This window comes from Amia ocellicauda, chromosome 16 (assembly GCF_036373705.1).
Source record: "Amia ocellicauda isolate fAmiCal2 chromosome 16, fAmiCal2.hap1, whole genome shotgun sequence".
In the NCBI taxonomy this organism is placed as follows: domain Eukaryota; kingdom Metazoa; phylum Chordata; class Actinopteri; order Amiiformes; family Amiidae; genus Amia; species Amia ocellicauda.
In genome coordinates, this window is record NC_089865.1 from 17,899,188 (window position 1) to 17,960,135 (window position 60,948).

A 60,948-nucleotide genomic window follows, 5' to 3' on the forward strand; every position below is an offset into this window, starting at 1 on the left:
TCGAAGTATCTCATATCATATGCTTTCACGTGATCTATATTTGCAGTTGCATGTTCAAAAAACACTAAAATATTAGTGAGACATGATCTGCATCGTCTAAACCCAATGTTGACTGTCTCAAGAATATGGTTTTCATTTAGATGCTCCTCTATTTTCTGTCTAATCATTTTTTCAAACATTTTACAGGTGATGCAGGTGAGACTGATTGGTCTGTAATTTTCTGGCTCAGTTTTGTCCCCTTTCTTGTGGATTGGTTTGACATTAGCAGTTTTCCAATCATTTGGCACATCCCCTGTTCTAAGTGTCATTTGGAATAGTTGTATTAGTGGCCTATAAATTAATTCCCCAATTTATTTAAGTACTGTTGGAAATATATCATCTGGCCCAGGTGATTTGTTTGTTTTTCATTCTGCTAGTCCCTTTAGTACCTCCTCCTCATTATTCCTGATCTCTCTTAGGGTTTGACTGGACTGATTTGACTGGGTAGTGTAAGTAGATGGAATATGAACTGGTTGATGTATAGGGAGCAGAGGATTTTGAGTTTAGAGTTTGACTGGTTGTTAACCTGTGGCATGTTATCTGTTTTTCTTGTGTAAAAACCTCTGTGAAATACTCATTTAGAACATTTGCCACATCTTGTTAGTTTTCCAAGATACTTCAATTTTTGCCTTTTATCTATTTCACTTCCTCCTTTATTGACCTCTTGCTGTTGTAGTATTGAAGAAAGCTCTTTGCATTAGTTTTAGCTCCAATAGCTGTTTCTTTCTATTTCCCTCTTTGCTTTCCTGATCTCTTTCTTAAGATCTCTTTGCAGCTCAATATTCTTTGTATTTTGTTTCGTCCCTATCCCTTTTGTACACACATTACAACATTTTCTATCTATTTGTTTTGCATACTTCATTTAAACCATTTTGGCCATTGTTTTTTGGTCCAAATTTCTCCTGGCCCTCAAGTTGTATATTCTTAAAATATAACCATCACTTTCAACTGAATCTGTATTTATTGTGCCCCAGTCTAAATCTTCTAAGTGTCACCTCATACCATCAAGGTTTGCTTTTCTAAAATTATAAACCATTGTTTTTGATTTGGTCCTTGTTTTTTGATAGTATTCCTCAAAGCTAACCATATTGTGATCACAGTTTGCCATTGGTTCTCTAACTAAATCTGACTCGATTGTGGTCATTTGAAAAAATCAAATCAATGCATGCTCTCTTTCTGGTTGGTTCCCTGACAAATTGAATTTGGAAACCTACTGTTTTCTATGTCAACCATTTCTTTTTCCATTTCTGTAGTCCCAACTGGGATCAGTCTATGTTTGGGAAATTGAAATCCCTTATTATAACATTGTACAATGTAACATATTTCTGAATATCTGAATTGGGTGGTCTGTAACACACTCCTACCACAAATCCTGTAGATCTTTTATTCAAAATCTTAACACACAAAAATTCAGTTTCTTCCTATTTGAGTTCTTCTGCCTCAATGTCATTTCTGACATGAAATGCTACCCCACCACCTCTTCGATTATTCCTGTCTCTCCTAAACTGTGTGTATCCTTTCAATTTGTATTCATCTCCATAATTTTCTGTAAGCCATGTTTCTGTCACTCCAACTCCTGGCATTGAGGCACAAACATTTCAGGACAGTCACCTGTCTGCTCCCCACACTCCCACCTGTGCCAAAAACAACACTTTCAACACTTCTCAACACTTGGCCTTCTTTTTGTTGTTGGCCTCAAAGTGGCAACCCTCACCAGTTTCCTCCTCAGTTTGGAGGGATGGCCTGACCTAGGCAGTGTCTGGATGGTGCAATGCACCTTCCATTTCTTGATTATTGAGTAGATGTCAGAGACTGACATTTCTTTTCCCATTCTTCTGACCTGTGTTTTTCAATGATTTTACCCTGGACTTGCTTTGAAAGCTTCTTGGTCTTCATGGTTGAGCCTTTGATTCACTACCTGACTAAGGAACCTCATGAGATAGGCATTACTCTTGAAGAGCCACAGGTTTTTATTACAAGCAGCTGCAAGGAAGAGGTTCAAAAGGCAATCTCAAGAAAAGTCGTAGAGAAGTTACAATCTACAGGCACTTTTATGCAGACCAGACAGGAGAGTCAAACCGGGGAGTATTAAGGCATACGTAAAGGTTTAATAGAAGGGGGGTTTGTACAATGTATCAAGCTCAAATTGCTGGGGAAAACTGGTTCTTATCAGACCCTGTTCTTCTAGGTATCAGGGTTGAACTATAGCACAGTACTGAAGCAGAGTGAGACAGTGACCTTGTTCACACAGGGAAAGAAATGCAATCTTCACTCTGAAATCACAAGAACCACTTTTACTGCACAGAAGCCATTCAACTCATTGTGTGCAGCTGTGTACAGCACAGAACACACTCACAATCATATTTAAATTTAATAATTCCTTCTACAACCTGCCATGTACTGACTAGGTTTGGGTATATTGGCCTTAGAATTTGCGAAACAGGAAGCTCGGAACAGCTGTGAGGCATGGTGCGGCCATCATGCACCACAGTGCCTTTCTGCTTCTCATTGCAGCTGACCCTCCGATTATTTAATTGAGCCATTAGGTGAATTAGCCAGGTGCTCTATGCTGGGCTGACGGGCTGCTGTGGAAGTGCCAGAGCTGGGCAGTGAGACAGGTCCTACCCTGGCCTGGCTGCTCTCAGCCCTAGGAAATTCCCAGCATGCTCCCTGCCAGTGTGTCTCTAGGACGCAGACAGAGAAAGACATTAAGAGCAGAGAGCAGGCCATCTGCAAATTCCCCCTAAGAGAGTCCCATCCCCGTGTGTCAGTGAGGATGTGTCTCAGCCTTCAAGCAGTAACAGAGTGTGGGACTGCTCAGGGAACTTTTCCTTTAGGGTGTGGATTATGTATTTATCTTTTGAAAACTCTGGCCCGATAGGGGCTCTATATGGAGAGCTTGACAACGAACAGTGCCCTCTGGACTCTCACGTGGCATTCGACACCCACAGTAAAGAGAGGGTGCGGTCCTTCACCCCGACACATCTATGTTTTCTCCTTTCAACCTTAGAGTCGGTCAACAACAGTTTGCTGTCTATTGTGTCGTGCTTCAGGGTCTGGAAAGTGCCACACCCCCTTCTCCCCATGCCACAAGGCTAGAATTGTCCAATATTGGTTCCACGAACATAACAGTGAATGGCCTGTCCAGTCACCAGATCTCAGTCCAATTGAGCATCTGTGGGATGAGATAGGAAGAGCTATTCGGAGCACAGATCCTGAAGAGTCCAAATAGTCAAGAGAGAGATGCATGGTCAATCAAAAGGAATTTAATACGAGCACACACTCACAGAATCAGTGTTCCAAGAGGCAATCTCAAGAATGGTCTGAGAGAAGTTGCAAAGTACATTAACTTTAATGCACACCAGACAGGAGAGAAAGACAACAGGGCCCACATGTCATGTGATGCTGGTGAAAACTGTCTCTTATCAGACCCTGTTCTTCTAGGTAGCAGGTATGAACTGTAGGGACAGAGAGACAGGGGGACACTGTCAGTCAGAGGGACAAATGGACAGAGGGGCAGATGGACAGAGACAGATGGACACTGCCACCTCAAGAGTCAAACACCCTGACACAGCACAGTTTTGATCTCTTTAATTTGTCATAAAAATACATGTTCTAGTTAAAATACAATATTAAAGATCAAGTTAAATATTAAGATATATTATGTCATTATAGTTAATATTGTACAGCAGAAGAACAAATATAATAGAATACATACGGTGATTCACTATAATATATATGTATATCTGTATGCCTCTATATAAACAATCTTACAGCACTTCAATAGAAAGTACAGAGCAGGAATAATATTGTAATTTCCATTAAATAAGGACAGGTAGTGTTGTGAGAGCAGTACCAGTGAGCCTGAAACATGTCCCCTGAGTCACTGGGTGAGAGTGAAGGTTTCTGTGGCAGGCTCAATGCAAGCAAGAGAGCAGAGAGGTGCAGTTCTCCAGCTGCTCCAGCCCCTCCACTGCCTGCAGCAGCTCCTCCACCTGCTCCTCCGGCAGCACAGCACCCGCGTTGGCACGGAACTTCCTGCGCAGGGCGTCGGCACTCAGCGGGTGGCGCCAGTGCCCATAGAAAGTGTCGCACCGCCCCTGCAGCACGGTGCCGTCCACCAAAGTGACATGGACCTCTGCATACATGCGGTCGAAGTTGGCAGGATTGTCGGGAGCGTGCTCCACTCGCACCAGGGACAGCAGGGTGTGCAGCTCGGGTCGCCGCCGGGCGGCGGGGGAGAAGGAGCTCGACGTGACCTCCCCGTCCAGCAGGGCGGAGCAGGCGCTGAACTGGAAGGAGTGGCGTGCCTGGTGCTCGGACGTGGGGAAGGGCCGGTTGATGTACTTGGAAGGTGGCACACTGAGCAGGATTTCCTTCACGACACGGGGCGAGAGACTGCCACCCTGGGGGCCGACCAGCAGCTCACGCACTGAGCCAGCCGCCTCCGCCACCCAGTGCATGCCCAGGTGTGCAGGGAAGCTTTTGAAGGCCACGTCTTGATTTTCCAGGAGGAAGCACAGGTCCCTGTCCTCAGGAGGGTGCATTGGCTGTGGGACATAGTCCTCATAAAAGGCGCTGAAGCCGGCGACCCCAGGCAGAGCGTCCAGCACTAGGGCGTTGGCCTCCAGCCCACGAGACGCCAGCAACGCCGCCTCCAGACCCAGCCTGGCTGCATTGCCCAGATGCAGCGGCTTGGTCTGCGTGGCTGCGTTGGCCATGGGGGCACCTGCCAAGGAGGCTGCGATCGCCAGGGCGTGGCAGCACTGTGTGCGTTCCAGAGACAGTAGCCGCGCACAGGCTGCCGCACTGCCCAGGGTGCCCACCACGCTGGGGGGGTGGAACCTGCAGGGGAAGCAGAAGCAGAGAAGAGTCAGAGAGAGGGACACTCTGCTCAAAGAACAACCAGTTTTACAAACTGTTTACACGGTCAAACAGAGCCTGGCTCACTGCGCACTGCTTTGCACACCATCTCCACCATCTCCAGCTCATTCTACACTTCCAGTCCCTGCCTCCTTCTCTCCTCTCTCCTCTCTCTCTCTCTCTCTCTCCGGGGGTCTCACCTCTTGGGAATGTTCTGTGCCTCATTGGAGAACCTCATCAGCCGGCCCTGGACCTCAATGCCCACATTGAAAGCCAACAGGAAGTCCAGTCCACTGGGTTTGCTGTAGCTGGGCAACATGTCACTGACAGCCAACAGGGCAGGAAGTACCGCCCCCGAGGGGTGAGTAGCTGGGTGCCAGGTGTCATCAAAGTCCATAGAGTGGGCCTGGGTGGGGAGAGAGATGGGAGAGAGAATGTTATAAGGGCATAAGAGACTGGCTTCACAAACAACACAAGGAAACTGCATGCTTCTCTCCCAGTGCCTTCATGCATTAAGTGTGATAGGGTGAGTGTAGTGGGGTGTGAGTGAGTGTGGTGGGGTGAGGGTGAGTGTATTAGAGTGTGGGGTGTGTGGAGTGTGCTGTGTCCAAGCGGCATCTCCTTACCGCCACGCCATTCACGAAGGCTGCCAGTGTCGGGGAGAGCCGGGTCTGACTGCGGCCGTATACAGCGCTGATGTCATCAAGGGCATACATGTGCTGCAAAGACAGTGGTGGTTAGTGTCCAGGCTGGGCACTCTAACCACACCCAGCTTAACCATCGCCAGCCTCCACAGTCTGGACACAGATTGACGGGACTGTTAGTACGGGTCTGACTGAGGGACAGGTGGAAGTGCAGTGCAGTACAGTAAGGTACAGTGTGGCTCACCTGGCAGTGCTGCAGGGCCAGTTGGAACACCTGTGTGGTGCTGCCCAGGAGTCCCACCCCCAGGCTGTCGAGCACCATCCTCTTACTGCGCTGCAGCAGGATGGGGGACAGCTGCTGGGGCACCACGCCCTGGATAAAGCTCCCGAAACTGCCCGTCACTGTGTCCTCTGACACTGACTTCTCCACCACTTCAGGACACACGCACACACACACACAGAAAAAGGGGATGCTGATCAATTTACAAAATTGGTAAAAAAACAAAAACAGCTGAATGTATTAAGAACTGATGCAGTGGAGAGACAGAGAGCTGAGCGTTTTCTTTACCTTCCAGTGCAGATCTGTGCAGTCTGCGCACGGTGAAGACCTTCTTGGCCGATCTCTGAAAACAGGAGGAGACGCTCAGATGCTTAGAACAACTCACCTTTGGCATTCAACAGACACATGATCTTATCTGCTGCACATACAAGTGTACACCGCACAATTAGAACAGGTCAAACGTCTCAGAAGATCTTTTGGAGATGAAACTTTAACTAGCTCTTTATCTTCTTTTGCTTATCCTGTGCTGCCTTTATTTCATATTCTGTCCCTAACAAAGCATTCTGGAACTCATTCAGTCTCTCTTTGTCAGTTAAGTCAGACAACCACATCTGTAACACAGGGGATGTACAGCATGAAAGAAATGTAAATAAATATGTATCATTCTCATTATAACAAAGGAAACAGTCAGTTTCGTCTAATACAGCTTGTGTTAAGCTTGTGATCAAGAACAAATAATGCTAAAACAACAACAAAACTTAAACAAACTTCACTGTTGTAGTATATTTATACATATATTGTTAATATTATTATTATTATTTATTTCTTAGCAGAGGCCCTTGTCTTCTGATGTTTCCAAATAGTTAAATCTGTAGTATGTATACTCGTAATTGACATCACATTTGTTTTATATGAAATATCCCTCAGTTCTCAGACAGTTCTAACCAAGCTCTTGAACTATTGCAGTCAAGGCATGTGTCTGTCTGTGCTTACCTGCAGTGTGGAGAGCATGCTGTGAGTGAGCAGTGTCTCTATGATCGTCTCTCTCAGGTGAGATCCTGAACTCCTAATACTCTCCCCAGACCTCCTGCAGGTCTTATACACCTCACTTGCAGATGAGCTGGGCAGGAACTTCACCAAAACACCCCTTTTCCCTCGAGGTCATATGCAAATCAATGTATTTTTCTAGTGGGAATTTCTCAAAATCTCAGAAATGAGTTTCGTAATCGAGTGGAGGATGATGTCATTCCATTGTCAGGTGGATTGGGAACTCATTGCATGGGACGATGGTCAGGGAAGTTTTCAGACTCCTCCTGCCACCCCACCCCCTGCTGTCCCAAGGACACACATGCTATAAAAAATACACTGCCAATACACTCACAGTGCAGTACATCAGGACTTCTGCCAGGTAAATACCACACTTGCTTCAATATCTTAACATGTTTTTCATGAAGCATGCATGATAATATTATAATAATAATATATTGATTTGTGAACTATTTTTGTATGTATTATATTGCATTTTGTGAAGTGACATTTGATTTTCTTTCGATATTGTCTTATTATGGTATTTAATAATTCATTTTCTGCTGTACAGTGTGCTAACTGAGGAGGTTGTGCAATGGTGAAGCCAATAAAGCCAACTAGAGTTAAAAATATGAATGAAACCAATACAAATAGACAGTATGTATATAATAAATAGTATGCTTAAGTTATTAAGTCTGTACCATTGCCCAAGGCAACACACATTTGATCAAACTATAATGCAAGACACTATATTTATATAACATAGCAAGGTGTGACATCACTACAGAAAATACTTACATAGCCTATAACTAAAGTAATATTCTTAAAAAAATAGAAAATTGTATAACGAAATGTATGAGTTACCAATTGGGACTTGTTGTAGCAACATTTTTAAAACAATAATTCAGTTTCTTATTCCCCATTTCTGTGGACACGCAGGTTGTTTATTAACTTTAAAGGGAAACTTACCATGCTCTAGGTCCAAGTGACAACTGTGCTGTGGAGTTTGTATTCAGATACTCAGTGTCTGTGCCTCTGTTGTACCACTCTGTCCTGTATCTCTCCATGCTGTTGCTCTCACCTGTATCCCTCACTCTGTACTTCATTCTCCACTAAACATACAGTGTGATGAGTGGGGAGTAGAAAATTAGGAGACAGTACAGACATTTGAAATATATATTCAAGGTTTCTTGTATGTCCACAGGTCTGGAAACGTCTTGAACCAAAAAGCAGGGAAACCAAGTGCAATACCTGCAATGTAATGCAATATAATTGAGACATGGTTGTTCATGAGGTTTAATTTAATCTGTTAGTTAAGGTTGGGACTCTGGCTACTCCTCCAGCCCTGAAAATAGCCAGAATCCAAATGCCAGAAAACTTTGCCCAATCATTTCAGTTTAGCCAGTAGAAACTCCCCCACCATTCCCCATTCCCCATCCCAATGCTATTTAAAGTGTTTTCTCACCTGTCTGTATTTCCACTGTTTAGGATGGTAGACTAAGAGCCCTGTTACAGCAGAGGGATAGGGTTCACCTGCTGTGAGTTCAGTGCTCTGTTTTCTCTCTCAGCAGATACACACAGACAGACAGACAGACAAACAGACCACATGGGGCATTCAGACGGTTTCCCTGCCAGTTTCTATGGAGAGCCAGGCGTCCTGGGGCTACTGGCCAATGGGATCAGTGCTTTCCTCGTCCTCCTGCAGAACTTCAACAGTGCACGGACTGGAGTGGCACCGCTTGGCGTGGAGAACATCCTGGCTGGTATGCCCCCCCCATCCGCACTGCCACACTGCAGCAACACTTTAGTCTATCAAGTTCTCCTAGAAAGACTCAGGCTTTGATATTCATCTACAGATCTCTGATAAAGCTGAAGTAGGAGTAGATTCAGGTTCAGCCAGTATTGTAACAATGCAATTCAACATTTCTCAGGTAATGTCCCTAGAAAGCAAAAACAATTCAGGCTTATCTTTTCCCTTGAAGAGCCAGTGCAGCTCTTACTGCTAGAGAGGCCTGTTTGGTTCCTTTTTGACCTTCAACATTCCTACACAGAATATCAACAGTTATCAGCCTCTAAAGATGAGAGATTTATTGAGAGAACTTTCTACCTCTTAAGATGAACCCCTGACTATTCTCTGACCCCTGACCTGCCTCCTGCCCACAGGTGTGCACATCATCCTGATTGGTGGCGTGTCTCAGCTGGTGGCCGGCCTGCTCTCCTTCCGCAAGTACGACCACCTGAGCGGGACATCTTTCATCGCCTATGCAGCGCTCTGGGGCAGCTATGGAGCCACCCGCATCGTCCTGGGCGCCAACCCACCACTGAGCAACTTCACAGTTAGCACCCCAGGGCTGGGCATCGGCTCGGGCTCCGAGAGCAATCTGTCTCTGGGGAGCCCTATCTTCACACCCTTCCCTATCAGCCAGTCTGCCATCGCGGGTCTGGTCCCCTACATCTGCATCTCCTTCATCCTGGCCTTCTGCTCAGCCACGGTCAACTACATCATGCCCTTTGTTTTCAGCGCCATCACACTCACGCTGGTGTTCGAGGCAGTGGGGCTGGTGGGGGGCTGGGCACTGGTGGTGTCGGGTGTCATGGAGCTGGTGATCCTGGCATGCAGTTTGTATGGGGCGGCCGCTCTGCTGCTGAAGGGTGTCACCCAGAGGTACGTGCTCAGTGGTTTCGGGAGCCCTCTGTTCAATGTTCTGCTGCTGGGCACGGCCAATGGCAGTAGCTCTCAGAGCCTAGGTGACGAGAAGAAGAAGAACACCAAGTATGCTGAACCCATGGCTCTGGGTTTCCTCTGTGACACTGTGTCACCCTTCGTCTTTGCCTTCTACTGCTTTGGCTATGTGCCCTCCTTCTCTGTGGGTGTCATCTGGGTCTCCATCGTCTCCCTGGCGCAGCTTCTCTCCAGCTTCTACGCCTACCTCCGCCAGGACTGCTACCACGCCACCAAGTTCATGTTGCACTGCACCTACTGGCTGGTGAAGGCATGGGAGGAGTTTGTGCTGTCGGTGCTGATTGGCCGCCAGCATGAGACAGCTGTTGCCAGCGCCCGGGAGGGGATGGTCGGAGACTGGTTCTTCCTGGCGTCTGCCATCGTGCTCTGCCTGATGTCTCTGAACAGAGACATCCTTGAGCTGGCCCACAATGCTCTCTTCCTGCTGCTGACCATCGCCACTGTCCCCCAGATCCCTCTCCGGGCTTACTATATCTTCTTCGGGGTGGCCTGCTGCCTGTTTCTTGCCCTGTCCCTCTACGGCACCTTCGCCCGGCTCATTAACACCATAGCGGAGAAAGCTCTGATCCCCGTCGGGCCCCAGCTTCTCTCCACCGACAGGCTGAAGAGCGCTCTGGGCTTCCTCAAGCGTTGCTGGGTGAAACCCCAAGACCTGCCACCTAGCACAGTCTCACAACTGCCCGATGTCCTCTTCTACCTCACCAATGGGGTTGCAGCCCTCTCTGCTGTCCACAACAGCCACTCCTCCTCCACATTCCTACATCTCTCCCTGCCCTGGGTGTTGGTCTCTGGGGCCATCATGCAGGCTTATGTAAGCAGGCTGCAGGCCCAGGGAGGGCGAAGGTTCGGGCCCGTCATCGCCTTCTCTTACGCTGCCATCTGGGCTACCTGGACCTGGTACCGGTTTGCAGGTAAGTAGCAAATTGAGCTTGTGGGTATCAGTAAAATATCGTTAATTAATTGTTCATTGTCATTCACAGACAGGCCTGTCTTGGGTAATGAGATGCATGTTGTTCTCAGGTTTTTTGCTTGATGTGACTCCGGCTTCAGCACAGGGCTTCACAGCTGGTGCCATTGCCTTCCTGATTGTGAACGGCTTCCTCATGCTCACTGGTGAGTCAACCCAACCTAGCAATTGTTTATTTTGGGCTTCATTGCACTTGACAAAGCTTTGTCTCAGTTTCGATTTGCTATTCTGTCCCTGGCTCAGATTATGACATGGAGTGCTACTTCAAATTGGCATTTGAAGCCTGGGTGTTCTTGGCTGTAGAAGCATGTATGTAATTTACCATCATAAATTAATACATTGTCAAATAAATCCTTCAATCTTTACTGCACATTCACATCGCTTAATGCCTTCCTGTTCTGTCTGAATGAAAACAGTGAACTGGTTCCACAAGCCAGAGAATCAATGAATTGAACCTCTTGCCAGGGCTGTAGTGTAGTGTCTGTTCCGGTCTCTGACGGGCTCCTCTATTTCCCGTCACTCCCCGTGTGTAGCTGCCTATGGGAACCTGGTGCTGCTTGCCCTGACTGCTCTGATGGAGGTCCTCTTGGTGTGTTTCCTCCTCTCCACTCTGGACAAGCTGCCCTACAAGCTGGAGAGTAAGATATTCCCCACCTGCAATACAATAAAAAATAAATGATGTATATAGTGTCTTTCTTGTGTCACAACAGTGGTTTAATGTAGAGTGATGCTGCTGTTGTGTGCGACAGTCTGGGGAATATCTGTGTTTGATGCCAGTGTAGACCTTGCCCAGCTGAGAGTTTGAACACAACACAAAAGGATGGGCTTGGCAAGACCAGGCCTGACTATCTGTACTGTCCTCAAACCGCTGGGTTTCTTATTGCAGTTGCCATGCTGGCGATATTCTCCTTCGTGTGTCTCTACGGCATGCTGGCCTCTCTGGCCAACGCCATCTTCTCAAAGGACCTGCTGCCCCTGGGGCCCCCAGTGCTGAAGGTGAGAATTGTTTTTCATTATTACTAAATAGCAGCTCTCATGTGTGAGTGAGAGTGCATCCTTGGTCAAAAACACAGATGAACACTGCTTAGGGAAGTGCAGACTTAACCATGAAAAGGATAGGCCCCTCTCCTGGGTCTGCCAGGATATTGCATCAATTCATTCAATCATTTCTCATATCTCCCAGGTTCTGCAGAAGAGGACAGAGGAGATGCCCCCTGCGCCCTGCCCCCTGGCCAATTCCCGGCTGACCAGCGGGCTGCTGACCATTGCCAAGCTGCTGGACACCGGCCGGGTCTGTGGTATTCCCACTGACACGGTGTACGCCCTGGCTGCCTCCTGCCGCCACCCCGAGGCCATAGAGAGGATCTACAACATCAAGGTAAGGCCCAGCAAGCTGCCATGGGTGATAAAAACACAGGCACTACATTCTACTCGGACAGACAGCAATATAATTTCAAAGGCGACTACCTATACAAATATGTATTTAAATGCATACCTTATACCTGTGTGCTTCTGAAGATAGTGCAGATGCTATATTGCTACAATCTTTAATACAGAGCCCGGATTTTTACAACTTTCAGAAAGTTTTTCTCAAATGTGTCGGGATGGAAATAATTTGTCCATACTTGGCGGCTGTCACTGACAAGTCACCCACCCTGCCTCTGGGATTCTGCTCCTTAGGACCGCCCAGCGGAGAAGCCCATCTGCATCTGCATCTCAAACCTGCAGCAGCTGGTCACTGCCCAGCCCCCTTTCAGCCCCCTGCTGTGGGAGTTCATGAGGAACGTTTACCCCGGGGGCATCAGCTGTATCGTGCAGAAGGGACAGTGGCTCGTCCAGCTGGGTGAGTGGGGGGGCCCTGAGACATGAAAACGGGGCTGCGCAACGGCTGGTGTGTCATAGGAGATGATGTCTTATAAAATAATAACAATTATTTTATTTACCACATGCCTTTATACAAGATTAGTTAACAAGAGGACTTTGTAGATGTTAAGATTAATAGATAAACAGAAGCCAGGGCTGTGAGGAGTCACCTGCCCTCCAGTACTGACAGTCCGCTTTCTGTGGATGCAGGTGTGGGTCCCGCCTATGACCGCGTGGGTACCGAGGAGAGCATCATGATCCGCGTGCCCGACCACACGGTGACCGCACACTTGTGTGACATGACTGGCCCGCTGGCCATCACGTCCGCCAACCCCAGCGGCGAGCCAGACAGCACACACCATGATATGGTCATCACGTGAGTGTCACTGTGGAACGCCCATGTGTCTCTACTCACCATGATATTGTGGTACTGGGAAACTTAGATGGCCTGAAATGTATGTTTTATAATTCAGTATGATGTTGATTTCAGCTTTGTCGGGATATTACTGAAAATCTGTAACTGTGGCTGTTTCTCACGCACAATTGGAGGCAGAATCCTGATTTGCCTAATCCTGATCTTGTTGTCCAGGCGTCTGGGACACAAATTAAATGGAGTTCTGTGTGACGGAGAGTCCAGCGAGGTCGTGGCATCAACAGTCGTCAACTGCCTGAAAATTGATGAAGGTAAAGTATAGTCAGCTATTCACGCCGAAAAACACCATCACAGAGGAACACTGCCTTCATTTTATACGTCCTTGTCATTATAAGCCTGGAGAAATACATTTATATTACTTTTAAAAATATAGTTTATTATGTCACAAGAAAAGTAAATTTCTTTACTTGTGCCTGTAATATATTTTCACTCTACTTTAAAAGTGTATCTCCTAACCATTTTAATACATTTTTAATATACTTACTTTTACTTTACTTCATGTTGTAAATATTAGTTTTTCATATTGACACTGAATCAGACTCTCTGAGATACTGTCTCACAACACTTTTCACACATCACCAACAACAGCTGACAGACTGTGCTGACGCACTGAGCAGGATGTCATTGCCGCTTTCCGTTCCCAGGCACCATCACCATTGTGAGAGAAGGCTGTGTCCCAGCCATCAGAGTCAGGCAGATTTTTGAGAGGGTGAAGAGCAGCATGGCATGAGCACATGATCCCACCTCAGTGAGTGTCTGAAACCCACAGGTCTACTGGCAGGTCTGGGATGAACCGGACTGAGCAGCGTCATAGCTCTGCAATGAAGATTCCACTCAAACAATGAAGAAACACATACAAATGTTAACACTTTACAATAGTGAAGTGATGAGTGAGTGCACATGAACACATGGACATCATAAAATGAATGCAAAGCTATGAAATAAAGCAATTCACTTTGTTGATATTAAGTTTTTTGCAAGAAAATTCCGTTCCACTTAAAACAATGCGTATTTTACTAGTGTCTTCATGTGCCCATTGTGTGACTGTTTCTTAGCATATTCACTGTATATTTGGGTACAATATTCATTATTATTTATTTTACACCAGGTGTCTAAGATCTGAAATAAATGTATTAGATATTGTGTTAGCTATTTATTTAAATTTAATGTGCAGTATAGGAAATTGTCAGGTTTTATTATTGTGTATCTGAACTTCAGTTTTCAAGATTTTTAACATGACAAATAAAACATTACACTGAATTTGATGTTTTAATCCAACATTTTATTTAAACAATCAAGGTATTATTACTTTTCCTTCGACTTCATTTTGATGAAAACCACACCCAACAAAAAAAAATTGATTGAATCACAGATCTGGAAATGTCTTTTATTTGTGCTCAGTATCAACAAAGGGTAAGATTAGGCCATAAACACAGTGGTCTTGAAAGATCAAATTATAGACTGAGGTAATTGAATTAAATGAGTGATGTATATAATATTGCAACAGTTTGTATCTTAAACTGTCTTGGGTTCAAGACAAATTAACATGTGGACGGTGACACTTGAATTAGAACAGCTCTTTTATTACCAACCACTACTCCCACTGCTCTACATGAGCTGCAGGCTGTGATTGAGAAGAGAAAGGGAGGAGGGGTGTGACAGCCACTATCCTGCACAGCCAGGGTGCACAGGCAAGGTACACACAGAGGGATGAGAGCGATGCTTAAAAGTCCCGTGTAGGGCTGTCCTCTTCACAGGATGCTCCGCTTTGGCATAATGAGGTTGCAGCTCTGGAGTATATTCACTGGATGTATTTGAAACCACATACTACCATACTAGATGTAATACATACCAACATTTCAGTAGTATACTCATATTCATATTGGACATAGTATATGAAATTGCAGTATGGTAAAAGTACCTGGATGGCTTGCTACATTCGTCAAAATATGCGGTACACAACCAGAGTTCAATACAATGAATACTGCATCCCATCATGCTTCGTGTCTGTCACGTGAGATCACATGACATATATAGTACACTGAATCATCTTCATACTGCGTACTGCATTACTTACTAGCCAGAAAATCAGTATGTATCATGCAGTATGCACTTATGGAGTATGTAGTATGTAGTATGTAGTAAGATAGTTTTACGAATACAGCCAGTGAAATGGCTCCAGCCTCCACGGTAAACAGCCGACTTTGAGCTTCCAAGGTATGGGAGGGCAGTTGAGCACCAGAGAATCACGGTGCCCACTCCCCCTCCAGAACAGGGAGGTCCTTATAGTAGGAGATTCTTAGAGGTGTAGATCACACAGTGTGTTCTAGTGATAAGGAGACCCGCATGGTATCTCGCCAGCCTGCTGCTCTAGTATGCACCTGAGAAGACAAATACTGTTAAATCTTGCTAATTATAAATCAATGAAATCTTTGCAGGAGTGGCAGCACTACCCATCGCCACCAGAAGGGGAGGAGAAGTAGCGACTCTACTCCGAGGCTCTCCCAGATTACTGAGCTCCTCACCCTATCCCAAAGGGTGAGTCCAGCAAGTATTTAAAGTACTTAAACTCCTCCACTAAAGGCAGCTGCTCCCCCTAACCTGGAGGGGGCAATCCACTCTTTTCTGAGAGAGAACCATAGCCACAGACTTGGAGGTGCTGATTCTCATCCCAACTGCTTCACACTCGGCAGCGAAACGCTCAAGTGCGTGTCGGAGATCACAGTCGGATGGGGCAAGATGCACATCATCATCTGCAAACAGCAGAGATGCCACCTCCAAGCCCCCAAACTGGATACTCTCTCTACCTCGGCTGCGCCTTGATATCCTGTCCATGTAAAGACATGTAGACTGGATTAGCTCAGGTTCAGATCGGGGAGGCTGTTCCTCCCAATCACACCCCTCCAAGTATCTCCATCGTTCCCTACGTGAGCGTTGAAGTCCCCTAATAAGACTACAGAGTCGGTAGGCTGCACCCTATCGAGCACCATGCCCACCTTCTCCAAGAAGGCTGAATACTCAGAACTGCTGTTCGGCGCATATGCGCAGACAACAGTCAAAGTTTTCCTCTCTGAGACACGAAGCCTCATCGAAGCGACCCTCTTGTCTACAAGGACAAACTCCAACTGTGCGGCATCCTTCCATCCGGCAGTGTTCACGTATTCCATGCAATTCTACAGTGTATACAAAAGGCTTGAATCCCAGTACTTTTCCTTGAGCCTACGCCATCTGCTTCTTCTGTGCTGGATCCACCGCTTCCGTCCGGTGGTCTTTTAGCAATTTGTAAATCACAATGTCAGGAAATCTTTCAATGCTGGTTCGCTGCATGGAATGGAGCAATACAGCCTTACTCGCCTTGCCAATCTTGCAGCGAACAAGTGACATAAAACGAATTAATAATAAGTGGATGGTTCGTGCAGCACACAGAAAAGGTGTATTTCTCAAAATTATGTTATAGGTAATGGAGGTTGATGAAAGAGTTCAATAGCTGATCGTTCAAAAGGTGTGATCGTTGTGGGGCTTCGGTAAGAATGCACAATTCTCATTCATTCCAAACAGTGTCCCTTTATTGCATCACTAGCACTGTATCCAAAACGGTGTCTTCAGTAATTGTAATATTAAGTTTGATGAATATGTATGTGTGGTTCTACAAAGAAATAACTTATTTCCCTCATTAACATGCAAATCAATTTATAACTTTTTTGAAATGCGTTTTTCTGGATTTTTTTGTTGTTATTCTGTCTCTCACTGTTAAAATACACCTACAATTAAAATTATAGACTGATCATTTCTTTGTCAGTGGGCAAATGTACAAAATCAGCATGGGATCAAATACTTTTTTCCCTCACTGTATATAAGGGCATGGTGATGGGTTAGAGTTCGAGTAGAGTGGGAGTTTAATGGAGAGAAATGTCTGTGTTCAGAGAGAATCTGAGGGAAAATGGGGAAAGAGAAGTACCTCTGTGCCAGATTAATAAATCACAGTTTTTGTTTTGGAAAAACTCCATCTTGAGCGCTTTATTTCATTAGCAATCTTTAAAAAGGCGAGGTCGCTACAGTATTTTGCCTGCTGGGAACTTTCATTACACAATGAAGCTGGTTTCAGTTATTGTCAAAACCATAGATATAGAATTCTAGATCGACACTGTAGCATTGTCAGTGCTTTATTAAATAATTACATCCATTATTTTTTAAAATATAATATAAATCTATGATGCACAATTATTACCTCCCCTAGCAGCCCAGCAGCCCCCCTATAAGGACTGGTGTTCAGTCAAAACATCCTACCCGTCAAATTGTCCTACTTAATGCTAATGCGCATGCGTACATGGTCTTTGCGTCATTTTTGTTAGGATTTTGCGTGAGGTATTACATGCATTTTTTTTGTTAAATGGTTACTATATTTAAACTTAATTTTTAAAGCATATATTCATAATTGCAAAACCATGATATTTAACTTATGTCATTGTTATTTAGTTGTTTTGGTTCGGGTTGTCCAAGTAGCCAAACTTTGGTCATACCATTACACGTTTATGTCTTAGTTATACCGTTATTGCTAGGTGCTGGCAATATGTCTATATAAACACTGATAACTTGCTGCAGTAATGTCTATAATTGCATTGATTCGTCCTCATTTTTGATAGAGAGAATTGTCGATTTACGCTACGGTAGGATAATCTGGCGAAGTCGGACAGCTCGATAGAACACCAGCGAGAACTGCAAGGGATGATTGAATAAGCTTTGCATCCCATGGCATACTTCAACTTGAACAATAAGGGACTGTTACAAATCTAAATCCTGGACTATATGTTGCACACCTGAACAATAACGGCGACTTTCAGGCATGCTTGGTTTTAAAAGGGGTTTATTTTCCTTTGCATCTGAAATCACAAACACAGGAGCACATGTAAATCAGAACTCCTGGTGTCTACTCCTGATGACGCAAACTGTGCACACCTTACCTATGACCTCTGAGCTGGATAAACAATGACAATAACCATATTTTAATCTCTGAATATATCTGCATTACAAAATACGTGAGTGTAAAGTATATTTAAAATTACATTGTGTGATCTTATTAAAGCATTAAGCAAAATAACAAAACATAATTAAGGGGGGCCATCATTTTGGGGGGGTGCTCATTCTCTTAGAATACTCTTATTCTAACGGGGTCCCACATATACATTAGAGTATGAGTACCTGCCCCTTCTTCCTTCAGGCTCTCCTTCTTTTTCTTCAGCCTCCTCTTGTGTGGGAACATCTCAGACTCCCAGAGCTCCAGTGTGCTCAGGGTCAGCTCCACAGTCTCCAGCTCCCCCACGGGACTCTCTTCCCCTGAGCTCTCCCCTTCCACTGCAGCAGCTGGGAGTGAGAGACCAGCAGCAAGATGACCATGCACAATCAATGGCTATGCAGACATCACACATCCTCGAATCCTCTGGTGGACATGAGATATATCTGAAGCTGAGGTTAAATAAGCCTGTTGAGCTGATTGTAGAGTATTAGTTGTATGCCTTTAACTAACGTGCCAGCTTTTTCCATCGGTTACACATTCTTATTTGATGCCTTTTATGCCCAACGCTCTTCTCTTGTCTCCCAGGAATACCTGCAGCACCTCTGGACCCACAGAGCTGAGCCACGCCATGGAGAATACTGTTTTATTAGGTGTAGTATTTTACATGACATAAAAAAAAACAATTCAAATTTTTAATACTTATGATTAAAAACTTTTAAAATCAATTCTTAAAGTCACTTAAAAAAAATTAAAATCTTTGTGATTTTAACAAAAAACAAAATAATTAACTTCAAATAAACATGTGCACAAAACAACAAAACAAACGTGATTAAAGCAAAACTGCTCACCAACATAAAAGTCAAATACATTGAAAATAACTGAAAATGCATTGGACAAAATAAAGAAACAATTAAAAAGGTAAAAATAAAAAACAAACAAAAAAGGTCCAATGCATTTAAAATTAAATCCAAAACGGACAATGTATTTGACAAAAGAATATAACAAAACTATACCAAAAAAACCCTAAACAATTAGTGATTTAATAACAACTAAATCTTTAAAAACAGTTAAGATTCATCCATAAAATAATTAAAAGATCTTGGACTCGGGCTCCAGCAGGGGGAACTAACCGTCCCCGGAGGTGGGTCCCATCATGGGATCCTGAGCTCCCCCAGATCTTGTATGTGCCAGTTCTTATAGGCTTCCTCCTTGCCCCTCTGATGGACCTCCAGATTGACGTAGTCCCTTACGAGCATCATGCCCCTCCGCGCGATGACAATCGGGTCCAGCTCCTGCTTATTGAATAAACAGATGTTCCGTCCCTCCCACAGGGCCTGCTTCACTGCGCAGACGACACGCCACCAGCACCTCAGGGTAGAAGATATTAGTCTCCTGGTAGGACCGTACAGGATCTGCTGGGCGGTCGCCCGCGCAGGAACGGCAAACCTGTGGAGCAACGGAGAAAACAGGAGCCAGACCCTGTAGGCGGAGGGGCACTCACTAAAGATGTGAGCCTCCGTCTCCTTCCCCAGGCAACCCTTATAGGGGCAGGTGTCATAAGGAGCTATGCCCCTTCTGTGCATGAACACTCGGGTGGGGAGACACCGACTCACAGCCATCCAGGAGACATCTTTCTGCGTATTCGTGAGGCAAACGTGCGTAGCGTTAGCCCAGATAAACCAGCAGGTTTCGGGAGGGAAATCTTCTATCCGGCTGGTCTCCTGGGTAGATCTCATCTGGCTACAGATGGTCTTATAATCCCAGGAGGCCAGCACGACTTTATGGAGGCCTACTTCGAGCGCAAAGGCTCGGAGCGCCCTGTAGAACGGCGGGGGATCCCACGAGTGCGGCCTGGTGTTATCCATGGCGCAGAGGCCGAATGGTCTCAGGCTGCTGGCAAAATAAAAGCGGTTCATGAAACTCACTTTCTTGCCAGCAGCCTGGATATTTTTGACCACATAGGCCAGCCCCTGCGCCTTTATCAGCCGCACAACGTCCGGGACCCCCCTGCCTCCATCCAGGGTACCCTTCACCATCTGCACTCTTTTCAGCCTCTCCATTTTACTGCCCCAGACAAACCGAAATATAATTCGGGTCACTAGATTTGCGATGACCTTGTCTGGGGGAAGATCATTCCTACGTAGAGGAGTATCGGGAAGAGGATGGCCTTTACGACCAGCACCTTACCAGCCATCGTCAACGTCCTTGTGCTCCAGCCGTGGATCTTCTTTTGGACCTTCGATATGGCCTCCTCCCAGCTCCGGGTGCCCGTGTTGGTCCCGTCGATCGTGATCCCCAGAACCTTGATAAACGGCTTCACAGGGAACACGGTCAGCGGGCCCCGGCCAACAGGCCATGCCCTGGAGAGGTAGACCTCGCTCTTGGCCTTGTTGACAGCGGCCCCCGTCGCCCTGCAGAAGCCGTCCAGCAGTTCCTCGACCCTGGCCACGGACAGAGCGTCCGTGCAAACCACGGCCACGTCGTCCATATAGGCCAGGGCCTTCAGTTGCTCTCCGCCGGAACCCGGGAGATGGAAACCTGTCACCCGGACGTCCCGGCGGATCGCCTGCATGAACGGCTCCAAGCAGAGGACGTACAGCAGGGCCGACAGGGGACAACCCTGCCGGACCCCCGACCTGACCGGAAATGGTTTGGTCAGGTGGCGGTTCACAAGGACCCTGCTGCTTAGACCGCTGTAGATGATCTTAACCCACTTCCTCAGGCCAAGAGCGAGACCCATCCTCTCCATGACGAGCTGCAGGTATTCGTGGCCCACTCTGTCGAAGGCTTTCTCCTGGTCCAAGCTGATTAGGACCAGGGGAAGCCCTCTCTCGTTCGAGTAGGCCACGACATCCCTGAGCAGCATGGCGTTGTCGGCCGCCGATCTCCCCCGGGCACCACAGACCTGGTCGGGACCCACGACTTGAGGGAGTGGCCGCTGCAGCCGGAGCGTCAGTGCTTTGGCCAGTATCTTGTAGTCGGTGCACAGGAGGCTGACCGGCCGCCAGTTCCTCAGATCTTTTTGGTCTCCCTTCTTGTGAAGAAGGGAGAGGATACTCTTCTTCATAGAAGGGGCCAATCTGCCCTCTCTGTACATCGACCCCAAGACCTGGGCCAGATCTTCTTTAAGCACCTCCCAAAAGATCTTATAGAACTCAGCAGGGATCCCGTCGGGACCCGGTGTCCTTCCAGAGTTAAGACTCTTTATCACCTGGGAGAGTTCAGTGGTGGTGATCTCTGGATCTTCCTCCTCCTCCTCGTCCCCCTCATTGCGGGACTCCAACAGGGACAGAAAGTGATGGATCAGATTTTGATCCACCACCTTCTGATCGTACAACTCCCTGTAGAAATCCCGCACCACTGTCTCAACAGCCTCTCTGCCCTCCACCTCTTGCCCCGAGGAGTCGATCATGGAGGACATTGCAGGCCGCCTCTCCTTCGTTTTCTTGAAGAAGAAGCGGCTGCATTTCTCATCGTCCTCCATGATGCGGACCCTGGAAAGGACCTTGATCTTCTCTTGCTCCTCCCGATAGAGGGCGGAGAGACTCAGTTTGACCCGAGCCACCTCCTCAGCTAGGTCGAAGCCTCTGAGCTGTAAAAGACTCAGGCGCTGGAGGCGGGCGTTTAGATGGGAATATCTCGCCCGCCTCTCACGAGCTTTCCGTTTCCCCAGCTGAATGAAGTAGCCCTTGGTCCTTTTCTTCACCATCTCCCACCACTCTATGGGAGAATCAAAAAGGTCCTTCAGGGTCCTCCACTCCTCGAGGCATCTGCTAAGGGTCTTAATAACACGAGGGTCATCGAGCAGAGAGGTGTTGAGCTTCCAGACCCCAGGCCCCGACTCCCGTGTGCTCGGGATGAGCACCTCTGTCGTCAGGAGCCTGTGGTCTGAAAAGAAGACCGCCTCCGAAGACATGGCGGTCCTCTCCAGTGGCTTACTGAGGAGGATGAGATCTATCCTGGAGAAGGAGGAGCCAGAAGAACTCACCCAGGTGAACAAGGGGACCAGGTCCCGACCTGCGTCGCAGAGTTCAAAGTCCTCCACGAACGCAGCGAGGTCCCTGCTGGATCTATCGTTGCGGGGCTTACTCCGGTCTACATCCCTCAGAGCACAGTTGAAATCACCTGAAATGATAACTGGTAAGGTGCCGATCAGGAGCGGGCGTAGCTGAGGGAGAAAGAGGACTCTCTCTCTCTGGCTGGTGGGGGCATAGACATTGACCAGCCTCAATACAGCCCCCTTGTATTTAAAATCGAGGCTGGCCAGTCTGCCCGCCTCTATAACCTTAAATGTTTTAACCTCTATGAAGGGGTTTTTCAGGAGTACGGCAATCCCGTCCGCTCGGGACACGTTGGACCCCGACCAGAAAGATTCTCCTAGGGTCCAAGTGTCCCGGAGATCTTTATATTCCTTTTGGAACGGGATGCCGCACTCCTGCAAACAGATGACATCCGCCTTCATTCCAGCCAGAGAGTTTAAAACATCGGTCCTCTTTTTCACCTCAGCAATGCTCCTCACATTTATTGATATAATAATTAATGCCATGATGGCTGTGAGGGCAATTACCCGCTCCGTAACAATCATGTAAAGAAACCTTTCTCTTCCCCACTCCTCTCTTCTCCCTCACCTAGCTTAGCGCTAGCACCCATCATTTCAATCATTTGCCTCACCGCTTGATCCTCTAGGAAGACTATGGGGGGGGCTCGGCTCCCGCCACCCGGTAAGGCTGGCGAAACTCCACTGGGCTCAGGGCCCGTGGTGCTGGAGGTTCTCCCAGGTTCCTTTGTGGCCGAGGCCCGACGAGCAGATGGCAGGGCAGAGGCTTTGTGTACAACTGGGGAGAAAACTGTGTAGACCCCGCTAGTTGTTCTTTTCACTAATGGTGGGGGAGGGGGTGGTCTCTCCCTTCCCGGCTGTCTGCCGCCGCAGGCCTCCTCCCCCAGCGCCAGTGACCTTGCCATTACATCCCTGAGGTCTTTAAGGGAAAGGACACTGGCGCCGACTCTCGTCTCCTGAGGACCTGCGGCTCTCCAACTACTGCCGGGAGGGCATACCTGACCCCTCCCCTGGGAGAGTCTCAGTTGTGGGGCAGGAGGAATGTTATTTCTAGGGGGCCTCTCATCCACCAGGCTGCCCACTCGGGGCAGTGGAGAAGGCCCACTGCTCTCCTCTCCGGAGTCAGAGTGGGGCGTATAGAAATTTGAGGGAGAGGTCTCTGCAGCGGGGGAGGAGCTGGCAGGGGGGGGAGAATCTGCAGAGTGGATCCTTTTATTCACCCCCCCTACCCATGCTCCTCTTCTTTACTCTCCTCCTCTTCCCCGCTACCACTGTCCACTCCCCCTCTGCCTCCACTTCTGACCCAGAGTCAGAGAGGGAGCCTATGAGGCTCCTGAGGATTGTTTCCTCTCTACCCCCATCTTGGGGTATCACCTTTGGAGGAGCCTCCACTTGATTCTCTCTCTCTCCACCACCCCCGAGGGCCCGCGCCCTATTTGCATAGGAGGAGGGGCAATTCCTGAAGAGATGCCCTCCCCCACCGCACAGGTTGCAGGCCCTCTCCTGCTTGCAGGCCCTGGTCAGATGTTCTCCGCCGCAGACCTTGCACTTAACAACAGTGCAGGCTGCGGCTAAATGACCCAGGGCCCCGCAGTTCCTGCATAATTTGGGCATGCCATGGTAGAAGACAAGCCCCCTATTTTCTCCTAATACCACGGTGCTCGGCAGATGGCGTACTCCGCCGATGGCGGCCACTTCCACCTGCAGTCGCACCTGCCACCGCCGAGCACCGGTCCAGACCCCGTCCTCATCATTAACTCTCCTGCTTTCAGACAGGATCTCGCAGTGTCTCCTCAGCCATACCTCTACATCATACTCTGCCACTGCTTCATTATAGAACTGAATAGTTACTATTTTTATCTCTCTATCTGTCAGGGCTTCGACCACAAAGTCACTCAGGGGCATACTATCTTTTTTTTCTCTATACAGATCCCAAAAACTCTCCAGCACTTGAGGGTTCTTAAAACTCACCTCAAACACGTCCCTAGGTCCAGGCAGTTTAACCACACAGTTCAGCTCAGAAGGGGCAAAGCCCAGGCCCCTCTGCAGCACGGACCTGCTGAACTCCAGCCGGGTGAGGGCCGCGGTCTCGGCTCCAGCCTCACGGCTGAAGCGCACCGCATTATGGCGCCTCACACCGGCGGTTCGCTGGGCCATGCTGCGCTTTCCTACCTGGGAGAAGGGTCCAGAGGCTCTCAATCCGGAGGTCGGGGCAAGTCCACCTGGCTGGGGAGCAGCTTCCACCTCCGGGGCTCTTGCAGGGAGCGGGCCTTGCGGGGAGAAGTCCGGGCCGTGGAGAAGCAGATGAAAAACAGACCATTCTATAAGTTGCATGCAATTGCATATTGAGTTATTTCTGTTTTCCTTATAGGAAGAGAGACGTGTCACTGAACCGGGGAGAAGGCACAGGAGACCATAGCAACAGACTTCAACTGTTCAATAGCTATTCAACAGTGTTCAGTAACTTTTCACAATAAAGACACCTGCTTGTACATTTAACTGATTGCCTCAGATTCTTATTCTTTTCAATCTGTCTTTAGCCTCAGGTGCAATTCTACTGGTATAGCTATTAATAACAGTGCAGAGCAGTATATTAAATAATGCATATTCCTCTCACATCAGTGACCTGGTTGAGGCCACAGGGCAAGCTTTTGCTTTTACTTTCTTTTCTCTAAGAAGGCTCTTCCCATTTGGTAATGGTTTTCTTTCTTTTTTAGGGAACCAGGGTTATGATAATAACTGATCGATATATGTATACGGTTGTACTTGGAAGTTTTTTCAAATGTTATTGTCATGCATAGTTTATCAAAGTACAGCTTACACTTCATACAATGGTAAATAACATTTGGCATTTTTTCTATGAATACTTGTTAAGACAACTACTGTATACTCACATACACCAGAGTTTCATAGGGGAAGAAATGTTAGTTATTCCATTTTTGTTTCTGAAATATTGCAACAATTTAACAGGAAACGGGCTGAAATAATATCTACCCAAACATAAATTAAACATTTCAACAGTCCTCAAAGACACGGATATAGTAATATAGTAAATCTGTAATATGTGTGGTTCATCGACCATCAGCATCATAATTTAACCTTGCAGATTGTTGCAAGAAATGTATGGGAATTTGTCACTGTTTCATCCCACATATCCCGCAATTCACAAGCTCACCACCCGAGGTCGTCATCGCCCGAATACTAAGCCTTCACATTCCCCAGCGATCAGCCACTTTCCTCGGCACCATGTGTGCTTGTTCTATCTTCCTCAAACACCCATTGGACCTGCACTCTCCTTCACTGCCCTCTGCTCTGTCGCTATCTGTCGCTGTTTCTAACTGCAAGTTTGATTAATTGCTCGTGATTTCGGGAAAAGGTGTTAACAAGGACTAGTTGCAAGTCTATCCTTAAACACACTGTTTAACCATAACTAAATACTACAATTGATATTAATAGTACAGAATTATAAATCCCGCATGTTTTGTTAATGTTGATGTTGATGTTGACGTTGCTTACGTCTAGGTAGTTACATTTTGGGCATTTGTAAGTTATGTAAAAATACTTTTATGATGCTAATCAATTGCTTGAATAAGGCAAATGGTGTATTCTTTGGTGTAGATTGTGGATTACAGAAGTTTGTTTGTTTGTATACACCACACCCATAAAAGTAATACAAAATTGAAATTTCTTATTTTATTTTGTATGCAAGCTATATTTTGTTGTGCGACCAATGTGCACATGCACACAGTTTAGAGTGCATATTGCATGTGAGGGCTGGGTTTTTCTACAACAACAAGCCCTATTGGCTTTCAATGGGGTGTAGCACAGCCTGACCTCGTTCTGTAATTCTGGAAATAGTTCTGGAAATTATGAGCATTCATTGGCTAAATGGTCATATGACAAAAGTCTGCGCAATCTGAACACACCCTATACCTTACGTTTACTGAGGGGGAGTTTAGGGATAGGCTTTTTAAAAAGCAAATACACAAATCATCATAAAATGTAGGGTAATAATAGTTCAAGCCCAAACAAACACATTCCAAATAAAACAAGTCCAAAAACACGCAACACGTTAAAAAAGAATCCCAAATCTGCAGGAAATTCGCAGACTTGGCAACTGTGCGGTACTTATTTTATGTAACCTAGTGGTTAAATATGGTACCACCCTGTCTATCATTCAAAAAGTGCCTTATTCTGCAGAATTCTGCACGAGGAAGAGAAATCTGCATGAGAAGGCAAGTTTCACAATTGTGAAAATGCAGATTTCTGGAGGGACTAATCAGTACCGTGCAGAGGACAGTAAAAGGACAGTGGCTAGGCTAGGGGGGTTGTCATTGAATTGCCCACTGGGGTAGTGTGAGGTGGAAGTGCTGCTGAATTTTTGACCAGGGCGGGAGCGGTGTGCATACAGCGAGCTTCTGCAGGCACTCATTGAGAGAAAGGGCACTTCTGGAAGGAGGATCGGGGGTGAATTTGGGCCAGAAAGGCAGGGATTACCTTGATGCCAGAAGCTGTAAATGGTGACAAAGTGCAGAGGATGAATATGGAGTGCTTTAGTTTTTGCATAGCCAATTATATTATAGTATTATTATTACAGAATTTCTGGCTCCCGAGGACCGTGTTATATTAGGCTATAGGTGTCATTAAAATAAAATCATACATCCTTAAAGGCTGGGCTCCTTAATACAACAACATGTGTTCCTGGTACTGCCCCCATCAGCTCAGTGTGCCTGAATTCAGTCATGCAATGGGAGGCTGCCTGGCCTCCCCACAAGCAGACCCTTCACGAGCTGCACGATAAGATCAGGAAGCAGAGCCAGATTTCAATTATCTAGTCAATATAAGAGCCCCTCAGTCACACTCAACCACTGATTGTTTCCACTACAGCCCCGAATATAAAACAAAACATAAAGTGCAATTCCATTAAAAAAGGGTGGACATCCAGCCTGCGATTTCTCAATGCCAGATCATTGTTTTATCAAGTGGGCTGTAATTCAGGGGAAAAGCAGTCAACATCAGCTCATAACGACCCAGAGGTGTCTGTGGCCGCCCCTGAAACTTGTTGTAGTACCTTTTTCTAACAACAGGTGGCAACAAGAAATCATAAAAGAGTAAAAGCAGAACGGAGCACAAGAAAGTTTACAAACGAGAGGAGGCCATTTGACCCATGGAGTGATGCTGGAAGTTTCTGAAAGGCAACTGAAGAATGGAAAAGCACAGGCAGTGATAGTGCTCTTTAGAGACCAGTGTGTGTGGGGTTAGGAAGGGCTGGGTGAGGAAAGGTTGGAATTGTTTAGTCTTGTTGGCACCCAGAGTGTGTCCATGCAACAGCAGAAGAGGAAACTGGTTCCTCAAAGCCTGGGACAATCCCTGCCCCCAGACCCCCACTTCTCACCTCCTCCAAGAGTGCTGTGTTTCAGTCCAGCTCACACCTGACCCATTTGAATTACTACGTCATTAATTTGTTATTTCATAAGGTGGTTGAACATTCCTTCTCAGTGTTCATCAGTGCGATGGCAAAGCATTAAACATGAAATTTAGATCATGAAAAAATGTATTATATCTCAATATAATGTAATATGTGTTAATAAAACAAAGGTAATGCCATGTTTTAAAATGTGAATCTGCTGTGGTTTCTGTTGTACATGAAAACCCACATGTATTGTGTGGTTTGACTGTATGCAAGAGTATGTGTAAGTGACATGTAAGATGATGCACATACCCTGCATCTAAATTAACACACACACACAGAGTGAAAATATTTATTTCGATATAGCTCCATCGTGCCGATGGTACTACCTCATCAGGCTTTTTAAATTAAGGGCATAGAGGAATGACAAATACCTGCTATTCTTGACAAGTTTCTATTTAATCTCAGCCATCATTTTGACTGGAAAGTGATCATCTGGCGCAATCTCAGCATCCCATGTGAGAAGGACTACAATAAATATACACTATTTCTAGACCCAACAGTTTATAGTTTGTTTTCTCAATGATAATGGTTTTCACATGGGTGTTAATTGAATCTCAATTTCTCTGCTGTCCAAAACACTGCCGTGGGGAAGATGGGACTCTGGATAAGGGCAGAAATGTAATAAAAAAAAGTCACTTGACCAATTGTTACTTCTGGGCACTTCCTTTGTCTTTACGTCAGAGGCCCTTTATTCTCAAAAGCAGACATTCCAGGTATTTTAGGTAATCTGTGTGTTTCCACAGGTATGTCACAAAGCGAGTGCGAAACATTCAATTATCACTCATGCATCAAGACCCCAGCCCCTTCTTGCTCTTCAAGTAGTTTCCTGAATAATACTGGCACAGTTCCTCATAGCTTGCAGAAGACTGCTTTTCCAGATTGCTAAGGATGTCAACAGATTCCACTGCACAGCAATCCTCCCCCTCCAGCCATGTCACTGTGTCATGGAAGTATGTTCTTCTGTGTCAATCGTATATTCTTCATGCATTCTCAGAAGAACAACTGGGCACTGAGTGAAAAAGTGAGGCTCATATAATAGAAGATCTCTCAAAAAATAGATTACTATAAAGTCAACATCCACCGAGATTGTACCAGATACAGTTCAGGCACAGCTGTGAATGATAGGAGTGAGACATCGCTTATATTTTATTTTGAATTCATTACTTGGTGCTAATTGGAGCCCATAGGTCATTGTCCCCCCGTTCAAAATCACGAGAAGTGTTTTTGTAATTATTATTTTATCCACATATTTTTGGGGGAAAACCTGGAAATATACATTAGTACTTATTTTTTGAGAGCTGTGAAACAATAATAATTAACCATGACTTATTTTTGGAGGACCAGGCAACAGACATAAGTAAGCCTAATGATTACTTTTTCAGAACGTCAGGAAAAAGACATAAGTAATCGTTACATTTCTTAGCAACCTTTTAATTTTTATAAATAACAGCATCAACAGAACACTAATCTTACTTAGCAGTGGATATTCTTTGAAAATACTGATCCAAACCGATGACAAATGTAATGACTGGTGGCGTGTTTTCAGTGTGAGTTGCACCAACTCTTTTTCTCCAAGTTTGCAAACCCCTCTGCAGGAAAGTAGCAATTTGAACTGTCAGACAGAGCAGCGAGATGTGACACAATGACACTTTTAATGTAACTCTCTTTTTCTTCACTGATGCTGTCCTCCTCAGTGTGTTGTAACAGTGCTGGGAACATGTAGTACTTGGCACCGTTAATTTTCAGTCATGCTTGCCACAGTTCTAATGACTTCTGGAATGCTTGTATGTGTTCCCAGTGTCCGAATAAATCACTGCCACCTCTTTGTAACTTCAAAATAAGTTGAAGACTGAAGTTGTCATATCTCACTTAGATTTTCTCATTAACCAACTGGTATTGTCACACACAGTTGCCAAATTAGACTGTTTCTCTACCAGAAAAATGTGAACCTCATTCTTGAGTTCATACACCTTTGTAAGCACTTAACAACAGCCACCGTACTTCAGTGTGAAACAGTCAATGAGTGTGCTCCACTCCTAATTCTGAGCATAACGCTTCCAAAAGCCTGCTGTTCAGCGAGCTTCCTTTAAGAACATAAGAAAGTTTACAAACGAGAGGAGGCCTTCCACCCATTGTTCTCGTTTGGTGTCCATTAGTATCTAAGTGATCAATGGATCCTATCTAGTGTATTTTTTAATGTTCAAATTTTCAGCTGGGGAGTTTGTTTCAGATTGTAACAACTCTCTGTGTGAAGAAGGGTCTCCTGTTTTCCGTCTTGAATGCCATGAAGCCCAATTTCCATTTGTGTCCCCAGGTCTATGTGTCCCTGGTGATCTAGAAAAGCTCCTATGGTTTGATGTGGTCAATGACCTTCATGATTTTGAAGATTGAATCAAGTCCCCACATAGTCTTCTCTGTTGTAGTTTGAAAAGGTTCAGTTCCCTCAGTCTCTCAGTAGGACATTCCCTTCAGACCTGGAATAAGTCTGGTTGCTTTCCTCTGAACTGCCTCTAGAGCAGCGATATCTTTCTTGAAGTGTGTTGCCCAGAACTGTACACAGTATTCTAAATTCGACAAGTTTGCTAACTATCCCAGAGTCCAGATCATTAATATAGATTAGAAAAAGCAAAGGCCCTAGTACTGATCCCTGTGGAACTCCACTAACAACCTCACTCCAGTTCAACTTCTCGTATCGACATCCTCCATTTCCTATACATCAACTATCTACTTACATTACCCTGAATGCCTACAGCTTCCAATTTGAAGATCAGTCTTTGGAACCTTATCCAAAGCTTTATGAAAATCGAAGTATCTCATATCATATGCTTTCACGTGATCTATATTTGCAGTTGCATGTTCAAAAAACACTAAAATATTAGTGAGACATGATCTGCATCGTCTAAACCCAATGTTGACTGTCTCAAGAATACGGTTTTCATTTAGATGCTCCTCTATTTTCTGTCTAATCATTTTTTCAAACATTTTACAGGTGATGCAGGTGAGACTGATTGGTCTGTAATTTTCTGGCTCAGTTTTGTCCCCTTTCTTGTGGATTGGTTTGACATTAGCAGTTTTCCAATCATTTGGCACATCCCCTGTTCTAAGTGTCATTTGGAATAGTTGTATTAGTGGCCTATAAATTAATTCCCCAATTTATTTAAGAACTGTTGGAAATATATCATCTGGCCCAGGTGATTTGTTTGTTTTTCATTCTGCTAGTCCCTTTAGTACCTCCTCCTCATTATTCCTGATCTCTCTTAGGGTTTGACTGGACTGATTTGACTGGGTAGTGTAAGTAGATGGAATATGAACTGGTTGATGTATAGGGAGCAGAGGATTTCGAGTTTAGAGTTTGACTGGTTGTTAACCTGTGGCATGTTATCTGTTTTTCTTGTGTAAAAACCTCTGTGAAATACTCATTTAGAACATTTGCCACATCTTGTTAGTTTTCCAAGATACTTCAATTTTTGCCCTTTATCTATTTCACTTCCTCCTTTATTGACCTCTTGCTGTTGTAGTATTGAAGAAAGCTCTTTGCATTAGTTTTAGCTCCAAGAGCTGTTTCTTTCTATTTCCCTCTTTGCTTTCCTGATCTCTTTCTTAAGATCTCTTTGCAGCTCAACATATTCTTTGTATTTTGTTTCGTCCCTATCCCTTTTGTACACACAATACAACATTTTCTATCTATTTGTTTTTCATACTTCATTTAAACCATTTTGGCCATTGTTTTTTGGTCCAAATTTCTCCTGGCCCTCAAGTTGTATATTCTTAAAATATAACCATCACTTTCAACTGAATCTGTATTTATTGTGCCCCAGTCTAAATCTTCTAAGTGTCACCTCATACCATCAAGGTTTGCTTTTCTAAAATTATAAACCATTGTTTTTGATTTGGTCCTTGTTTTTTGATAGTATTCCTCAAAGCTAACCATATTGTGATCACAGTTTGCCATTGGTTCTCTAACTAAATCTGACTCGATTGTGGTCATTTGAAAAAATCAAATCAATGCATGCTCTCTCTCTGGTTGGTTCCCTGACAAATTGAATTTGGAAACCTACTGTTTTCTATGTCAACCATTTCTTTTTCCATTTCTGTAGTCCCAACTGGGATCAGTCTATGTTTGGGAAATTGAAATCCCTTATTATAACATTGTACAATGTAACATATTTCTGAATATCTGAATTGGGTGGTCTGTAACACACTCCTACCACAAATCCTGCAGATCTTTTATTCAAAATCTTAACACACAAAAATTCAGTTTCTTCCTATTTGAGTTCTTCTGCCTCAATGTCATTTCTGACATGAAATGCTACCCCACCACCTCTTCGATTATTCCTGTCTCTCCTAAACTGTGTGTATCCTTTCAATTTGTATTCATCTCCATAATTTTCTGTAAGCCATGTTTCTGTCACTCCAACTCCTGGCATTGAGGCACAAACATTTCAGGACAGTCACCTGTCTGCTCCCCACACTCCCACCTGTGACAAAAATAACACTTTCAACACTTCTCAACACTTGGCCTTCTTTTTGTTGTTGGCCTCAAAGTGGCAACCCTCACCAGTTTCCTCCTCAGTTTGGAGGGATGGCCTGACCTAGGCAGTGTCTGGATGGTGCAATGCACCTTCCATTTCTTGATTATTGAGTAGATGTCAGAGACTGACATTTCTTTTCCCATTCTTCTGACCTGTGTTTTTCAATGATTTTACCCTGGACTTGCTTTGAAAGCTTCTTGGTCTTCATGGTTGAGCCTTTGATTCACTACCTGACTAAGGAACCTCATGAGATAGGCATTACTCTTGAAGAGCCACAGGTTTTTATTACAAGCAGCTGCAAGGAAGAGGTTCAAAAGGCAATCTCAAGAAAAGTCTTAGAGAAGTTACAATCTACAGGCACTTTTGTGCAGACCAGACAGGAGAGTCAAACCGGGGAGTATTAAGGCATACGTAAAGGTTTAATAGAAGGGGGGTTTGTACAATGTATCAAGCCCAAATTGCTGGGGAAAACTGGTTCTTATCAGACCCTGTTCTTCTAGGTATCAGGGTTGAACTATAGCACAGTACTGAAGCAGAGTGAGACAGTGACCTTGTTCACACAGGGAAAGAAATGCAATCTTCACTCTGAAATCACAAGAACCACTTTTACTGCACAGAAGCCATTCAACTCATTGTGTGCAGCTGTGCACAGCACAGAACACACTCACAATCATATTTAAATTTAATAATTCCTTCTACAACCTGCCATGTACTGACTAGGTTTGGGTATATTGGCCTTAGTATTTGCGAAACAGGAAGCTCGGAACAGCTGTGAGGCATGGTGCGGCCATCATGCACCACAGTGCCTTTCTGCTTCTCATTGCAGCTGACCCTCCGATTATTTAATTGAGCCATTAGGTGAATTAGCCAGGTGCTCTATGCTGGGCTGACGGGCTGCTGTGGAAGTGCCAGAGCTGGGCAGTGAGACAGGTCCTACCCTGGCCTGGCTGCTCTCAGCCCTAGGAAATTCCCAGCATGCTCCCTGCCAGTGTGTCTCTAGGACGCAGACAGAGAAAGACATTAAGAGCAGGGAGCAGGCCATCTGCAAATTCCCCCTAAGAGAGTCCCATCCCTGTGTGTCAGTGAGGATGTGTCTCAGCCTTCAAGCAGTAACAGAGTGTGGGACTGCTCAGGGAACTTTTCCTTTAGGGTGTGGATTATGTATTTATCTTTTGAAAACTCTGGCCCGATAGGGGCTCTATATGGAGAGCTTGACAACGAACAGTGCCCTCTAGACTCTCACGTGGCATTCGACACCCACAGTAAAGAGAGGGTGCGGTCCTTCTATGTTTTCTCCTTTCAACCTTAGAGTCGGTCAACAACAGTTTGCTATCTATTGTGTCGTGCTTCAGGGTCTGGAAAGTGCCACACCCCCTTCTCCCCATGCCACAAGGCTAGAATTGTCCAATATTGGTTCCACGAACATAACAGTGAATTCCACTTAGTGCAGTGGCCTGTCCAGTCACCAGATCTCAGTCCAATTGAGCATCTGTGGGATGAGATAGGAAGAGCTATTCGGAGCACAGATCCTGAAGAGTCCAAATAGTCAAGAGAGAGATGCATGGTCAATCAAAAGGAATTTAATACGAGCACACACTCACAGAATAAGTGTTCCAAGAGGCAATCTCAAGAATGGTCTGAGAGAAGTTGCAAAGTACATTAACTTTAATGCACACCAGACAGGAGAGAAAGACAACAGGGCCCACATGTCATGTGATGCTGGTGAAAACTGTCTCTTATCAGACCCTGTTCTTCTAGGTAGCAGGTATGAACTGTAGGGACAGAGAGACAGGGGGACACTGTCAGTCAGAGGGACAAATGGACAGAGGGGCAGATGGACAGAGACAGATGGACACTGCCACCTCAAGAGTCAAACACCCTGACACAGCACAGTTTTGATCTCTTTAATTTGTCATAAAAATACATGTTCTAGTTAAAATACAATATTAAAGATCAAGTTATATATTAAGATATATTATGTCATTATAGTTAATATTGTACAGCAGAAGAACAAATATAATAGAATATATACGGTGATTCACTATAATATATATGTATATCTGTATGCCTCTATATAAACAATCTTACAGCACTTCAATAGAAAGTACAGAGCAGTAATAATTTTGTAATTTCCATTAAATAAGGACAGGTAGTGTTGTGAGAGCAGTACCAGTGAGCCTGAAACATGTCCCCTGAGTCACTGGGTGAGAGTGAAGGTTTCTTTGGCAGGCTCAATGCAAGCAAGAGAGCAGAGAGGTGCAGTTCTCCAGCTGCTCCAGCCCCTCCACTGCCTGCAGCAGCTCCTCCACCTGCTCCTCCGGCAGCACAGCACCCGCGTTGGCACGGAACTTCCTGCGCAGGGCGTCGGCACTCAGCGGGTGGCGCCAGTGCCCATAGAAAGTGTCGCACCGCCCCTGCAGCACGGTGCCGTCCACCAAAGTGACATGGACCTCTGCATACATGCGGTCGAAGTTGGCAGGATTGTCGGGAGCGTGCTCCACTCGCACCAGGGACAGCAGGGTGTGCAGCTCGGGTCGCCGCCGGGCGGCGGGGGAGAAGGAGCTCGGCGTGACCTCCCCGTCTAGCAGGGCGGAGCAGGCGCTGAACTGGAAGGAGTGGCGTGCCTGGTGCTCGGACGTGGGGAAGGGCCGGTTGATGTACTTGGAAGGTGGCACACTGAGCAGGATTTCCTTCACGACACGGGGCGAGAGACTGCCACCCTGGGGGCCGACCAGCAGCTCACGCACTGAGCCAGCCGCCTCCGCCACCCAGTGCATGCCCAGGTGTGCAGGGAAGCTTTTGAAGGCCACGTCTTGATTTTCCAGGAGGAAGCACAGGTCCCTGTCCTCAGGAGGGTGCATTGGCTGTGGGACATAGTCCTCATAAAAGGCGCTGAAGCCGGCGACCCCAGGCAGAGCGTCCAGCACTAGGGCGTTGGCCTCCAGCCCACGAGACGCCAGCAACGCCGCCTCCAGACCCAGCCTGGCTGCATTGCCCAGATGCAGCGGCTTGGTCTGCGTGGCTGCGTTGGCCATGGGGGCACCTGCCAAGGAGGCTGCGATCGCCAGGGCGTGGCAGCACTGTGTGCGTTCCAGAGACAGTAGCCGCGCACAGGCTGCCGCACTGCCCAGGGTGCCCACCACGCTGGGGGGGTGGAACCTGCAGGGGAAGCAGAAGCAGAGAAGAGTCAGAGAGAGGGACACTCTGCTCAAAGAACAACCAGTTTTACAAACTGTTTACACAGTCAAACAGAGCCTGGCTCACTGCGCACTGCTTTGCACACCATCTCCAGCTCATTCTACACTTCCAGTCCCTGCCTCCTTCTCTCCTCTCTCCTCTCTCTCTCTCTCTCTCTCCGGGGGTCTCACCTCTTGGGAATGTTCTGTGCCTCATTGGAGAACCTCATCAGCCGGCCCTGGACCTCAATGCCCACATTGAAAGCCAACAGGAAGTCCAGCCCACTGGGTTTGCTGTAGCTGGGCAACATGTCACTGACAGCCAACAGGGCAGGAAGTACCGCCCCCGAGGGGTGGGTAGCTGGGTGCCAGGTGTCATCAAAGTCCATAGAGTGGGCCTGGGTGGGGAGAGAGATGGGAGAGAGAATGTTATAAGGGCATAAGAGACTGGTTTCACAAACAACACAAGGAAACTGCATGCTTCTCTCCCAGTGCCTTCATGCATTAAGTGTGATAGGGTGAGTGTAGTGGGGTGAGGGTGAGTGTATTAGAGTGTGGGGTGTGTGGAGTGTGCTGTGTCCAAGCGGCATCTCCTTACCGCCACGCCATTCACGAAGGCTGCCAGTGTCGGGGAGAGCCGGGTCTGACTGCGGCCGTATACAGCGCTGATGTCATCAAGGGCATACATGTGCTGCAAAGACAGTGGTGGTTAGTGTCCAGGCTGGGCACTCTAACCACACCCAGCTTAACCATCACCAGCCTCCACAGTCTGGACACAGATTGACGGGACTGTTAGTACGGGTCTGACTGAGGAACAGGTGGAAGTGCAGTGCAGTACAGTACAGTACAGTGTGGCTCACCTGGCAGTGCTGCAGGGCCAGTTGGAACACCTGTGTGGTGCTGCCCAGGAGTCCCACCCCCAGGCTGTCGAGCACCATCCTCTTACTGCGCTGCAGCAGGATGGTGGACAGCTGCTGGGGCACCACGCCCTGGATAAAGCTCCCGAAACTGCCCGTCACTGTGTCCTCTGACACTGACTTCTCCACCACTTCAGGACACACACACACACACAGAAAAAGGGGATTCTGATCAATTTACAAAATTGGTAAAAAAACAAAAACAGCTGAATGTATTAAGAACTGATGCAGTGGAGAGACAGAGCTGAGCGTTTTCTTTACCTTCCAGTGCAGATCTGTGCAGTCTGCGCACGGTGAAGACCTTCTTGGCCGATCTCTGAAAACAGGAGGAGACGCTCAGATGCTTAGAACAACTCACCTTTGGCATTCAACAGACACATGATCTTATCTGCTGCACATACAAGTGTACACCGCCCAATTAGAACAGGTCAAACGTCTCAGAAGATCTTTTGGAGATGAAACTTTAACTAGCTCTTTATCTTCTTTTGCTTATCCTGTGCTGCCTTTATTTCATATTCTGTCCCTAACAAAGCATTCTGGAACTCATTCAGTCTCTCTTTGTCAGTTAAGTCAGACAACCACATCTGTAACACAGGGGATGTACAGCATGAAAGAAATGTAAATAAATATGTATCATTCTCATTATAACAAAGGAAACAGTCAGTTTCGTCTAATACAGCTTGTGTTAAGCTTGTGATCAAGAACAAATAATGCTAAAACAACAACAAAACTTAAACAAACTTCACTGTTGTAGTATATTTATACATATATTGTTAATATTATTATTATTATTTATTTCTTAGCAGAGGCCCTTGTCTTCTGATGTTTCCAAATAGTTAAATCTGTAGTATGTATACTCGTAATTGACATCACATTTGTTTTATATGAAATATCCCTCAGTTCTCAGACAGTTCTAACCAAGCTCTTGAACTATTGCAGTCAAGGCATGTGTCTGTCTGTGCTTACCTGCAGTGTGGAGAGCATGCTGTGAGTGAGCAGTGTCTCTATGATCGTCTCTCTCAGGTGAGATCCTGAACTCCTAATACTCTCCCCAGACCTCCTGCAGGTCTTATACACCTCACTTGCAGATGAGCTGGGCAGGAACTTCACCAAAACACCCCTTTTCCCTCGAGGTCATATGCAAATCAATGTATTTTTCTAGTGGGAATTTCTCAAAATCTCAGAAATGAGTTTCGTAATCGAGTGGAGGATGATGTCATTCCATTGTCAGGTGGATTGGGAACTCATTGCATGGGACGATGGTCAGGGAAGTTTTCAGACTCCTCCTGCCACCCCACCCCCTGCTGTCCCAAGGACACACATGCTATAAAAAATACACTGCCAATACACTCACAGTGCAGTACATCAGGACTCCTGCCAGGTAAATACCACACTTGCTTCAATATCTTAACATGTTTTTAATGAATCATGCATGATAATATTATAATAATAATATATTGATTTGTGAACTATTTTTGTATGTATTATATTGCATTTTGTGAAGTGACGTTTGATTTTCTTTCGATATTGTCTTATTATGGTATTTAATAATTCATTTTCTGCTGTACAGTGTGCTAACTGAGGAGGTTGTGCAATGGTGAAGCCAATAAAGCCAACTAGAGTTAAAAATATGAATGAAACCAATACAAATAGACAGTATGTATATAATAAATAGTATGCTTAAGTTATTAAGTCTGTACCATTGCCCAAGGCAACACACATTTGATCAAACTATAATGCAAGACACTATATTTATATAACATAGCAAGGTGTGACATCACTACAGAAAATACTTACATAGCCTATAACTAAAGTAATATTCTTAAAAAAATAGAAAATTGTATAACGAAATGTATGAGTTACCAATTGGGACTTGTTGTAGCAACATTTTTAAAACAATAATTCAGTCTCTTATTCCCCATTTCTGTGGACACGCAGGTTGTTTATTAACTTTAAAGGGAAACTTACCATGCTCTAGGTCCAAGTGACAACTGTGCTGTGGAGTTTGTATTCAGATACTCAGTGTCTGTGCCTCTGTTGTACCACTCTGTCCTGTATCTCTCCATGCTGTTGCTCTCACCTGTATCCCTCACTCTGTACTTCATTCTCCACTAAACATACAGTGTGATGAGTGGGGAGACAGTACAGGCATTTGAAATATATATTCAAGGTTTCTTGTATTTCCTCAGGTCTGGAAACGTCTTGAACCAAAAAGCAGGGAAACCAAGAGCAATACCTGCAATGTAATGCAATATAATTGAGACATGGTTGTTCATGAGGTTTAATTTAATCTGTTAGTTAAGGTTGGGACTCTGGCTACTCCTCCAGCCCTGAAAATAGCCAGAATCCAAATGCCAGAAAACTTTGCCCAATCATTTCAGTTTAGCCAGTAGAAACTCCCCCACCATTCCCCATTCCCCATCCCAATGCTATTTAAAGTGTTTTCTCACCTGTCTGTATTTCCACTGTTTAGGATGGTAGACTAAGAGCCCTGTTACAGCAGAGGGATAGGGTTCACCTGCTGTGAGTTCAGTGCTCTGTTTTCTCTCTCAGCAGATACACACAGACAGACAGACAGACAAACAGACCACATGGGGCATTCAGACGGTTTCCCTGCCAGTTTCTATGGAGAGCCAGGCGTCCTGGGGCTACTGGCCAATGGGATCAGTGCTTTCCTCGTCCTCCTGCAGAACTTCAACAGTGCACGGACTGGAGTGGCACCGCTTGGCGTGGAGAACATCCTGGCTGGTATGCCCCCCCCATCCGCACTGCCACACTGCAGCAACACTTTAGTCTATCAAGTTCTCCTAGAAAGACTCAGGCTTTGATATTCATCTACAGATCTCTGATAAAGCTGAAGTAGGAGTAGATTCAGGTTCAGCCAGTATTGTAACAATGCAATTCAACATTTCTCAGGTAATGTCCCTAGAAAGCAAAAACAATTCAGGCTTATCTTTTCCCTTGAAGAGCCAGTGCAGCTCTTACTGCTAGAGAGGCCTGTTTGGTTCCTTTTTGACCTTCAACATTCTTACACAGAATATCAACAGTTATCAGCCTCTAAAGATGAGAGATTTATTGAGAGAACTTTCTACCTCTTAAGATGAACCCCTGACTATTCTCTGACCCCTGACCTGCCTCCTGTCCACAGGTGTGCACATCATCCTGATTGGTGGCGTGTCTCAGCTGGTGGCCGGCCTGCTCTCCTTCCGCAAGTACGACCACCTGAGCGGGACTTCTTTCATCGCCTATGCAGCGCTCTGGGGCAGCTATGGAGCCACCCGCATCGTCCTGGGCGCCAACCCACCACTGAGCAACTTCACAGTTAGCACCCCAGGGCTGGGCATCGGCTCGGGCTCAGAGAGCAATCTGTCTCTGGGGAGCCCTATCTTCACACCCTTCCCTATCAGCCAGTCTGCCATCGCGGGTCTGGTCCCCTACATCTGCATCTCCTTCATCCTGGCCTTCTGCTCAGCCACGGTCAACTACATCATGCCCTTTGTTTTCAGCGCCATCACACTCACGCTGGTGTTCGAGGCAGTGGGGCTGGTGGGGGGCTGGGCACTGGTGGTGTCGGGTGTCATGGAGCTGGTGATCCTGGCATGCAGTTTGTATGGGGCGGCCGCTCTGCTGCTGAAGGGTGTCACCCAGAGGTACGTGCTCAGTGGTTTCGGGAGCCCTCTGTTCAATGTTCTGCTGCTGGGCACGGCCAATGGCAGTAGCTCTCAGAGCCTAGGTGACGAGAAGAAGAAGAACACCAAGTATGCTGAACCCATGGCTCTGGGTTTCCTCTGTGACACTGTGTCACCCTTCGTCTTTGCCTTCTACTGCTTTGGCTATGTGCCCTCCTTCTCTGTGGGTGTCATCTGGGTCTCCATCGTCTCCCTGGCACAGCTTCTCTCCAGCTTCTACGCCTACCTCCGCCAGGACTGCTACCACGCCACCAAGTTCATGTTGCACTGCACCTACTGGCTGGTGAAGGCATGGGAGGAGTTTGTGCTGTCGGTGCTGATTGGTCGCCAGCATGAGACAGCTGTTGCCAGCGCCCGGGAGGGGATGGTCGGAGACTGGTTCTTCCTGGCGTCTGCCATCGTGCTCTGCCTGATGTCTCTGAACAGAGACATCCTTGAGCTGGCCCACAATGCTCTCTTCCTGCTGCTGACCATCGCCACTGTCCCCCAGATCCCTCTCCGGGCTTACTATATCTTCTTCGGGGTGGCCTGCTGCCTGTTTCTTGCCCTGTCCCTCTACGGCACCTTCGCCCGGCTCATTAACACCATAGCGGAGAAAGCTCTGATCCCCGTCGGGCCCCAGCTTCTCTCCACCGACAGGCTGAAGAGCGCTCTGGGCTTCCTCAAGCGTTGCTGGGTGAAACCCCAAGACCTGCCACCTAGCACAGTCTCACAACTGCCCGATGTCCTCTTCTACCTCACCAATGGGGTTGCAGCCCTCTCTGCTGTCCACAACAGCCACTCCTCCTCCACATTCCTACATCTCTCCCTGCCCTGGGTGTTGGTCTCTGGGGCCATCATGCAGGCTTATGTAAGCAGGCTGCAGGCCCAGGGAGGGCGAAGGTTCGGGCCCGTCATCGCCTTCTCTTACGCTGCCATCTGGGCTACCTGGACCTGGTACCGGTTTGCAGGTAAGTAGCAAATTGAGCTTGTGGGTATCAGTAAAATATCGTTAATTAATTGTTCATTGTCATTCACAGACAGGCCTGTCTTGGGTAATAAGATGCATGTTGTTCTCAGGTTTTTTGCTTGATGTGACTCCGGCTTCAGCACAGGGCTTCACAGCTGGTGCCATTGCCTTCCTGATTGTGAACGGCTTCCTCATGCTCACTGGTGAGTCAACCCAACCTAGCAATTGTTTATTTTGGGCTTCATTGCACTTGACAAAGCTTTGTCTCAGTTTCGATTTGCTATTCTGTCCCTGGCTCAGATTATGACATGGAGTGCTACTTCAAATTGGCATTTGAAGCCTGGGTGTTCTTGGCTGTAGAAGCATGTATGTAATTTACCATCATAAATTAATACATTGTCAAATAAATCCTTCAATCTTTACTGCACATTCACATCGCTTAATGCCTTCCTGTTCTGTCTGAATGAAAACAGTGAACTGGTTCCACAAGCCAGAGAATCAATGAATTGAACCTCTTGCCAGGGCTGTAGTGTAGTGTCTGTTCCGGTCTCTGACGGGCTCCTCTATTTCCCGTCACTCCCCGTGTGTAGCTGCCTATGGGAACCTGGTGCTGCTTGCCCTGACTGCTCTGATGGAGGTCCTCTTGGTGTGTTTCCTCCTCTCCACTCTGGACAAGCTGCCCTACAAGCTGGAGAGTAAGATATTCCCCACCTGCAATACAATAAAAAATAAATGATGTATATAGTGTCTTTCTTGTGTCACAACAGTGGTTTAATGTAGAGTGATGCTGCTGTTGTGTGCGACAGTCTGGGGAATATCTGTGTTTGATGCCAGTGTAGACCTTGCCCAGCTGAGAGTTTGAACACAACACAAAAGGATGGGCTTGGCAAGACCAGGCCTGACTATCTGTACTGTCCTCAAACCGCTGGGTTTCTTATTGCAGTTGCCATGCTGGCGATATTCTCCTTCGTGTGTCTCTACGGCATGCTGGCCTCTCTGGCCAACGCCATCTTCTCAAAGGACCTGCTGCCCCTGGGGCCCCCAGTGCTGAAGGTGAGAATTGTTTTTCATTATTACTAAATAGCAGCTCTCATGTGTGAGTGAGAGTGCATCCTTGGTCAAAAACACAGATGAACACTGCTTAGGGAAGTGCAGACTTAACCATGAAAAGGATAGGCCCCTCTCCTGGGTCTGCCAGGATATTGCATCAATTCATTCAATCATTTCTCATATCTCCCAGGTTCTGCAGAAGAGGACAGAGGAGATGCCCCCTGCGCCCTGCCCCCTGGCCAATTCCCGGCTGACCAGCGGGCTGCTGACCATTGCCAAGCTGCTGGACACCGGCCGGGTCTGTGGTATTCCCACTGACACGGTGTACGCCCTGGCTGCCTCCTGCCGCCACCCCGAGGCCATAGAGAGGATCTACAACATCAAGGTAAGGCCCAGCAAGCTGCCATGGGTGATAAAAACACAGGCACTACATTCTACTCGGACAGACAGCAATATAATTTCAAAGGCGACTACCTATACAAATATGTATTTAAATGCATACCTTATACCTGTGTGCTTCTGAAGATAGTGCAGATGCTATATTGCTACAATCTTTAATACAGAGCCCGGATTTTTACAACTTTCAGAAAGTTTTTCTCAAATGTGTCGGGATGGAAATAATTTGTCCATACTTGGCGGCTGTCACTGACAAGTCACCCACCCTGCCTCTGGGATTCTGCTCCTTAGGACCGCCCAGCGGAGAAGCCCATCTGCATCTGCATCTCAAACCTGCAGCAGCTGGTCACTGCCCAGCCCCCTTTCAGCCCCCTGCTGTGGGAGTTCATGAGGAACGTTTACCCCGGGGGCATCAGCTGTATCGTGCAGAAGGGACAGTGGCTCGTCCAGCTGGGTGAGTGGGGGGGCCCTGAGACATGAAAACGGGGCTGCGCAACGGCTGGTGTGTCATAGGAGATGATGTCTTATAAAATAATAACAATTATTTTATTTACCACATGCCTTTATACAAGATTAGTTAACAAGAGGACTTTGTAGATGTTAAGATTAATAGATAAACAGAAGCCAGGGCTGTGAGGAGTCACCTGCCCTCCAGTACTGACAGTCCGCTTTCTGTGGATGCAGGTGTGGGTCCCGCCTATGACCGCGTGGGTACCGAGGAGAGCATCATGATCCGCGTGCCCGACCACACGGTGACCGCACACTTGTGTGACATGACTGGCCCGCTGGCCATCACGTCCGCCAACCCCAGCGGCGAGCCAGACAGCACACACCATGATATGGTCATCACGTGAGTGTCACTGTGGAACGCCCATGTGTCTCTACTCACCATGATATTGTGGTACTGGGAAACTTAGATGGCCTGAAATGTATGTTTTATAATTCAGTATGATGTTGATTTCAGCTTTGTCGGGATATTACTGAAAATCTGTAACTGTGGCTGTTTCTCACGCACAATTGGAGGCAGAATCCTGATTTGCCTAATCCTGATCTTGTTGTCCAGGCGTCTGGGACACAAATTAAATGGAGTTCTGTGTGACGGAGAGTCCAGCGAGGTCGTGGCATCAACAGTCGTCAACTGCCTGAAAATTGATGAAGGTAAAGTATAGTCAGCTATTCACACCGAAAAACACCATCACAGAGGAACACTGCCTTCATTTTATACGTCCTTGTCATTATAAGCCTGGAGAAATACATTTATATTACTTTTAAAAATATAGTTTATTATGTCACAAGAAAAGTAAATTTCTTTACTTGTGCCTGTAATATATTTTCACTCTACTTTAAAAGTGTATCTCCTAACCATTTTAATACATTTTTAATATACTTACTTTTACTTTACTTCATGTTGTAAATATTAGTTTTTCATATTGACACTGAATCAGACTCTCTGAGATACTGTCTCACAACACTTTTCACACATCACCAACAACAGCTGACAGACTGTGCTGACGCACTGAGCAGGATGTCATTGCCGCTTTCCGTTCCCAGGCACCATCACCATTGTGAGAGAAGGCTGTGTCCCAGCCATCAGAGTCAGGCAGATTTTTGAGAGGGTGAAGAGCAGCATGGCATGAGCACATGATCCCACCTCAGTGAGTGTCTGAAACCCACAGGTCTACTGGCAGGTCTGGGATGAACCGGACTGAGCAGCGTCATAGCTCTGCAATGAAGATTCCACTCAAACAATGAAGAAACACATACAAATGTTAACACTTTACAATAGTGAAGTGATGAGTGAGTGCACATGAACACATGGACATCATAAAATGAATGCAAAGCTATGAAATAAAGCAATTCACTTTGTTGATATTAAGTTTTTTGCAAGAAAATTCCGTTCCACTTAAAACAATGCGTATTTTACTAGTGTCTTCATGTGCCCATTGTGTGACTGTTTCTTAGCATATTCACTGTATATTTGGGTACAATATTCATTATTATTTATTTTACACCAGGTGTCTAAGATCTGAAATAAATGTATTAGATATTGTGTTAGCTATTTATTTAAATTTAATGTGCAGTATAGGAAATTGTCAGGTTTTATTATTGTGTATCTGAACTTCAGTTTTCAAGATTTTTAACATGACAAATAAAACATTACACTGAATTTGATGTTTTAATCCAACATTTTATTTAAACAATCAAGGTATTATTACTTTTCCTTCGACTTCATTTTGATGAAAACCACACCCAACAAAAAAAATTGATTGAATCACAGATCTGGAAATGTCTTTTATTTGTGCTCAGTATCAACAAAGGGTAAGATTAGGCCATAAACACAGTGGTCTTGAAAGATCAAATTATAGACTGAGGTAATTGAATTAAATGAGTGATGTATATAATATTGCAACAGTTTGTATCTTAAACTGTCTTGGGTTCAAGACAAATTAACATGTGGACGGTGACACTTGAATTAGAACAGCTCTTTTATTACCAACCACTACTCCCACTGCTCTACATGAGCTGCAGGCTGTGATTGAGAAGAGAAAGGGAGGAGGGGTGTGACAGCCACTATCCTGCACAGCCAGGGTGCACAGGCAAGGTACACACAGAGGGATGAGAGCGACGCTTAAAAGTCCCGTGTAGGGCTGTCCTCTTCACAGGATGCTCCGCTTTGGCATAATGAGGTTGCAGCTCTGGAGTATATTCACTGGATGTATTTGAAACCACATACTACCATACTAGATGTAATACATACCAACATTTCAGTAGTATACTCATATTCATATTGGACATAGTATATGAAATTGCAGTATGGTAAAAGTACCTGGATGGCTTGCTACATTCGTCAAAATATGCGGTACACAACCAGAGCTCAATACAATGAATACTGCATCCCATCATGCTTCGTGTCTGTCACGTGAGATCACATGACATATATAGTACACTGAATCATCTTCATACTGCGTACTGCATTACTTACTAGTCAGAAAATCAGTATGTATCATGCAGTATGCACTTATGGAGTATGTAGTATGTAGTATGTAGTAAGATAGTTTTACGAATACAGCCAGTGAAATGGCTCCAGCCTCCACGGTAAACAGCCGACTTTGAGCTTCCAAGGTATGGGAGGGCAGTTGAGCACCAGAGAATCACGGTGCCCACTGCCCCTCCAGAATAGGGAGGTCCTTATAGTAGGAGATTCTTAGAGGTGTAGATCACACAGTGTGTTCTAGTGATAAGGAGACCCGCATGGTATCTCGCCAGCCTGCTGCTCTAGTATGCACCTGAGAAGACAAATACTGTTAAGTCTTGCGAATTATAAATCAATGAAATCTTTGCAGGAGTGGCAGCACTACCCATCGCCACCAGAAGGGGAGGAGAAGTAGCGACTCTACTCCGAGGCTCTCCCAGATTACTGAGCTCCTCACCCTATCCCAAAGGGTGAGTCCAGCAAGTATTTAAAGTACTTAAACTCCTCCACTAAAGGCAGCTGCTCCCCCTAACCTGGAGCGGGCAAGAACCATAGCCACAGACTTGGAGGTGCTGATTCTCATCCCAACTGCTTCACACTCGGCAGCGAAACGCTCGAGTGCGTGTCGGAGATCACAGTCGGATGGGGCAAGAAGCACATCATCATCTGCAAACAGCAGAGATGCCACCTCCAAGCCCCCAAACTGGATACTCTCTCTACCTCGGCTGCGCCTTGATATCCTGTCCATGTAAAGACATGTAGACTGGATTAGCTCAGGTTCAGATCGGGGAGGCTGTTCCTCCCAATCACCCCCCTCCAAGTATCTCCATCGTTCCCTACGTGAGCGTTGAAGTCCCCTAATAAGACTACAGAGTCGGTAGGCTGCACCCTATCGAGCACCATGCCCACCTTCTCCAAGAAGGCTGAATACTCAGAACTGCTGTTCGGCGCATATGCGCAGACAACAGTCAAAGTTTTCCTCTCTGAGACACGAAGCCTCATCGAAGTGACCCTCTTGTCTACAAGGACAAACTCCAACTGTGCGGCATCCTTCCATCCGGCAGTGTTCACGTATTCCATGCAATTCTACAGTGTATACAAAAGGCTTGAATCCCAGTACTTTTCCTTGAGCCTACGCCATCTGCTTCTTCTGTGCTGGATCCACCGCTTCCGTCCGGTGGTCTTTTAGCAATTTGTAAATCACAATGTCAGGAAATCTTTCAATGCTGGTTCGCTGCATGGAATGGAGCAATACAGCCTTACTTGCCTTGCCAATCTTGCAGCGAACAAGTGACATAAAACGAATTAATAATAAGTGGATGGTTCGTGCAGCACACAGAAAAGGTGTATTTCTCAAAATTATGTTATAGGTAATGGAGGTTGATGAAAGAGTTCAATAGCTGATCGTTCAAAAGGTGTGATCGTTGTGGGGCTTCGGTAAGAATGCACAATTCTCATTCATTCCAAACAGTGTCCCTTTATTGCATCACTAGCACTGTATCCAAAACGGTGTCTTCAGTAATTGTAATATTAAGTTTGATGAATATGTATGTGTGGTTCTACAAAGAAATAACTTATTTCCTTCATTAACATGCGAATCAATTTATAACTTTTTTGAAATGCGTTTTTCTGGATTTTTTTGTTGTTATTCTGTCTCTCACTGTTAAAATACACCTACAATTAAAATTATAGACTGATCATTTCTTTGTCAGTGGGCAAATGTACAAAATCAGCATGGGATCAAATACTTTTTTCCCTCACTGTATATAAGGGCATGGTGATGGGTTAGAGTTCGAGTAGAGTGGGAGTTTAATGGAGAGAAATGTCTGTGTTCAGAGAGAATCTGAGGGAAAATGGGGAAAGAGAAGTACCTCTGTGCCAGATTAATAAATCACAGTTTTTGTTTTGGAAAAACTCCATCTTGAGCGCTTTATTTCATTAGCAATCTTTAAAAAGGCGAGGTCGCTACAGTATTTTGCCTGCTGGGAACTTTCATTACACAATGAAGCTGGTTTCAGTTATTGTCAAAACCATAGATATAGAATTCTAGATCGACACTGTAGCATTGTCAGTGCTTTATTAAATAATTACATCCATTATTTTTTAAAATATAATATAAATCTATGATGCACAATTATTACCTCCCCTAGCAGCCCAGCAGCCCCCCTATAAGGACTGGTGTTCAGTCAAAACATCCTACCCGTCAAATTGTCCTACTTAATGCTAATGCGCATGCGTACATGGTCTTTTCGTCATTTTTGTTAGGATTTTGCGTGAGGTATTACATGCATTTTTTTTGTTAAATGGTTACTATATTTAAACTTAATTTTTAAAGCATATATTCATAATTGCAAAACCATGATATTTAACTTATGTCATTGTTATTTAGTTGTTTTGGTTCGGGTTGTCCAAGTAGCCAAACTTTGGTCATACCATTACACGTTTATGTCTTAGTTATACCGTTATTGCTAGGTGCTAGCAATATGTCTATATAAACACTGATAACTTGCTGCAGTAATGTCTATAATTGCATTGATTCGTCCTCATTTTTGATAGAGAGAATTGTCGATTTACGCTACGGTAGGATAATCTGGCGAAGTCGGACAGCTCGACAGAACACCAGCGAGAACTGCAAGGGATGATTGAATAAGCTTTGCATCCCATGGCATACTTCAACTTGAACAATAAGGGACTGTTACAAATCTAAATCCTGGACTATATGTTGCACACCTGAACAATAACGGCGACTTTCAGGCATGCTTGGTTTTAAAAGGGGTTTATTTTCCTTTGCATCTGAAATCACAAACACAGGAGCACATGTAAATCAGAACTCCTGGTGTCTACTCCTGATGACGCAAACTGTGCACACCTTACCTATGACCTCTGAGCTGGATAAACAGTGACAATAACCATATTTTAGTCTCTGAATATATCTGCATTACAAAATACGTGAGTGTAAAGTATATTTAAAATTACATTGTGTGATCTTATTAAAGCATTAAGCAAAATAACAAAACATAATTAAGGGGGGCCATCATTTTGGGGGGGTGCTCATTCTCTTAGAATACTCTTATTCTAACGGGGTCCCACATATACATTAGAGTATGAGTACCTGCCCCTTCTTCCTTCAGGCTCTCCTTCTTCTTTTTCTTCAGCCTCCTCTTGTGTGGGAACATCTCAGACTCCCAGAGCTCCAGCGTGCTCAGGGTCAGCTCCACAGTCTCCAGCTCCCCCACGGGACTCTCTTCCCCTGAGCTCTCCCCTTCCACTGCAGCAGCTGGGAGTGAGAGACCAGCAGCAAGACGACCATGCACAATCAATGGCTATGCAGACATCACACATCCTCGAATCCTCTGGTGGACATGAGATATATCTGAAGCTGAGGTTAAATAAGCCTGTTGAGCTGATTGTAGAGTATTAGTTGTATGCCTTTAACTAACGTGCAGGCTTTTTCCATCGGTTACACATTCTTATTTGATGCCTTTTATGCCCAACGCTCTTCTCTTGTCTCCCAGGAATACCTGCAGCACCTCTGGACCCACAGAGCTGAGCCACGCCGTGGAGAATACTGTTTTATTAGGTGTAGTATTTTACATGACATAGAAAAAAAACAATTCAAATTTTTAATACTTATGATTAAAAACTTTTAAAATCAATTCTTAAAATCACTTAAAAAAATTTAAAATCTTTGTGATTTTAACGAAAAACAAAATAATTAACTTCAAATAAACATGTGCACAAAACAACAAAACAAACGTGATTAAAGCAAAACTGCTCACCAACATAAAAGTCAAATACATTGAAAATAACTGAAAATGCATTGGACAAAATAAAGAAACAATTAAAAAGGTAAAAATAAAAAACAAACAAAAAAGGTCCAATGCATTTAAAATTAAATCCAAAACGGACAATGTATTTGACAAAAGAATATAACAAAACTATACCAAAAAACCCCTAAACAATTAGTGATTTAAAAACAACTAAATCTTTAAAAACAGTTAAGATTCATCCATAAAATAATTAAAAGATCTTGGACTCGGGCTCCAGCAGGGGGAACTAACCGTCCCCGGAGGTGGGTCCCATCATGGGATCCTGAGCTCCCCCAGATCTTGTATGTGCCAGTTCTTATAGGCTTCCTCCTTGCCCCTCTGATGGACCTCCAGATTGACGTAGTCCCTTACGAGCATCATGCCCCTCCGCGCGATGACAATCGGGTCCAGCTCCTGCTTATTGAATAAACAGATGTTCCGTCCCTCCCACAGTGCCTGCTTCACTGCGCAGACGACACGCCACCAGCACCTCAGGGTAGAAGATATTAGTCTCCTGGTAGGACCGTACAGGATCTGCTGGGCGGTCGCCCGCGCAGGAACGGCAAACCTGTGGAGCAACGGAGAAAACAGGAGCCAGACCCTGTAGGCGGAGGGGCACTCACTAAAGATGTGAGCCTCCGTCTCCTTCCCCAGGCAACCCTTATAGGGGCAGGTGTCATAAGGAGCTATGCCCCTTCTGTGCATGAACACTCGGGTGGGGAGACACCGACTCACAGCCATCCAGGAGACATCTTTCTGCGTATTCGTGAGGCAAACGTGCGTAGCGTTAGCCCAGATAAACCAGCAGGTTTCGGGAGGGAAATCTTCTATCCGGCTGGTCTCCTGGGTAGATCTCATCTGGCTACAGATGGTCTTATAATCCCAGGAGGCCAGCACGACTTTATGGAGGCCTACTTCGAGCGCAAAGGCTCGGAGCGCCCTGTAGAACGGCGGGGGATCCCACGAGTGCGGCCTGGTGTTATCCATGGCGCAGAGGCCGAATGGTCTCAGGCTGCTGGCAAAATAAAAGCGGTTCATGAAACTCACTTTCTTGCCAGCAGCCTGGATATTTTTGACCACATAGGCCAGCCCCTGCGCCTTTATCAGCCGCACAACGTCCGGGACCCCCCTGCCTCCATCCAGGGTACCCTTCACCATCTGCACTCTTTTCAGCCTCTCCATTTTACTCCCCCAGACAAACCGAAATATAATTCGGGTCACTAGTTTTGCGATGACCTTGTCTGGGGGGAAGATCATTCCTACGTAGAGGAGTATCGGGAAGAGGATGGCCTTTACGACCAGCACCTTACCAGCCATCGTCAAGGTCCTTGTGCTCCAGCCGTGGATCTTCTTTTGGACCTTCGATATGGCCTCCTCCCAGCTCCGGGTGCCCGTGTTGGTCCCGTCGATCGTGATCCCCAGAACCTTGATAAACGGCTTCACAGGGAACACGGTCGGCGGGCCCCGGCCGACAGGCCATGCCCTGGAGAGGTAGACCTCGCTCTTGGCCTTGTTGACAGCGGCCCCCGTCGCCCTGCAGAAGCCGTCCAGCAGTTCCTCGACCCTGGCCACGGACAGAGCGTCCGTGCAAACCACGGCCACGTCGTCCATATAGGCCAGGGCCTTCAGTTGCTCTCCGCCGGAACCCGGGAGATGGAAACCTGTCACCCGGACGTCCCGGCGGATCGCCTGCATGAACGGCTCCAAGCAGAGGACGTACAGCAGGGCCGACAGGGGACAACCCTGCCGGACCCCCGACCTGACCGGAAATGGTTCGGTCAGGTGGCGGTTCACAAGGACCCTGCTGCTTAGACCGCTGTAGATGATCTTAACCCACTTCCTCAGGCCAAGAGCGAGACCCATCCTCTCCATGACGAGCTGCAGGTATTTGTGGCCCACTCTGTCGAAGGCTTTCTCCTGGTCCAAGCTGATTAGGACCAGGGGAAGCCCTCTCTCGTTCGAGTAGGCCACGACATCCCTGAGCAGCATGGCGTTGTCGGCCGCCGATCTCCCCCGGGCACCACAGACCTGGTCGGGACCCACGACTTGAGGGAGTGGCCGCTGCAGCCGGAGCGTCAGTGCTTTGGCCAGTATCTTGTAGTCGGTGCACAGGAGGCTGACCGGCCGCCAGTTCCTCAGATCTTTTTGGTCTCCCTTCTTGTGAAGAAGGGAGAGGATACTCTTCTTCATAGAAGGGGCCAATCTGCCCTCTCTGTACATCGACCCCAAGACCTGGGCCAGATCTTCTTTAAGCACCTCCCAGGTGGAGTCGAGGAGTCGATCATGGAGGACATTGCAGGCCGCCTCTCCTTCGTTTTCTTGAAGAAGAAGCGGCTGCATTTCTCATCGTCCTCCATGATGCGGACCCTGGAAAGGACCTTGATCTTCTCTTGCTCCTCCCGATAGAGGGCGGAGAGACTCAGTTTGACCCGAGCCACCTCCTCAGCTAGGTCGAAGCCTCTGAGCTGTAAAAGACTCAGGCGCTGGAGGCGGGCGTTTAGATGGGAATATCTCGCCCGCCTCTCACGAGCTTTCCGTTTCCCCAGCTGAATGAAGTAGCCCTTGGTCCTTTTCTTCACCATCTCCCACCACTCTATGGGAGAATCAAAAAGGTCCTTCAGGGTCCTCCACTCCTCGAGGCGTCTGCTAAGGGTCTTAATAACACGAGGGTCATAGAGCAGAGAGGTGTTGAGCTTCCAGACCCCAGGCCCCGACTCCCGTGTGCTCGGGATGAGCACCTCTGTCGTCAGGAGCCTGTGGTCTGAAAAGAAGACCGCCTCCGAAGACATGGCGGTCCTCTCCAGTGGCTTACTGAGGAGGACGAGATCTATCCTGGAGAAGGAGGAGCCAGAAGAACTCACCCAGGTGAACAAGGGGACCAGGTCCCGACCTGCGTCGCAGAGTTCAAAGTCCTCCACGAACGCAGCGAGGTCCCTGCTGGATCTATCGTTGCGGGGCTTACTCCGGTCTACATCCCTCAGAGCACAGTTGAAATCACCTGAAATGATAACTGGTAAGGTGCCGATCAGGAGCGGGCGTAGCTGAGGTAGAAAGAGGACTCTCTCTCTCTGGCTGGTGGGGGCATAGACATTGACCAGCCTCAATACAGCCCCCTTGTATTTAAAATCGAGGCTGGCCAGTCTGCCCGCCTCTATAACCTTAAATGTTTTAACCTCTATGAAGGGGTTTTTCAGGAGTACGGCAATCCCGTCCGCTCGGGACACGTTGGACCCCGACCAGAAAGATTCTCCTAGGGTCCAAGTGTCCCGGAGATCTTTATATTCCTTTTGGAACGGGATGCCGCACTCCTGCAAACAGATGACATCCGCCTTCATTCCAGCCAGAGAGTTTAAAACATCGGTCCTCTTTTTCACCTCAGCAATGCTCCTCACATTTATTGATATAATAATTAATGCCATGATGGCTGTGAGGGCAATTACCCGCTCCGTAACAATCATGTAAAGAAACCTTTCTCTTCCCCACTCCTCTCTTCTCCCTCACCTAGCTTAGCACTAGCACCCATCATTTCAATCATTTGCCTCACCGCTTGATCCTCTAGGAAGACTATGGGGGGGGCTCGGCTCCCGCCACCCGGTAAGGCTGGCAAAACTCCACTGGGCTCAGGGCCCGTGGTGCTGGAGGTTCTCCCAGGTTCCTTTGTGGCCGAGGCCCGACGAGCAGATGGCAGGGCAGAGGCTTTGTGTACAACTGGGGAGAAAACTGTGTAGACCCCGCTAGTTGTTCTTTTAACTAATGGTGGGGGAGGGGGTGGTCTCTCCCTTCCCGGCTGTCTGCCGCCGCAGGCCTCCTCCCCCAGCGCCAGTGACCTTGCCATTACATCCCTGAGGTCTTTCTGGGAAAGGCCACTGGCGCCGACTCTCGTCTCTTGAGGACCTGCGGCTCTCCAACTACTGCCGGGAGGGCATACCTGACCCCTCCCCTGGGAGAGTCTCAGTTGTGGGACAGGAGGAATGTTATTTCTAGGGGGCCTCTCATCCACCAGGCTGCCCACTCGGGGCAGTGGAGAAGGCCCACTGCTCTCCTCTCCGGAGTCAGAGTGGGGCGTATAGAAATTTGAGGGAGAGGTCTCTGCAGCGGGGGAGGAGCTGGCAGGGGGGGGAGAATCTGCAGAGTGGATCCTTTTATTCATCATACCCCCCCTACCCATGCTCCTCTTCTTTACTCTCCTCCTCTTCCCCGCTACCACTGTCCACTCCCCCTCTGCCTCCACTTCTGACCCAGAGTCAGAGAGGGAGCCTATGAGGCTCCTGAGGATTGTTTCCTCTCTACCCCCATCTTGGGGTATCACCTTTGGAGGAGCCTCCACTTGATTCTCTCTCTCTCCACCACCCCCGAGGGCCCGCGCCCTATTTGCATAGGAGGAGGGGCAATTCCTGAAGAGATGCCCTCCCCCACCGCACAGGTTGCAGGCCCTCTCCTGCTTGCAGGCCCTGGTCAGATGTTCTCCGCCGCAGACCTTGCACTTAACAACAGTGCAGGCTGCGGCTAAATGACCCAGGGCCCCGCAGTTCCTGCATAATTTGGGCATGCCATGGTAGAAGACAAGCCCCCTATTTGCTCCTAATACCACGGTGCTCGGCAGATGGCGTACTCCGCCGATGGCGGCCACTTCCACCTGCAGGCGCGCCTGCCACCGCCGAGCACCGGTCCAGACCCCGTCCTCATCATTAACTCTCCTGCTTTCAGACAGGATCTCGCAGTGTCTCCTCAGCCATACCTCTACATCATACTCTGCCACTGCTTCATTATAGAACTGAATAGTTACTATTTTTATCTCTCTATCTGTCAGGGCATCGACCACAAAGTCACTCAGGGGCATACTATCTTTTTTTTCTCTATACAGATCCCAAAAACTCTCCAGCACTTGAGGGTTCTTAAAACTCACCTCAAACACGTCCCTAGGTCCAGGCAGTTTAACCACGCAGTTCAGCTCAGAAGGGGCAAAGCCCAGGCCCCTCTGCAGCACGGACCTGCTGAACTCCAGCCGGGTGAGGGCCGCGGTCTCGGCTCCAGCCTCACGGCTGAAGCGCACCGCATTATGGCGCCTCACACCGGCGGTTCGCTGGGCCATGCTGCGCTTTCCTACCTGGGAGAAGGGTCCAGAGGCTCTCAATCCGGAGGTCGGGGCAAGTCCACCTGGCTGGGGAGCAGCTTCCACCTCCGGGGCTCTTGCAGGGAGCGGGCCTTGCGGGGAGAAGTCCGGGCCGTGGAGAAGCAGATGAAAAACAGACCATTCTATAAGTTGCATGCAATTGCATATTGAGTTATTTCTGTTTTCCTTATAGGAAGAGAGACGTGTCACTGAACCGGGGAGAAGGCACAGGAGACCATAGCAACAGACTTCAACTGTTCAATAGCTATTCAACAGTGTTCAGTAACTTTTCACAATAAAGACACCTGCTTGTACATTTAACTGATTGCCTCAGATTCTTATTCTTTTCAATCTGTCTTTAGCCTCAGGTGCAATTCTACTGGTATAGCTATTAATAACAGTGCAGAGCAGTATATTAAATAATGCATATTCCTCTCACATCAGTGACCTGGTTGAGGCCACAGGGCAAGCTTTTGCTTTTACTTTCTTTTCTCTAAGAAGGCTCTTCCCATTTGGTAATGGTTTTCTTTCTTTTTTAGGGAACCAGGGTTATGATAATAACTGATCGATATATGTGTACGGTTGTACTTGGAAGTTTCTTCAAATGTTATTGTCATGCATAGTTTATCAAAGTACAGCTTACACTTCATACAATGGTAAATAACATTTGGCATTTTTTCTATGAATACTTGTTAAGACAACTACTGTATACTCACATACACCAGAGTTTCATAGGGGAAGAAATGTTAGTTATTCCATTTTTGTTTCTGAAATATTGCAACAATTTAACAGGAAACGGGCTGAAATAATATCTACCCAAACATAAATTAAACATTTCAACAGTCCTCAAAGACACGGATATAGTAATATAGTAAATCTGTAATATGTGTGGTTCATCGACCATCAGCATCATAATTTAACCTTGCAGATTGTTGCAAGAAATGTATGGGAATTTGTCACTGTTTCATCCCACATATCCCGCAATTCACAAGCTCACCACCCGAGGTCGTCATCACCCGAATACTAAGCCTTCACATTCCCCAGCGATCAGCCACTTTCCTCGGCACCATGTGTGCTTGTTCTATCTTCCTCAAACACCCATTGGACCTGCACTCTCCTTCACTGCCCTCTGCTCTGTCGCTATCTGTCGCTGTTTCTAACTGCAAGTTTTATTAATTGCTCGTGATTTCGGGAAAAGGTGTTAACAAGGACTAGTTGCAAGTCAATCCTTAAACACACCGTTTAACCATAACTAAATACTACAATTGATATTAATAGAACAGAATTATAAATCCCACACGTTTTGTTAATGTTGATGTTGATGTTGACGTTGCTTACGTCTAGGTAGTTACATTTTGGGCATTTGTAAGTTATGTAAAAATACTTTTATGATGCTAATCAATTGCTTGAATAAGGCAAATGGTGTATTCTTTGGTGTAGATTGTGGATTACAGAAGTTTGTTTGTTTGTATACACCACACCCATAAAAGTAATACAAAATTGAAATTTCTTATTTTATTTTGTATGCAAGCTATATTTTGTTGTGCGACCAGTGTGCACATGCACACAGTTTAGAGTGCATATTGCATGTGAGGGCTGGGTTTTTCTACAACAACAAGCCCTATTGGCTTTCAATGGGGTGTAGCACAGCCTGACCTCGTTCTGTAATTCTAGAAATAGTTCTGGAAATTATGAGCATTCATTGGCTAAATGGTCATATGACATAAGTCTGCGCAATCTAAACACACCCTATACCTTACGTTTACTGAGGGGGAGGTTTAGGGATAGGTTGTTTAAAAAGCAAATACACAAATCATCATGAAATGTAAGGTAATAATAATTCAAGCCCAAACAAACACATTCCAAATAAAACAAGTCCAAAAACACGCAACACGTTAAAAAAGAATCCCAAATCTGCAGGAAATTCGCAGACTTGGCAACTGTGCGGTACTTATTTTATGTAACCTAGTGGTTATATATGGTACCACCCTGTCAATCATTCAAAAAGTGTCTTATTCTGCAGAATTCTGCACGAGGAAGAGAAATCTGCATGAGAAGGCAAGTTTCACAATAGTGAAAATGCAGATTTCTGGAGGGACTAATCAGTACCGTGCAGAGGACAGTAAAAGGACAGTGGCTAGGCTAGGGGGGTTGTCATTGAATTGCCCACTGGGGTAGTGTGAGGTGGAAGTGCTGCTGAATTTTTGACCAGGGCGGGAGCGGTGTGCATACAGTGAGCTTCCGCAGGCACTCATTGAGAGAAAGGGCACTTCTGGAAGGGGGATCGGGGGTGAATTTGGGCCAGAAAGGCAGGGATTACCTTGATGCCAGAAGCTGTAAATGGTGACAAAGTGCAGAGGATGAATATGGAGTGCTTTAGTTTTTGCATAGCCAATTATATTATAATATTATTATTACAGAATTTCTGGCTCCCGAGGACCGTGTTATATTAGGCAATAGGTGTCATTAAAATAAAATCATACATCCTTAAAGGCTGGGCTCCTTAATACAACAACATGTGTTCCTGGTACTGCCCCCCTCAGCTCAGTGTGCCTGAATTCAGTCACGCAATGGGAGGCTGCCTGGCCTCCCCACAAGCAGACCCTTCACGAGCTGCACGATAAGATCAGGAAGCAGAGCCAGATTTCAATTATCTAGCCAAAATAAGAGCCCCTCAGTCACACTCAACCACTGATTGTTTCCACTACAGCCCCGAATATAAAACAAAACATAAAGTGAAATTCCATTAAAAAGGGTGGACATCCAGCCTGCGATTTCTCAATGCCAGATCATTGTTTTATCTAGTGGGCTGTAATTCAGGGGAAAAGCAGTCAACATCAGCTCATAACGACCCAGAGGTGTCTGTGGCCGCCCCTGAAACTTGTTGTAGTACCTTTTTCAAACAACAGGTGGCAACAGAAATCATAAAAGAGTAAAAGCAGAACGGAGCACAAGAAAGTTTACAAACGAGAGGAGGCCATTTGACCCATGGAGTGATGCTGGAAGTTTCTGAAAGGCGACTGAAGAATGGAAAAGCACAGGCAGTGATAGTGCTCTTTAGAGACCAGTGTGTGTGTGGTTAGGAAGGGCTGGGTGAGGAAAGGTTGGAATTTTTTAGTCTTGTTGGCACCCAGAGTGTGTCCATGCAACAGCAGAAGAGGAAACTGGTTCCTCAAAGCCTGGGACAATCCCTGCCCCCAGACCCCCACCCCTCACCTCCTCCAAGAGTGCTGTGTTTCAGTCCAGCTCACACCTGACCCATTTGAATTACTACGTCATTAATTTGTTATTTCATAAGGTGGTTGAACATTCCTTCTCAGTGTTCATCAGTGCGATGGCAAAGCATTAAACATGAAATTTAGATCATGAAAAAATGTATTATATCTCAATATAATGTAATATGTGTTAATAAAACAAAGGTAATGCCATGTTTTAAAATGTGAATCTGCTGTGGTTTCTGTTGTACATGAAAACCCACATGTATTGTGTGGTTTGACTGTATGCAAGAGTATGTGTAAGTGACATTTAAGATACTGTTTATTGGGTTGAGTATTTTACATTGCATAAATAAAAACAATTCAATTTTTAATACTTATGATTAAAATCATTTAAAATATCAGTCATTAAAATCACCTAAAAAAATTTAAAATCTTTGTGATTTTAACACAAACTAAAACAATTAACTTTAAAATAAACGTGCTCAAATCAACAAAACAAACATGATAAAAGCAAAAATTGCACACCAACAAAAAGGTCAAATACATTGAAAATAACTGAAAATGCATTGAACAAATTAAAAAAACAATTAAAAAGGAAAAAATAAAAAACAAACAAAAAAAGTCCAATGCATTTTAAATTAAACCCAAAACGGTCAATGTATTTGACAACAAAATATAACAAAACTATATCAAAAAAACCCTGAACAATGTGAATTAAAAACAACTAAATCTTTAAAAACACTTAAGATTCGTTTTTTTTTTAATCTTTTTAAAAACAATCAGCCGTAAAATCTTTAAAAGATCTTGGACTCGGGCTCCAGCAGGGGGAACTAACCGTCCCCGGAGGTGGGTCCCATCATGGGATCCTGAGCTCCCCCAGATCTTGTATACGCCAGTTCTTGTAGGCTTCCTCCTTGCCCCTCTGATGGACCTCCAGATTGACATAGTCTCTTACAAACACCATGCCCCTCCGCGCGATGACGATCGGGTCCAGCTCCTGCTTATTGAACAAACAGATGTTCCGTCCCTCCCACAGTGCCTGCTTCACTGCGCAGACGACACGCCACCAGCACCTCAAGGTAGATGAAGAGATTCCCTTGGCCGGACCATACAAGATCTGCTGGGCGGTCGCCCGCGCAGGAACGGCGAACCTGTGGAGGAACGGAGAAAACAGGAGCCAGACCCTGTGGGCGGAGGGGCACTCACTAAAGATGTGAGCCTCCGTCTCCTTCCCCAGGCAACCCTTATAGGGGCAGGTGTCATAAGGAGCTATGCCCCTTCTGTGCATGAACACTCGGGTGGGGAGACACCGACTCACAGCCATCCAGGAGACATCTTTCTGCGTGTTCGTGAGGCAAACGTGCGTAGCGTTAGCCCAGATAAACCGGCAGGTTTCGGGAGGGAAATCTTCTATCCGGCTGGTCTCCTGGGCAGATCTCATCTGGCTACAGATGGTCTTATAATCCCAGGAGGCCAGCACGACTTTATGGAGGCCTACTTCGAGCGCAAAGGCTCGGAGCGCCCTGTAGAACGGCGGGGGATCCCACGAGTGCGGCCTGGTGTTATCCATGGCGCAGAGGCCGAATGGTCTCAGGCTGCTGGCAAAATAAAAGCGGTTCATGAAACTCACTTTCTTGCCAGCAGCCTGGATGTTCTTGACCACATAGGCCAGCCCCTGCGCCTTTATCAGCCGCACAACGTCCGGGACCCCCCTGCCTCCATCCAGGGTACCCTTCACCATCTGCACTCTTTTCAGCCTCTCCATTTTGCTCCCCCAGACAAACCGAAATATAATTCGGGTCACTAGTTTTGCGATGACCTTGTCTGGGGGGAAGATCATTCCTACGTAGAGGAGTATCGGGAAGAGGATGGCCTTTACGACCAGCACCTTACCAGTCATCGTCAAGGTCCTTGTGCTCCAGCCGTGGATCTTCCTTTGGACCTTTACTATGGCCTCCTCCCAGCTCCGGGTGCCCGTGTTGGTCCCGTCGATCGTGATCCCCAGAACCTTGATAGACGGCTTCACAGGGAACACGGTCGGCGGGCCCCGGCCGACAGGCCATGCCCTGGAGAGGTAGACCTCGCTCTTGGCCTTGTTCACAGCGGCCCCCGTCGCCCCGCAGAAGCCGTCCAGCAGTTCCTCGACCTTCAGTTGCTCTCCGCCGGAACCCGGGAGATGGAAACCTGTCACCCGGACGTCCCGGCGGATCGCCTGCATGAACGGCTCCAAGCAGAGGACGTACAGCAGGGCCGACAGGGGACAACCCTGCCGGACCCCCGACCTGACCGGAAATGGTTCGGTCAGGTGGCGGTTCACAAGGACCCTGCTGCTTAGGCCGCTGTAGATGATCTTGACCCACTTCCTCAGGCCAAGAGCGAGACCCATCCTCTCCATAACGAGCTGCAGGTATTCGTGGCCCACTCTGTCGAAGGCTTTCTCCTGGTCCAAGCTGATTAGGACCAGGGGAAGCCCTCTCTCGTTCGAGTAGGCCACGACATCCCTGAGCAGCATGGCGTTGTCAGCCGCCGATCTCCCCCGGGCACCACAGACCTGGTCGGGACCCACGACTTGAGGGAGTGGCCGCTGCAGCCGGAGCGTCAGTGCTTTGGCCAGTATCTTGTAGTCGGTGCACAGGAGGCTGACTGGCCGCCAGTTCCTCAGATCTTTCGGGTCTCCCTTCTTGTGAAGAAGGGAGAGGATACTTTTCTTCATCGAAGGGGCCAATCTGCCCTCTCTGTACATCGACCCCAGGACCTGGCCCAGATCTTCCTTAAGCACCTCCCAAAAGATCTTATAGAACTCAGCAGGGATCCCGTCGGGACCCGGTGTCCTTCCAGAGTTAAGACTCTTTATCACCTGGGAGAGTTCAGTGATGGTGATCTCTGGATCCTCCTCCTCCTCCTCGTCCCCCTCATTGCGGGACTCCAACAGGGACAGAAAGTGATGGATCAGATTTTGATCCACCACCTTCTGGTCGTACAACTCCCTGTAGAAACCCGCACCACTGTCTCAACAGCCTCTCTGCCCTCCACCTCTTGCCCCGAGGAGTCGATCATGGAGGACATTGCAGGCCGCCTCTCCTTCGTTTTCTTGAAGAAGAAGCGGCTGCATTTCTCATCGTCCTCCATGATGCGGACCCTGGAAAGGACCTTGATCTTCTCTTGCTCCTCCCGATAGAGGGCGGAGAGACTCAGTTTGACCCGGGCCACCTCCTCAGCTAGGTCGAAGCCTCTGAGCTGTAAAAGACTAAGGCGCTGGAGGCGGGCGTTTAGATGGGAATATCTCGCCCGCCTCTCGCGAGCTTTCCGTTTCCCCAGCTGAATGAAGTAGCCCTTGGTTCTTTTCTTCATCATCTCCCACCACTCTATGGGAGAATCAAAAAGGTCCTTCAGGGTCCTCCACTCCTCGAGGCGTCTGCTAAAGGTCTTAATCACACGAGGGTCATCGAGCAGAGAGGTGTTGAGCTTCCAGACCCCAGGCCCCGACTCCCGTGTGCTCGGAATGAGCACCTCTGTCGTCAGGAGCCTGTGGTCTGAAAAGAAGACCGCCTCCGAAGACATGGCGGTCCTCTCCAGTGGCTTGCTGAGGAGGACGAGATCTATCCTGGAGAAGGAGGAGCCAGAAGAACTCACCCAGGTGAACAAGGGGACCAGGTCCCGACCTGCGTCGCAGAGTTCAAAGTCCTCCACGAACGCAGCGAGGTCCCTGCTGGATCTATCGTT

The 60,948-nt window shown here is 46.6% G+C and overlaps 4 protein-coding genes across 6 annotated transcripts; 2 read left to right on the plus strand and 2 right to left on the minus strand.

Moving 5' to 3' along the window:
* Positions 1-3,372: 3,372 nt before the first annotated feature.
* On the minus strand, positions 3,373-6,945 carry LOC136711763 (cis-aconitate decarboxylase-like). Its single transcript, XM_066688220.1, has 6 exons — positions 6,820-6,945; positions 6,115-6,169; positions 5,791-5,978; positions 5,529-5,621; positions 5,103-5,308; positions 3,373-4,884 (listed from the first exon to the last, which is right to left on the minus strand). The coding sequence occupies exons 1-6, from the start codon at positions 6,835-6,837 to the stop codon at positions 3,957-3,959; spliced, it is 1,488 nt and encodes a 495-aa protein (XP_066544317.1). The 5' UTR covers positions 6,838-6,945; the 3' UTR covers positions 3,373-3,956.
* A 1,465-nt stretch (positions 6,946-8,410) lies between these two features.
* On the plus strand, positions 8,411-15,332 carry LOC136711797 (uncharacterized). Of its 2 annotated transcripts, XM_066688268.1 has the most exons (11): positions 8,411-8,615; positions 9,016-10,506; positions 10,616-10,708; positions 11,096-11,200; positions 11,449-11,558; positions 11,746-11,940; positions 12,243-12,405; positions 12,636-12,801; positions 13,015-13,109; positions 13,503-13,606; positions 15,297-15,332. In XM_066688268.1, exons 1-10 carry the CDS (start codon positions 8,459-8,461, stop codon positions 13,586-13,588), a joined length of 2,661 nt encoding a protein of 886 aa, XP_066544365.1. In that variant the 5' UTR covers positions 8,411-8,458; the 3' UTR covers positions 13,589-13,606; positions 15,297-15,332. The 2 variants fall into 2 exon arrangements, with proteins under 2 accessions (XP_066544365.1, XP_066544364.1); XM_066688267.1 differs by lacking the exon at positions 15,297-15,332 and having other exon boundaries at positions 13,503-14,088.
* Positions 15,333-33,581: 18,249 nt separating this feature from the next.
* On the minus strand, positions 33,582-37,081 carry LOC136711776 (cis-aconitate decarboxylase-like). The gene is made up of 6 exons (XM_066688234.1): positions 36,994-37,081; positions 36,289-36,343; positions 35,971-36,158; positions 35,709-35,801; positions 35,303-35,508; positions 33,582-35,093 (listed from the first exon to the last, which is right to left on the minus strand). Exons 1-6 carry the CDS (start codon positions 37,009-37,011, stop codon positions 34,166-34,168), a joined length of 1,488 nt encoding a protein of 495 aa, XP_066544331.1. The 5' UTR covers positions 37,012-37,081; the 3' UTR covers positions 33,582-34,165.
* Positions 37,082-38,547: 1,466 nt separating this feature from the next.
* Positions 38,548-45,491, plus strand: LOC136711799 (uncharacterized). Of its 2 annotated transcripts, XM_066688271.1 has the most exons (11): positions 38,548-38,775; positions 39,176-40,666; positions 40,776-40,868; positions 41,256-41,360; positions 41,609-41,718; positions 41,906-42,100; positions 42,403-42,565; positions 42,796-42,961; positions 43,175-43,269; positions 43,663-43,766; positions 45,456-45,491. In XM_066688271.1, exons 1-10 carry the CDS (start codon positions 38,619-38,621, stop codon positions 43,746-43,748), a joined length of 2,661 nt encoding a protein of 886 aa, XP_066544368.1. In that variant the 5' UTR covers positions 38,548-38,618; the 3' UTR covers positions 43,749-43,766; positions 45,456-45,491. The 2 variants fall into 2 exon arrangements, with proteins under 2 accessions (XP_066544368.1, XP_066544367.1); XM_066688270.1 differs by lacking the exon at positions 45,456-45,491 and having other exon boundaries at positions 43,663-44,248.
* The last annotated feature ends 15,457 nt before the right edge of the window (positions 45,492-60,948 follow it).

Coding starts and splice junctions, on each gene's coding strand:
- LOC136711763 (XM_066688220.1), bottom strand. Junction 5,622..5,790: donor TGGCCCTGCAGCACTGCCAG/GTGAGCCACACT, acceptor CTGTCTTTGCAG/CACATGTATGCCCTTGATGA. Junction 5,309..5,528: donor CCTTCGTGAATGGCGTGGCG/GTAAGGAGATGC, acceptor CTCCCCACCCAG/GCCCACTCTATGGACTTTGA.
- LOC136711797 (XM_066688268.1), top strand. CDS start 8,459: ATGGGGCATTCAGACGGTTTCCCTGCCAGTTTCTATGGAGAGCCAGGC. Junction 11,559..11,745: donor TGGGGCCCCCAGTGCTGAAG/GTGAGAATTGTT, acceptor CATATCTCCCAG/GTTCTGCAGAAGAGGACAGA. Junction 13,110..13,502: donor CTGCCTGAAAATTGATGAAG/GTAAAGTATAGT, acceptor TTCCGTTCCCAG/GCACCATCACCATTGTGAGA.
- LOC136711776 (XM_066688234.1), bottom strand. Junction 35,509..35,708: donor CCTTCGTGAATGGCGTGGCG/GTAAGGAGATGC, acceptor CTCCCCACCCAG/GCCCACTCTATGGACTTTGA. Junction 35,094..35,302: donor GCACAGAACATTCCCAAGAG/GTGAGACCCCCG, acceptor CTTCCCCTGCAG/GTTCCACCCCCCCAGCGTGG.
- LOC136711799 (XM_066688271.1), top strand. CDS start 38,619: ATGGGGCATTCAGACGGTTTCCCTGCCAGTTTCTATGGAGAGCCAGGC. Junction 40,667..40,775: donor GACCTGGTACCGGTTTGCAG/GTAAGTAGCAAA, acceptor TGTTGTTCTCAG/GTTTTTTGCTTGATGTGACT. Junction 42,962..43,174: donor CACCATGATATGGTCATCAC/GTGAGTGTCACT, acceptor CTTGTTGTCCAG/GCGTCTGGGACACAAATTAA.